The following is a 72,089-nucleotide window of genomic DNA, read 5'->3' on the forward strand; positions in this document are numbered from 1 at the left end:
TTAAAAAAAATTGTTACTAATGACGCACTTCCATGTGGTGCGCCATTAGTATACCAGATACTAGTGGCGCACCACACAAGACACTAATGGCGCACTGTGATAATCACACTAATGGCGCACTGTGGGCAATACTATGACGCACTACGTGGTGCGCCATTAAAACACCAGATACTAATGGCGCACCAGTGGTGCGCCATTAGAATTTAATTCTAATAGCATGATGCTAGTGGCGCACCAGTAGTGCGCCATTAGAAGACAAAACTGGTGTGCCACTAGCATGCCTTTTCCTAGTAGTGCACGTCTAATTTTTTTATATATTTTTAAAATATATATAATGTTTGTGATATCATTTAGTTTGTATTTTTAGGTAAACCGAATGCCACATTGTTAAATATATCGAGTCACTGTGCTTAAATCTACTAATTAATCTACTAATTAATCCTCCAAACCCCCGTTGTTAAACATATCGAGTCACTGTGCTTAAATCTAATAATTAATCTTCGAAACCCACATTGTTAAACATATCGAATCACTGAACAAGCTAATTCTAGCTTGATACTTCTTAGAACAACATGATTATAGTACAGAATATGATTTCAGTATACACCATGATTTGGTCCCAAAACAAAGATTTGTATGAAGAAGAAAATACACTCTTCGCATACCGGGTTGTTCCCTCTTTCTTCATGATGGCATGTAGATTTCTCCAACGGACTCTCGGTGAGCTCTGCATTTCCTGTGATTCAAATTGAAGAGGAATCTATCAAACATTTCCCTAATGCTGAAATCAGTATACACTTATATTTAATTAATTTAAAAAGAACTGGTTATTATAAGTTGTAATTGTGTGGTGGCGTTGGGTGAGCGTACAAAATAAAATCATATGCATTTTGAACACGGACAATTCAACTACGCCGAACAATAAAGTGAGTAGAAATCTATGAAATGGATGGCATATATTCAAATGAGATTAGTTCAGCTCAGATTATATTCCTACAATATCAGGATGAAACGAAAAATATAGTCTACACTATTGTTTATGTTTTGTAAAAAAAGCTATATGAAGTATCAAGGCTGCCATACCAACTAACAAAATACCAGAGTATCAATTCCACTTGCATAGCCTATTCTCCTATGCAACATCATAGCAACACACCACTCCCTTGAAATTTAAACACTTTATTACCACTAGTAGAAAAGGGGGCTTTGGTCCAGGCCGGGTTAGCCCATTAGTCCCGGTTCAATCCAAAACCGGTACTAATGGGGGCATTAGTCCCGGTTCGTGAGCCCAGGGGGCCGGCCGGGCCACGTGGGCCATTTGTTCCGGTTCGTCTGGACCTTTTAGTCCCAGTTCGTGCCATGAACCAGGACTAAAGGGTGCGATGCCCATTAGTATCGGTTGGTGGCACCAACCGGTACTAATGGTTAGACCTTTAGTACCGGTTCATGCCACGAACCGGTACTAATTGGGTTGGAGGCATTAGTACCGTTCATGGCACGAACCGGTACTAAAGGTGCCTCCCATTTTCAAACTCTACCCCCCCCCTGTGGATCGCCTTTTCAGTTAAAAAAAAAATAAATGAAAATGATGAAAATATCAAAAAAAAAAGTTTCCCATGTGATATGTGGTCTAGTTGTTGGGAAAATTTACAAATATGAATTTCGACTTTATTTGCAAAATCTCTCTAGAATTTAGTAAAATGGGCATAACTTTTGCATACGAACTCGGATGAAAAAGTTTTTTATATGAAAAATCATCTACTCGAAAAGTTACATCCGAATTTATGGGGCTTTAAAACATTTTCAAAATCCTCAAAAACCTAACAGAAAAAAGTTACGGGGCTTTTAAGATCTGGAGGCAAAAAAAATTCAAAAAATCAAGAAGTATTATGGTCAAACTACTTATTCAAGAGGTATTAGTGTTACTAAATAATTATTCAAGAATATTAGTGTTACTAAATAATTATTGCAGTTTTTGAATTTTGGTCAAATCTGGTCAAACTATGGTCAAACTGTGGTCAAACAATGGTCAAACTAATTATTCAAGAAATATTAGTGTTACTAAATAATTATTGTTTTTTAAAACAATAGTTTCAAACTCAAACAGTGAAATGTGTCACTTCATGCTCAAGCAAAATTCCTGAGGGTTAATAGGATTGACATCTTACTATTGTCAGGAAAACAACAAGTGCAGACTTGGAAACGAGGGAGAATAGAACCCGAAAGTTAAGCGTGCTCAGGCTGGGGGAGTGGGAGGATGGGTGACCATTCGGGAAGTTAGATGATTTGGAATGATGAGGGGTGACTAGAGATTAGAGGATAAATTGAGCAGTGATGAGGGGTGGTGATTAGAGATTAGAGGTTAAAATAATTTAGAAATTTGAAAGTAAAAAAAATTCAAAAAAAATTCAAAAAAAAATCATAAAATTTCCTTTAGTCCCGGTTGGTGTTACCAACCGGGACTAAAGGTGGAGCTCCACGTGGCCGCGGCCTTTAGTCCCGGTTCGTGTAAGAACCGGGACTAAAGGGGAGAGGCATTAGTAACGACCCTTTAGTCCCGGTTCGTGTAAGAACTGGGACTAAAGGGGAGAGGCATTAGTAACGACCCTTTAGTCCTGGTTCTTTTGGTCTTGCCTTTCAATCTACTATGTTTGGTGACTGTGGCCCGTGTTGTTGTATTGCGCTGTTCCAGATGAGACCCGTGAGGGTGAATGGGGAGTTGCTGCCATTTTTCACCCCGTCTAGGGGGCTGCGGCAGGGCTGTCCTATGTCGCCATTTCTTTTCTTACTCTGTGCCGAAGGATTTACGTCTCTGCTCAAATTCTATGGGGGCATTCATATTGACAGGGGCATCCGTGTATCCTTTCGAGCACCGTGGGTGAGTCATTTACTATTTGCCGATGATAGTCTCATCTTCATCAGTGCAACTCATGAGAGTGCGGACCGACTCAATGCGATTTTGTTGATTTATGCTTCTTGCTCGGGCTAGGCAGTCAATCGTGACAAAAGTGCCATCTTTTTCTCGCCCAATACACCGCATGCAAGACGGCAAGCAGTCAAACTGGTTCTTGGTGTTCATATGGAGGCATTTAGTGACAGATATTTGGGCTTACCCACAGCGGTCGGGAGAATCACTAGTGAGACTTTTGACCATATTGGGGACAGATCCAGGAGCAAAATGAATGGATGGGCAGAGCGGCTACTAGCTTGTGCTGGGAGGGAAACTCTTATTAAATCAGTGATCCAGGCCATTCCAACCTTCAGTATGAGTTGTTTCCGTCTAACGAAGAAGGTATGCAAAGGTCTCACTGCTAGTATGGCCAAATTCTGGTGGAGTGGATCTCTTGATCGACGATCTATGCATTGGCTATTGTGGGAGAAACTTGCATCACCGAAGTGTCAGGGAGGAATGGGTTTTCGCGATCTTGAGTTATTCAACCTGGCACTACTTGGTAAGCATGGATGGAGATTTATTACTAATCCTAACTCTTTATGTGCCCAAGTGATGAAGGGGCGTTATTTTCCGGATTGTGATTTTATGGAGGCTTCAGTACCACACACATCGTCTGCTATTTGGCGAGCGATCATCGCCGGAAGGGAAGCTCTCCATGTTGGTCTCATTAAGAGGGTGGGGGATGGCAGCACTATCTCGATTTGGGAAGATAAGTGGATCCCGGGCCTTTCATCTCTGTCCCCTACGGTGATGCCGGGAGGGACGACTCTTGCCACCGTCGGTGAGCTCATCGACCATGACAACGGGACGTGGCGCCGGGAATTGATCTACAATGTTTTCATTCGACCGGACGCCGACGCCATATTGAATATCCCCTTGCGCCGCGGTGGGGGTGATGATTTTCGAGCTTGGGTTTTTGAAAGAAGCGGCAACTACTCCGTAAAATCTGCGTACCGTGCTCTCGTGACTCGGAAAGAGCGGCTAGCTCAAGAGGAAGGGGCGGTTACAAACTCCTCACAGACCGATGAACGGATGTGGAAGTCGCTTTGGAAGCTCAAGGTTTTGCCGAAGGTACGTGTATTCTGGTGGCGGGTTATTCGTCGCATTCTTCCAGATGAGTGCACGCTTCGGTATCGTCATATCAAACCTATAAGCAGATGCAATGTCTGCCATGCAATGGATGAGGATCTCATGCACGCCTTCGTGCATTGCACTCATGCCAAACTTTTCTGGGAGCAGGCTCACGGTCTCTTTGGCGTTCGACGGCCGCGGCTGAACCCTGATACATGGTCTCGTGATATCATATGTGATGATCAATTCACGGGCACTGAAAGGGCCCAAATGATCTCTGTTATGTGGGCAATCTGGCACTCGAGAAATCGAGTGACTCATGATGATGACCAGCTGGAGCCTTTCACTTCGGTGAGGCGGATTCGGGAGGACTTGGCATTGCTGGATATCCCGCATTCTCATGCTTCAGTGCTACCAGGTCATGGTTGGAGACCGCCGGATTCAGGGGTGGTTAAGATCAACACGGATGCAGCTTTGAGTATGGATTCCGACAAGGTGGGTGTGGGTGGTGTAGCACGTTCTAACACAACCTTGTTGGGTGCTTGGAGTAAACCTCATATTGGGGTCACGGATCCTTTTATCGGTGAGACGCTCGCGCTTAGAGATGGAGTTATTTTTGCAAATCTACGGGGTTTCTAACATGTTATAATGGAAACGGATTGCCTGGAGATTGTTAATCTCTAGAACACTCGCCACAACAGCCTCTCTGTGGTGGCACCTTTACTTGTCGAAATTGGAGAGCTAGCTGCTACTTTTTCTTCTTTTGTTATTCAACATGTAATGCGAGCAGCCAATGTACCGGCCCACCTTTGTGCGAAACATGCATGTACACTGGTGGTCACCGAGAGTTGGACTGACTCGAGACCCTCTTTCCTGCTCACCAGCCTTTTGGCTGATGATGCCAGGAGCTCGTTCGTTGAATAAAAGCTCTCAGGTTTGAACGCAAAAAAAAACACTTCTTCTGCTCGTTTGTGACCAGTTGTCTTGCAATTTGAGAGTTTGACTATGTGCACTTAGTCATATTGAGGTCTCGGCATTCCCCAGGCCGGGCCGGGCTTACAGAAGCCCGACTAGAAAATGCCAAGCCTTGCCTGGCCTGAAACCTGAAAAAACTTTCTTTTTCTTTATTTAAAAATGTTAAATAAATCATTTTTGGAATAAAAATATAGTAATATACTATATTTCCCCAAAATCACAAAATATGCATTCTAGACTTTTTTTTGGGCTTTTGGGCTGGGCTTCTGGTGGGGAAATGAGGCCCGAGCCCAGCCCGGACACCAGGCTTGTGAGGCGGGCTGCCCATGTTTAGTCATATGTAATGTAGGTTGTCTGGCTGGATGAACCATGCCATTCATGGGCTAGGCTAGGCTGTACTGTGTCCATTTGAGCAACAAAAGTGTAATCAGGTCTAGCCTTGCAGCCGGTGTTTGGCAGGTGTGAGATGCTTAGGCGTGCCATAGTCAAAACAAACCAGCTTAGTTGTAGAGTTTTGTTAGCAGAATTTACTTCAGTTTGAACTAATTCTCACTTATGTGGGCTTATGTGGGATGCCGCCCTGCATCACTAGAGATGCTGTAGCTGTGCGTACTAATGGGGAGCTACAGTTATTGAAGAGTGTACCAACTTTGTGCACAATCTTGTTCTGGGGAATGCGAAGTGTGAGATAGTGTCCCCAGACAAAGATTGTAATGGTGTCAACCACATCTTCCACCTAGTATGTCCCTAGTTAGTGTACAGTTGATGCTGTAAGCATGCGAGTTTTGAACTATGTGTTACTATGTTTTTCTTTTGGTCTTGCCTTTCAATCTACTATGTTTGGTGACTGTGGCCCGTGTTGCTGTATTGCGCTGTTCCAGATGAGACCCGTGAGGGTGAATGGGGAGCTGCTGCCATTTGTCACCCCGTCTAGGGGGCTGCGGCAGGGCTGTCCTATGTCGCCATTTCTTTTCTTACTCTGTGCCGAAGGATTTACGTCTCTGCTCAAATTCTATGGGGGCATTCATATTGACAGGGGCATCCGTGTATCCTTTCGAGCACCGTGGGTGAGTCATTTACTCTTTGCCGATGATAGTCTCATCTTCATCAGTGCAACTCAGGAGAGTGCGGACCGACTCAATGCGATTTTGTTGATTTATGCTTCTTGCTCGGGCCAGGCAGTCAATCGTGACAAAAGTGCCATCTTTTTCTTGCCCAATACACCGCATGCAAGACGGCAAGCAGTCAAACTGGTTCTTGGTGTTCATATGGAGGCATTTAGTGACAGATATTTGGGCTTACCCACAGCGGTCGGGAGAATCACTAGTGAGACTTTTGACCATATTGGGGACAGATCCAGGAGCAAAATGAATGGATGGGCAGAGCGGCTACTAGATTGTGCTGGGAGGGAAACTCTTATTAAATCAGTGATCCAGGCCATTCCAACCTTCAGTATGAGTTGTTTTCGTCTAACGAAGAAGGTATGCAAAGGTCTCACCGCTAGTATGGCCAAATTCTGGTGGAGTGGATCTCTTGATCGACGATCTATGCATTGGCTATCGTGGGAGAAACTTGCATCACCGAAGTGTCAGGGAGGAATGGGTTTTCGCGATCTTGAGTTATTCAACCCTGGCACTACTTGGTAAGCATGGTTGGAGATTTATTACTAATCCTAACTCTTTATGTGCCCAAGTGATGAAGGGGCGTTATTTTCCGGATTGTGATTTTATGGAGGCTTCAGTACCACACACATCGTCTGCTATTTGGCGAGCGATCATCGGCGGAAGGGAAGCTCTCCATGTTGGTCTCATTAAGAGGGTGGGGGACGGCAGCACTATCTCGATTTGGGAAGATAAGTGGATCCCGGGCCTTTCATCTCTGTCCCCTACGGTGATGCCGGGAGGGACGACTCTTGCCACCGTCGGTGTGCTCATCGACCATGACAACAGGACGTGGCGCCGGGAATTGATCTACAATGTTTTCATTCGACCGGACGTTGACGCCATATTGAATATCCCCTTGCGCCGCGGTGGGGGTGATTATTTTCGAGCTTGGGTTTTTGAAAGAAGCGGCAACTACTCCGTAAAATCTGCGTACCGTGCTCTCGTGACTTGGAAAGAGCGGCTAGCTAAGAGGAAGGGGCGGTTACAAACTCCTCACAGACCGATGAACGGATGTGGAAGTCGTGTTGGAAGCTCAAGGTTTTGCCGAAGGTACGTGTATTCTGGTGGCGGGTTATTCGTCGCATTCTTCCAGATGAGTGCACGCTTCGGTATCGTCATATCAAACCTATAAGCAGATGCAATGTCTGCCATGCAATGGATGAGGATCTCATGCACGCCTTAGTGCATTGCACTCATGCCAAACTTTTCTGGGAGCAGGCTCACGGTCTCTTTGGCGTTCGACGGCCGCGGCTGAACCCTGATACATGGCCTCGTGATATCATATGTGATGATAAATTCACGGGCACTGAAAGAGCCCAAATGATCTCTGTTATGTGGGTAATCTGGCACTCGAGAAATCGAGTGACTCATGATGATGACCAGCTGGAGCCTTTCACTTCGGTGAGGCGGATTCGGGAGGACTTGGCATTGCTGGATATCCCGCATTCTCATGCTGCAGTGCTACCAGGTCATGGTTGGAGATCGCTGGATTCAGTGGTAGTTAAGATCAACACGGATGCAGCTTTGAGTATGGATTCCGACAAGGTGGGTGTGGGTGGTGTAGCACGTTCTAATACAACCTTGTTGGGTACTTGGAGTAAACCTCATATTGGGGTCACGGATCCTTTAATCGGTGAGACGCTCGCGCTTCGAGATGGAGTTATTTTTGCAAATCTACAGGGTTTCTCACATGTGATAATGGAAACGGATTGCCTGGAGATTGTTAATCTCTGGAACACTCGCCACAACAGCCTCTCTGTGGTGGCACCTTTACTTGTCGAAATTGGAGAGCTAGCTGCTACTTTTTCTTCTTTTGTTATTCAACATGTAATGCGAGCAGCCAATGTACCGGTCCACCTTTGTGCGAAACATGCATGTACACTGGTGGTCACCGAGAATTGGACTGACTCGAGATCCTCTTTCCTGCTCACCAGCCTTTTGGCTGATGATGCCGGGAGCTCGTTCGTTGAATAAAAGCTCTCAGGTTTGAATGCAAAAAAAAAAACACTTCTTCTGCTCGTTTGTGACCAGTTGTCTTGCAATTTGAGAGTTTGACTATGTGCACTTAGTCATATTGATGTCTCGGCATTCCCCAGGCCGGGCCGGGCTTACAGAAGCCCGACCAGAAAATGCCAAGCCTTGCCTGGCCTGAAACCTGAAAAAACTTTCTTTTTCTTTATTAAAAATGTTAAATAAATCATTTTCGGAATAAAAATGTAGTAATATACATATATTTCCCCAAAATCACAAAATATGCATTTTGGATTTTTTTGGGCTTTTGGGCTGGGCTTCTGGTGGGGAAATGAGGCCCGAGCCCAGCCCGGACACCAGGCTTGTGAGGCGGGCTGCCCATGTTTAGTCATATGTAATGTAGGTTGTCTGGCTGGATGAACCATGCCATTCATGGGCTAGGCTAGGCTGTACTGTGTCCATTTGAGCAACAAAAGTGTAATCAGGTCTAGCCTTGCAGCCGGTGTTTGGCAGGTGTGAGATGCTTAGGCGTGCCATAGTCAAAACAAACCAGCTTAGTTGTAGAGTTTTGTTAGCAGAATTTACTTCAGTTTGAACTAATTCTCACTTATGTGGGCTTATGTGGGATGCCGCCCTGCATCACTAGAGATGATGTAGCTGTGCGTACTAATGGGGAGCTACAGTTATTGAAGAGTGTACCAACTTTGTGCACAATCTTGTACTGGGGAATGCGAAGTGTGAGATAGTGTCCCCAGACAAAGGTTGTAATGGTGTCAACCACATCTTCCACCTAGTATGTCCCTAGTTAGTGTACAGTTGATGCTATAAGCATGCGAGTTTTGAACTATGTGTTACTATGTTTTTCTTTTGGTCTTGCCTTTCAATCTACTATGTTTGGTGACTGTGGCCCGTGTTGTTGTATTGCGCTGTTCCAGATGAGACCTGTGAGGGTGAATGGGGAGTTGCTGCCATTTTTCACCCCGTCTAGGGAGCTGCGGCAGGGCTGTCCTATGTCGCCATTTCTTTTCTTACTCTGTGCCGAAGGATTTACGTCTCTGCTCAAATTCTATGGGGGCATTCATATTGACAGGGGCATCCGTGTATCCTTTCGAGCACCGTGGGTGAGTCATTTACTCTTTGCGGATGATAGTCTCATCTTCATCAGTGCAACTCAGGAGAGTGCGGACCGACTCAATGCGATTTTGTTGATTTATGCTTCTTGCTCGGGCCAGGCAGTCAATCGTGACAAAAGTGCCATCTTTTTCTCGCCCAATTCACCGCATGCAAGACGGCAAGCAGTCAAACTGGTTCTTGGTGTTCATATGGAGGCATTTAGTGACAGATATTTGGGCTTACCCACAACGATCGGGAGAATCACTAGTGAGACTTTTGACCATATTGGGGACAGATCCAGGAGCAAAATGAATGGATGGGCAGAGCGGCTACTAGCTTGTGCTGGGAGGGAAACTCTTATTAAATCATTGATCCAGGCCATTCCAACCTTCAGTATGAGTTGTTTTCGTCTAACGCAAAAGGTATGCAAAGGTCTCACCGCTAGTATGGCCAAATTCTAGTGGAGTGGATCTCTTGATCGACGATCTATGCATTGGCTATCATGGGAGAAACTTGCATCACCGAAGTGTCAGGGAGGAATGGGTTTTCGCGATCTTGAGTTATTCAACCTGGCACTACTTGGTAAGCATGGATGGAGATTTATTACTAATCCTAACTCTTTATGTGCCCAAGTGATGAAGGGGCGTTATTTTCCGGATTATAATTTTATGGAGGCTTCAGTACCACACACATCGTCTGCTATTTGGCGAGCGATCATCGCCGGAAGGGAAGCTCTCCATGTTGGTCTCATTAAGAGGGTGGGGGACGGCAGCACTATCTCGATTTGGGAAGATAAGTGGATCCCGGGCCTTTCATCTCTGTCCCCTACGGTGATGCCGGGAGGGACGACTCTTGCCACCGTCGGTGAGCTCATCGACCATGACAACAGGACGTGGCGCCGGGAATTGATCTACAATGTTTTCATTCGACCGGACGTTGACGCCATATTGAATATCCCCTTGCGCCGCGGTGGGGGTGATTATTTTCGAGCTTGGGTTTTTGAAAGAAGCGGCAACTACTCCGTAAAATCTGCGTACCGTGCTCTCGTGACTTGGAAAGAGCGGCTAGCTAAGAGGAAGGGGCGGTTACAAACTCCTCACAGACCGATGAACGGATGTGGAAGTCGTGTTGGAAGCTCAAGGTTTTGCCGAAGGTACGTGTATTCTGGTGGCGGGTTATTCGTCGCATTCTTCCAGATGAGTGCACGCTTCGGTATCGTCATATCAAACCTATAAGCAGATGCAATGTCTGCCATGCAATGGATGAGGATCTCATGCACGCCTTAGTGCATTGCACTCATGCCAAACTTTTCTGGGAGCAGGCTCACGGTCTCTTTGGCGTTCGACGGCCGCGGCTGAACCCTGATACATGGCCTCGTGATATCATATGTGATGATAAATTCACGGGCACTGAAAGAGCCCAAATGATCTCTGTTATGTGGGTAATCTGGCACTCGAGAAATCGAGTGACTCATGATGATGACCAGCTGGAGCCTTTCACTTCGGTGAGGCGGATTCGGGAGGACTTGGCATTGCTGGATATCCCGCATTCTCATGCTGCAGTGCTACCAGGTCATGGTTGGAGATCGCTGGATTCAGTGGTAGTTAAGATCAACACGGATGCAGCTTTGAGTATGGATTCCGACAAGGTGGGTGTGGGTGGTGTAGCACGTTCTAATACAACCTTGTTGGGTACTTGGAGTAAACCTCATATTGGGGTCACGGATCCTTTTATCGGTGAGACGCTCGCGCTTCGAGATGGAGTTATTTTTGCAAATCTACAGGGTTTCTCACATGTGATAATGGAAACGGATTGCCTGGAGATTGTTAATCTCTGGAACACTCGCCACAACAGCCTCTCTGTGGTGGCACCTTTACTTGTCGAAATTGGAGAGCTAGCTGCTACTTTTTCTTCTTTTGTTATTCAACATGTAATGCGAGCAGCCAATGTACCGGTCCACCTTTGTGCGAAACATGCATGTACACTGGTGGTCACCGAGAATTGGACTGACTCGAGATCCTCTTTCCTGCTCACCAGCCTTTTGGCTGATGATGCCGGGAGCTCGTTCGTTGAATAAAAGCTCTCAGGTTTGAATGCAAAAAAAAAACACTTCTTCTGCTCGTTTGTGACCAGTTGTCTTGCAATTTGAGAGTTTGACTATGTGCACTTAGTCATATTGAGGTCTCGGCATTCCCCAGGCCGGGCCGGGCTTACAGAAGCCCGACCAGAAAATGCCAAGCCTTGCCTGGCCTGAAACCTGAAAAAACTTTCTTTTTCTTTATTAAAAATGTTAAATAAATCATTTTCGGAATAAAAATGTAGTAATATACATATATTTCCCCAAAATCACAAAATATGCATTTTGGATTTTTTTGGGCTTTTGGGCTGGGCTTCTGGTGGGGAAATGAGGCCCGAGCCCAGCCCGGACACCAGGCTTGTGAGGCGGGCTGCCCATGTTTAGTCATATGTAATGTAGGTTGTCTGGCTGGATGAACCATGCCATTCATGGGCTAGGCTAGGCTGTACTGTGTCCATTTGAGCAACAAAAGTGTAATCAGGTCTAGCCTTGCAGCCGGTGTTTGGCAGGTGTGAGATGCTTAGGCGTGCCATAGTCAAAACAAACCAGCTTAGTTGTAGAGTTTTGTTAGCAGAATTTACTTCAGTTTGAACTAATTCTCACTTATGTGGGCTTATGTGGGATGCCGCCCTGCATCACTAGAGATGATGTAGCTATGCGTACTAATGGGGAGCTACAGTTATTGAAGAGTGTACCAACTTTGTGCACAATCTTGTACTGGGGAATGCGAAGTGTGAGATAGTGTCCCCAGACAAAGGTTGTAATGGTGTCAACCACATCTTCCACCTAGTATGTCCCTAGTTAGTGTACAGTTGATGCTATAAGCATGCGAGTTTTGAACTATGTGTTACTATGTTTTTCTTTTGGTCTTGCCTTTCAATCTACTATGTTTGGTGACTGTGGCCCGTGTTGTTGTATTGCGCTGTTCCAGATGAGACCTGTGAGGGTGAATGGGGAGTTGCTGCCATTTTTCACCCCGTCTAGGGAGCTGCGGCAGGGCTGTCCTATGTCGCCATTTCTTTTCTTACTCTGTGCCGAAGGATTTACGTCTCTGCTCAAATTCTATGGGGGCATTCATATTGACAGGGGCATCCGTGTATCCTTTCGAGCACCGTGGGTGAGTCATTTACTCTTTGCGGATGATAGTCTCATCTTCATCAGTGCAACTCAGGAGAGTGCGGACCGACTCAATGCGATTTTGTTGATTTATGCTTCTTGCTCGGGCCAGGCAGTCAATCGTGACAAAAGTGCCATCTTTTTCTCGCCCAATTCACCGCATGCAAGACGGCAAGCAGTCAAACTGGTTCTTGGTGTTCATATGGAGGCATTTAGTGACAGATATTTGGGCTTACCCACAACGATCGGGAGAATCACTAGTGAGACTTTTGACCATATTGGGGACAGATCCAGGAGCAAAATGAATGGATGGGCAGAGCGGCTACTAGCTTGTGCTGGGAGGGAAACTCTTATTAAATCAGTGATCCAGGCCATTCCAACCTTCAGTATGAGTTGTTTTCGTCTAACGCAGAAGGTATGCAAAGGTCTCACCGCTAGTATGGCCAAATTCTAGTGGAGTGGATCTCTTGATCGACGATCTATGCATTGGCTATCATGGGAGAAACTTGCATCACCGAAGTGTCAGGGAGGAATGGGTTTTCGCGATCTTGAGTTATTCAACCTGGCACTACTTGGTAAGCATGGATGGAGATTTATTACTAATCCTAACTCTTTATGTGCCCAAGTGATGAAGGGGCGTTATTTTCCGGATTATAATTTTATGGAGGCTTCAGTACCACACACATCGTCTGCTATTTGGCGAGCGATCATCGCCGGAAGGGAAGCTCTCCATGTTGGTCTCATTAAGAGGGTGGGGGACGGCAGCACTATCTCGATTTGGGAAGATAAGTGGATCCCGGGCCTTTCATCTCTGTCCCCTACGGTGATGCCGGGAGGGACGACTCTTGCCACCGTCGGTGAGCTCATCGACCATGACAACAGGACGTGGCGCCGGGAATTGATCTACAATGTTTTCATTCGACCGGACGTTGACGCCATATTGAATATCCCCTTGCGCCGCGGTGGGGGTCATTATTTTCGAGCTTGGGTTTTTGAAAGAAGCGGCAACTACTCCGTAAAATCTGCGTACCGTGCTCTCGTGACTTGGAAAGAGCGGCTAGCTAAGAGGAAGGGGCGGTTACAAACTCCTCACAGACCGATGAACGGATGTGGAAGTCGTGTTGGAAGCTCAAGGTTTTGCCGAAGGTACGTGTATTCTCGTGGCGGGTTATTCGTTGCATTCTTCCAGATGAGTGCACGCTTCGGTATCGTCATATCAAACCTATAAGCAGATGCAATGTCTGCCATGCAATGGATGAGGATCTCATGCACGCCTTAGTGCATTGCACTCATGCCAAACTTTTCTGGGAGCAGCCTCACGGTCTCTTTGGCGTTCGACGGCCGCGGCTGAACCCTGATACATGGCCTCGTGATATCATATGTGATCATAAATTCACGGGCACTGAAAGAGCCCAAATGATCTCTGTTATGTGGGCAATCTGGCACTCGAGAAATCGAGTGACTCATGATGATGACCAGCTGGAGCCTTTCACTTCGGTGAGGCGGATTCGGGAGGACTTGGCATTGCTGGATATCCCGCATTCTCATGCTGCAGTGCTACCAGGTCATGGTTGGAGATCGCTGGATTCAGTGGTAGTTAAGATCAACACGGATGCAGCTTTGAGTATGGATTCCGACAAGGTGGGTGTGGGTGGTGTAGCACGTTCTAATACAACCTTGTTGGGTACTTGGAGTAAACCTCATATTGGGGTCACGGATCCTTTTATCGGTGAGACGCTCGCGCTTCGAGATGGAGTTATTTTTGCAAATCTACGGGGTTTCTCACATGTGATAATGGAAACGGATTGCCTGGAGATTGTTAATCTCTGGAACACTCGCCACAACAGCCTCTCTGTGGTGGCACCTTTACTTGTCGAAATTGGAGAGCTAGCTGCTACTTTTTCTTCTTTTGTTATTCAACATGTAATGCGAGCAGCCAATGTACCGGCCCACCTTTGTGCGAAACATGCATGTACACTGGTGGTCACCGAGAATTGGACTGACTCGAGATCCTCTTTCCTGCTCACCAGCCTTTTGGCTGATGATGCCGGGAGCTCGTTCATTGAATAAAAGCTCTCAGGTTTGAATGCAAAAAAAAAACACTTCTTCTGCTCGTTTGTGACCAGTTGTCTTGCAATTTGAGAGTTTGACTATGTGCACTTAGTCATATTGAGGTCTCGGCATTCCCCAGGCCGGGCCGGGCTTACAGAAGCCCGACCAGAAAATGCCAAGCCTTGCCTGGCCTGAAACCTGAAAAAACTTTCTTTTTCTTTATTAAAAAATGTTAAATAAATCATTTTCGGAATAAAAATGTAGTAATATACATATATTTCCCCAAAATCACAAAATATGCATTTTGGATTTTTTTGGGCTTTTGGGCTGGGCTTCTGGTGGGGAAATGAGGCCCGATCCCAGCCCGGACACCAGGCTTGTGAGGCGGGCTGCCCATGTTTAGTCATATGTAATGTAGGTTGTCTGGCTGGATGAACCATGCCATTCATGGGCTAGGCTAGGCTGTACTGTGTCCATTTGAGCAACAAAAGTGTAATCAGGTCTAGCCTTGCAGCCGGTGTTTGGCAGGTGTGAGATGCTTAGGCGTGCCATAGTCAAAACAAACCAGCTTAGTTGTAGAGTTTTGTTAGCAGAATTTACTTCAGTTTGAACTAATTCTCACTTATGTGGGCTTATGTGGGATGCCGCCCTGCATCACTAGAGATGATGTAGCTGTGCGTACTAATGGGGAGCTACAGTTATTGAAGAGTGTACCAACTTTGTGCACAATCTTGTTCTGGGGAATGCGAAGTGTGAGATAGTGTCCTCAGACAAAGATTGTAATGGTGTCAACCACATCTTCCACCTAGTATGTCCCTAGTTAGTGTACAGTTGATGCTATAAGCATGCGAGTTTTGAACTATGTGTTACTATGTTTTTCTTTTGGTCTTGCCTTTCAATCTACTATGTTTGGTGACTGTGGCCCGTGTTGTTGTATTGCGCTGTTCCAGATGAGACCTGTGAGGGTGAATGGGGAGTTGCTGCCATTTTTCACCCCGTCTAGGGAGCTGCGGCAGGGCTGTCCTATGTCGCCATTTCTTTTCTTACTCTGTGCCGAAGGATTTACGTCTCTGCTCAAATTCTATGGGGGCATTCATATTGACAGGGGCATCCGTGTATCCTTTCGAGCACCGTGGGTGAGTCATTTACTCTTTGCGGATGATAGTCTCATCTTCATCAGTGCAACTCAGGAGAGTGCGGACCGACTCAATGCGATTTTGTTGATTTATGCTTCTTGCTCGGGCCAGGCAGTCAATCGTGACAAAAGTGCCATCTTTTTCTCGCCCAATTCACCGCATGCAAGACGGCAAGCAGTCAAACTGGTTCTTGGTGTTCATATGGAGGCATTTAGTGACAGATATTTGGGCTTACCCACAACGATCGGGAGAATCACTAGCGAGACTTTTGACCATATTGGGGACAGATCCAGGAGCAAAATGAATGGATGGGCAGAGCGGCTACTAGCTTGTGCTGGGAGGGAAACTCTTATTAAATCAGTGATCCAGGCCATTCCAACCTTCAGTATGAGTTGTTTTCGTCTAACGCAGAAGGTATGCAAAGGTCTCACCGCTAGTATGGCCAAATTCTGGTGGAGTGGATCTCTTGATCGACGATCTATGCATTGGCTATCATGGGAGAAACTTGCATCACCGAAGTGTCAGGGAGGAATGGGTTTTCGCGATCTTGAGTTATTCAACCTGGCACTACTTGGTAAGCATGGATGGAGATTTATTACTAATCCTAACTCTTTATGTGCCCAAGTGATGAAGGGGCGTTATTTTCCGGATTATGATTTTATGGAGGCTTCAGTACCACACACATCGTCTACTATTTGGCGAGCGATCATCGCCGGAAGGGAAGCTCTCCATGTTGGTCTCATTAAGAGGGTGGGGGACGACAGCACTATCTCGATTTGGGAAGATAAGTGGATCCCGGGCCTTTCATCTCTGTCCCCTACGGTGATGCCGGGAGGGACGACTCTTGCCATCGTCGGTGAGCTCATCGACCATGACAACGGGACGTGGCGCCGGGAATTGATCTACAATGTTTTCATTCGACCGGACGCCGACGCCATATTGAATATCCCCTTGCGCCGCGGTGGGGGTGATGATTTTCGAGCTTGGGTTTTTGAAAGAAGCGGCAACTACTCCGTAAAATCTGCGTACCGTGCTCTCGTGACTCGGAAAGAGCGGCTAGCTCAAGAGGAAGGGGCGGTTACAAACTCCTCACAGACCGATGAACGGATGTGGAAGTCGCTTTGGAAGCTCAAGGTTTTGCCGAAGGTACGTGTATTCTGGTGGCGGGTTATTCGTCGCATTCTTCCAGATGAGTGCACGCTTCGGTATCGTCATATCAAACCTATAAGCAGATGCAATGTCTGCCATGCAATGGATGAGGATCTCATGCACGCCTTAGTGCATTGCACTCATGCCAAACTTTTCTGGGAGCAGGCTCACGGTCTCTTTGGCGTTCGACGGCCGCGGCTGAACCCTGATACATGGTCTCGTGATATCATATGTGATGATCAATTCACGGGCACTGAAAGGGTCCAAATGATCTTTGTTATGTGGGCAATCTGGCACTCGAGAAATCGAGTGACTCATGATGATGACCAGCTGGAGCCTTTCACTTCGGTGAGGCGGATTCGGGAGGACTTGGCATTGCTGGATATCCCGCATTCTCATGCTGCAGTGCTACCAGGTCATGGTTGGAGACCGCCGGATTCAGGGGTGGTTAAGATCAACACGGATGCAGCTTTGAGTATGGATTCCGACAAGGTGGGTGTGGGTGGTGTAGCACGTTCTAACACAACCTTGTTGGGTGCTTGGAGTAAACCTCATATTGGGGTCACGGATCCTTTTATCGGTGAGACGCTCGCTCTTAGAGATGGAGTTATTTTTGCAAATCTACGGGGTTTCTCACATGTGATAATGAAAATGGATTGCTTGGAGATTGTTAATCTCTGGAACACTCGCCACAACAACCTCTCTGTGGTGGCACCTTTACTTGTCGAAATTGGAGAGCTAGCTGCTACTTTTTCTTCTTTTGTTATTCAACATGTAATGCAAGCAGCCAATGTACCGGCCCACCTTTGTGCGAGACATGCATGTACACTGGTGGTCACCGAGAGTTGGACTGACTCGAGACCCTCTTTCCTGCTCACCAGCCTTTTGGCTGATGATGCCAGGAGCTCGTTCGTTGAATAAAAGCTCTCAGGTTTGAACGCAAAAAAAAACACTTCTTCTGCTCGTTTGTGACCAGTTGTCTTGCAATTTGAGAGTTTGACTATGTGCACTTAGTCATATTGAGGTCTCGGCATTCCCCAGGCCGGGCCGGGCTTACAGAAGCCCGACCAGAAAATGCCAAGCCTTGCCTGGCCTGAAACCTGAAAAACTTTCTTTTTCTTTATTTAAAAATGTTAAATAAATCATTTTCGGAATAAAAATGTAGTAATATACATATATTTCCCCAAAATCACAAAATATGCATTCTGGACTTTTTTTGGGCTTTTGGGCTGGGCTTCTGGTGGGGAAATGAGGCCAGAGCCCAGCCCGGACACCAGGCTTCTGAGGCGGGCTGCCCATGTTTAGTCATATGTAATGTAGGTTGTCTGGCTGGATGAACCATGCCATTGATGGGCTAGGCTAGGCTGTACTGTGTCCATTTGAGCAACAAAAGTGTAATCAGGTCTAGCCTTGCAGCCGGTGTTTAGTCATATGTAATGTAGGCTGCCCATGTTTAGTCATATGTAATGTAGGTTGTCTGGCTGGATGAACCATGTCATTGATGGGCTAGGCTAGGCTGTACTGTGTCCATTTGAGCAACAAAAGTGTAATCAGGTCTAGCCTTGCAGCCGGTGTTTGGCAGGTGTGAGATGCTTAAGCGTGCCATAGTCAAAACAAACCAGCTTGGTTGTAGAGTTTTGTTAGCAGAATTTACTTCAGTTTGAACTAATTCTCACTTATGTGGGCTTATGTGGGATGCCGCCCTGCATCACTAGAGATGCTGTAGCTGTGCGTACTAATGGGGAGCTACATTTATTGAAGAGTGTACCAACTTTGTGCACAATCTTGTTCTGGGGAATGCGAAGTGTGAGATAGTGTCCCCAGACAAAGGTTGTAATGGTGTCAACCACATCTTCCACCTAGTATGTCCCTAGTTAATGTACAGTTGATGCTATAAGCATGCGAGTTTTGAACTATGTGTTACTATGTTTTTCTTTTGGTCTTGCCTTTCAATCTACTATGTTTGATGACTGTGGCCCGTGTTGTTGTATTGCGCTGTTCCAGATGTGACCCTTCTCTGATGCTTAAGAGCAGTGGCGGAGCTTGACGAAGTTCATTGGGGGGGGGGCTAAGTAGAATATATATGAGCTAGTGGGGGGGCCAAACACATAAATATTCATCATCTAATCTCTTTCTGAAAAATTTATGCCTGCATGTGCAAATCCTTGGGGGGGCCACAGCCCCCCCCCCCCCCCCAGCCATGCACTAAGCTCCGCCGTTGCTTAAGAGGGTGCTTGGATCCAAGAGACTTATTTTAGTCTGACTAAAAATAGTCTCTTTAAGAGGCTAAAGTTCCAAACATCCCTGAATAAAAAGGGGCTAAAACTAGTCTTGAAACTAAATTTTTTTAGTCAGAGGTACCCCTACTAAAATGGGGATTAGTCATCTCTCTCCTCATTTAACTTCTCTCCTTTAACACATGCGAGTTCTAGATTGGAGAGTTTGGAGAATAATAAATGCTCATTAACTGATTTTAGTCGCTTTAGTATTTGGATCCAAGCATGGGTGAGGCTAGCAAGTTTTAGTCCCACTACTTTTAGTCATGGGACTAAAGCGTATCCAAGCACCCTCTAAGATTATTAGCCAATGAAATCATTGAAGCAACTGCCAGAAAAATTAATGGCTGGACCTAAAGCACAGGAACCGTGTCAAATTAAAGTAGAGGACAGGTAGATCCTTTTGATCAAAAATGAATATAGCGCGACTGCAAGTGAAACCCTTTTTTGCCATAATTATATACATTTCAGTGCACACGAAACCGTTAGTATTTGTTTTTGAAGTTTCGGTGCAAAGGCATGCGAGTCGTATAGAAGAAAGCAATGTGTTTTTTTATTCCATTTTCAGTTGTGAAGACCGTGCTACTCCTATCATGGGCTAATTTTGTGCAAACCTTTTCTGCTCCCAGGTGATGCAGAGATGAGATTTGGGAGCATGATAAGCACATCCAGCATCGTGGATTCAGATAAAGTAACTGTGCAGTCAGATGCAGATCTTCTGTGGACAATTTCTCTTCGAAATCTGACCTGAAGAGCATGCACTTTACTGGAATTGACTGCTGTGTTTCCTTTTTTGTAAAATCTTTGTTGATCTTGTATGCTATCAGCTCAGCTCTTGTACAGTGCAGCTGTGTTTGTGCTCATAAGTTGTTTTGTATCTGATAAATATAAATGATATCTTGTGGCTCGTGGTTGAAACCTCTGTTATCAGATAGATGGAGACCCGACATATTATCATGTCCAATAGTACGTTTTTTGTGTCTAGGAGTGATGACGATCGACCATGTCTTTATATACCTACTTAAGCTGTTGAAATTGAGCCAAAGGTCGGCCCTGCATCTGTAGAAAATATTGTAATTGTTGATTTCTTTTTACGGTTTATGGTGACTAGATGACCCGTCGTGCTAAATGGTAAGGTCATGGTTTGAGCTATTGTCGGATTTTGACTTTTCGTAATGCTGACGTTCTAAGATATTTTGATTGGATTATTATCATAGGTATGGGAGTGGAAAAGCGTGGAGCACAGAGAGGATGAAGGAGATGATAGAAGGGAAGATTGGTTATTTACCCTTCCTAGCATTGAATCATATACCTCAAGTCGAGTATCATTTGGTATTTAAAAGCAGTTCATAATGGAATGACATTCGTGAAAACCGTGGCAAATGAAAAAAAATCACTCGAAAATGCTTTTGAAATTAACTTTTTTGGAGCATCATTTGTTTTGCCACATCCTCCGTGAATGTGAGTTCATAATGAAATTTTGCAAGCAATCAAAAAATTGATCAATAGTATTTGCTAAAAAAAATTCAAATGTTTTGATTATTATTTTTCATTTTTTTTGAATCCCATTGTTTATCTGAGCTCATATGAGCTCGAGCTTAGTGAATCCGCTTTGTTTCTTAGGCACAATTTGGTACACAGTAACCTACCTAACTGTGACTTTTGACCCGAAAGACTCCTGTGTCCGGGAGGTTCTTCCTCCGGAACGAATCCGCTCTCCATCTTGCAACGTTGTTGCAGAGGTGGTCTGCCCAGAACTGCTTCCCGTGGTCGACGTGCATCTCCTCGAGAGCCATGGCGTTCTCCACGAGGAACTTGGCAAGCTGGACCTCCAAGCAGTTGAGCTCCTTTGGCGAGTTGAACTTCAACGTCACCTTCCGCAAGCAGCTGAGAGTGCAGCCGCTCAAGGCGGGGAGCTCTGAGATGTGGCGGGTATCTTCAATGCTGTCGCCACCTTGCACGGAGACGGAAGCCATGGAGGCAGCGAGTTGATTAAATCGATCCACGGTTGCGGCGAAGGAAGCCCCAGCCGGATCCTTCTCCCACGCCTTGTAGTGCGTCAGCCTAAGACAAAGCTCGGACATCACCGGGCATGAGCCGAGCAGCCTCGCCATTGCCAATGCCGCCGTGTCGTGGTTCTTGTACCGGTAGCTTCCTTGTACTTCAAGGAGCTCTAGGTTTGGGAACGTGGGCAGGATGGGGCCGCCTTCTTCCTCCTCGCCGGCGACAATGTCCTCAATGCTGCCCAGGCGCAGCTTCAGGGCCCTCGTGGTGGAGAAGCTTGTGAGCATGCGTGACGGGTGTTTGCGCCCTTGGCCATAGTGGGAGACATCGAGTTCGACCCGCGCGAGTCCTGGTGCGGGCGATGTGAGGGAGAGCTTGATGCAGGATTCCCGGTAGCAGAAAGAGCGTAGGCTCGGCATGTCGAGCTCGATGCCGCTGTTGGCCAGAGCCTTGAGCTCCTCGCCGGAGTCGCTGTAGTTGAGGCGGCTGGTGTCGAGCTCCAAAGCGGTGAGCGTCGGGCACCGGAGACGGAAGGGCCGCCCGAAACTGTCGTCGGGATCGGCCTTCTCCGTCGTCCTGCGTCTGATGTTCACCAACACGAGATTCGTGAGTGCCGGAGCGGCGTGAAGCACGACCTGGAGGTACCCCTCGGAGACGACGCATCCGCGCAGTTGCAGAGTGGTCAGGCGCGGGAGGGCCAGGACCGCGGACCGTGCCGGCCACGCCGACGGCGGGTCGAGCTTGCAGTGGGTGAGCTCCAGCAGCCGGAGCGTGGCGGCGCATGGCAGGGACTCGAGCCGCGGGCGGTGCTCGTATCCGTAACTCTGGCACACGAGGTGGAGCACTTCCAGTTGGGAGGCGGCAGGGTGGGCGAGGGCGAGGCCGTCCACCCTGTCGCCGTCGGGCTCCTGGTCGTCGTTGAAGTCGTCGTCCTTGGGTATCCAGTAGGGTTTGGCGCGGCGGTAGGTATCCTGGTCTAGCCTGAACGTGAGCCTCTTGAAGCGTGTTCCGGGGTTTAGTGGGCCGCTGCGGCGACCGCGGAAGGCGGCGAGCGCGGTCTCGGCGGCGCTTAAGAAGGCGTCGGACATGGTCGGAGAGTGCATTGTGCTTTCACCGGCGCTGGCTAGGGTGATGGGTGGCCGCCATCGATGCCAACCAGGAGATTAGCAGATGTAAGCCTGTAGGATCTCGATCTGGAATCGGGTTTGGTTTTGGAAACGGATACGCACGCCGATGGTAGTTGGAGTCGGCTTGGATTATTTGGTTGTTTTCCAGGTTATTCTCGTTTGGGCCCAATATAACGTATACGGAGTTAGTAGCAGTGTCGTAGCGTGGCCGGGCATTTTATGTGTGTTGTACTGCTGTTTCCTGAGCACCTTTTTTTTAACACGCAAGCGCTTATATACACGCGCATACATTAAGGGAAGTGTTTGTGGCCGGGGCGCCGGCCGAACCGTGTCGCCGGTCGCGCCCCGTGCGTACGATCTCTTTTTGATCCAAGGACACCGTTGCGCCACGTGTTACCGTTTTTTTTCTTAACGCGCTCGTAGTTATCCCTTCCAAAGTCATTTTTGCTGCATCCGATCTATCCTTCGTTTCGAGCAGGGCGACCGCGGGCGACGTGCTTGTTCGCGCAGGGCGACGGCGTCGGCGGCGGCGGCGGCCCAGGGCGGATCTCCATTCTCCGGCCATCTATGGCTCCCCCCGATGGTAACTCGAGCCCAAATGCTTTCCATTTTCGTTGTTTCTCCCCCCTCCCCCGTTGGATTTAGGGTTAGAGCGTCGCTAGCCGCGGGCCGCCGCCGGCACCGGCGCGGACGAGGATGGCGTTTCCACGGTCGAGGGAGGCGGCGGGGTGGCGTTCCCGCGGGTCCAGGGAGGAGTCGGGGTGGCGTTCGCGCGGACAGAGGCAGGGGCCGGGGTGGGGTTCCCGCGGGCAGAGGGAGTTGGCGCGGCGGTGAATCATGGTTGCCGATCTGATCTAGTGCCGGCGTAGAACTGTCGTAGCTTTTGCTTGTCCACAGTGTAGTATTGCAAATTCTTGTTTCAGTCATACGAGCAACTACTAAAAGATTCATTTAGATTGGTGGATTTGGGTATGACTCTGGAAACAGACTTGTGGAAACAATAAAAAATCTGAACCAACCCCTGGCCAAAAAGTTCTTAGATGTTTTGCTTAGGCCCTACCCAGTGGTTGGCCAGAAGAAAAATCCCCGTGCCACTGCACTAGTATATCCCTGGTTAATTTTTCATTGACAGAAGAGTTTGAATTGCTAGTAATAAGAACCAGCGGGGTTGCATGATTAAGTTCTTTCTGTCCAAAATTATTCCCGTCGCTGATTCTCTGTTGCAATGGTGACATTTTTGAGATTTCAAACATTGCAAAAAGGGGAAGCTACACTTCAGTATAATCGAATTGTACAAGTTTGGTGAATTTAGTGCAGCAGTCTGAATGTAGATTGGGGAGAGAATATAGTTTGAATCAAGCTTGGCAGATAATGGTCCTTACTCGTTTTCTTAATCATTAGCCGGTGTTTGGTTACGGAAATACACGTGCTGGCATTATGTACCTTTTTTGTGGGAAGTTGGATTTGGGATTCGATAAGGCAAGAGCAGGCAAAATGTCAATGGCACAATCTACATGAAAGAGCTGACTAATGTTGTTCAGTCTACAACATTCTGTAGTAGAACACTAGAAATATAAGTACATTATTTTGTCTGGTCTTATTTGTTCTCCCTATAACTTTGGTCTTATTTTGTGCTTTGGTCTGATATGCACTACACTACTCGTTCTGCTGCGCAACCTAACATTCCTGAATTCATACGTTTGTCAGATTTTTTTAGGTGTTCATGTATGTTTCTTCCTAGCTTCTGATGGTATGGTTTTATGGTTTTATTGACTTGTGTTTTTTCCTTTTTTGTAGATGTTGCAGGTAACTCTGGTGAGAATGAGGGGAGTAAGAAGGCTAAGAAGAAGATTAAGAAGAAAGGCAATCTATGTGGCTTTAAGTCAAGGTTTAACTCAAAAAGGCTGGCTCAGATTGGGAAGCAAATATCACCGGAAAAACAGAGAATCATAAGGGAGGGACCGTTTGGAGACTTGTTGGACATCCGGTCTTTCAAGGTGCCCCATGAGCTCATTGAGTTTGTTGCGATGAACACGAATCACGTACTCTCTGAGTTCAAACACAAGAACAAATCTATCATCTTCAACAAGCTTATGGTGAAAAGGATTTTCAACGTGCCATCCGGTGATAGACCCGTGAAGCTTCTAAAGAAGACTGATGAACATGATCTTCGCAACATTTACAAGGAGGGGAACAGGGCTCCAATCGCCCATGTTGTCAAGTTGCTCACTAGTTGCAGTGTGGAGGACGTGGATATGATAAATAGGACTTGGGCACTCCTTGCGTTGGCAACAGTTTTGTGCCCAGGCACGGGCAATATGGTGAACCTTGAGTATCTTGCTTCCTTGGAAGATATGTCTTTGGTGCATGAGTTCGCTTGGGATGAGCACTTGTTGGCACGAGCGATGGAGGAGGTTGGAGTCTTTCAAGAGAAGAAGAGGATGCAAGCAAACGCAGAAAAAGAGTTCCAGATTGCTTCATGCCTCCCCATGTTAGCGGTATGCAATGCAACATTATGAAATACCTCCATCTTTTTTCCTTTGCTGCATGAAACCTTCATGACTTTTATGTTTTTTTGTTGGCTAATGTCCTTTTTCCATCCCATGCAGATCATATACATGGATCATGTTGATATCCCGGCTGGCCTCCCAAATGAGCATGCTATTGATTATTCCGTGCCGAGGATACGTTTTGTTTGCCAAAAGGATTTTGAGTGGCTGGATAAAGTTGACAAGAACAAGCTCACTCTTATCCAACCTTTCTACGGGAAACACACCCATGTAATTTTGCTACATCCCGCCTATGTATTTTCCTTTGTCAATGGAGTATTAACACCCCCCTGTTTTTTGCTCACTGAATTTGCATGTAGCAATCTTTGCTTTTCCAATTAGTTTATGGCAGCCTTCTTATTTTCCGCCACTCATGTTTTGTTTTCCTAGATCCGGAGTTTGTGCAACACCCCCTATGCAGCACAACTTGTGGGACATGAAGTTGGTGCTGAAGCAGCTAGTGGGCAGGGAGGTGGTGCTGAAGCACCTAGTGGCCAAGGAATTAGTGGCCAAGGAAGCCAAGTTCAAGGTGCTGAAAATCAAGCAAAGAACTCTCAATCAAACGAGGCTCAACAAAATGTTGATGCTGAACCACACCTATCATCATCGCTGAACGAGTGGCTGCAGCAATCATTCCCTAGCATGCAAGATCTAAGGGTACATTTTCATTTCCTGTTTAGGCTTCACATTATTTTTGTTATATCAAGTTGCAAGTGTATATTTATTTTGCTGCATCCTTCATTTTGATGTGCTACAACCATGTTCTGTTTTTGCTTCATATGTGGTTTAAGTTCATACCTACTAGGCTTTTTTTGCTACATCCATGTGTCTAGTGTGCTACAACTACCTTTTGTTTTTGCTTCATCCATGTTATAGTTTTGCTACATCCATATAATAAATCTGCTACCTACATACATGACAGTAAATTGCTACAATCACACTCTTTATCTGATACATAGTAACACAGTAGCATACCTACTTGTTTTCTCGCTCCATCCATACCTCTAATGTGCCACACCCACATTTGTGTTTTTTACATCCACACATGTGACTAAAATGTACAATAATTGGCTTGTTGTAGGTACCAACTCAGTTTCAAATGCTTTACGACAAGCACAAGGGTATTTTTGCAGCGGAAGTGGATGATGTTGTAGGCAAGTTTGGACAGTGTTTAAAGGGATTGCAGTGCAGCCGGATGGCTGCCCTCCTTCGCGATGTTGGAGACGCCGTCACAGCTACCAGTGAGCCCAACTTCTCCTTTGAAGCACCTATCATGGACGAATGTCGCGGAAAAGAGAATGATGCTAAAGCTGCAAATGATGGCATTGGTGCTCAAGCTCAAGCTGAAGGTACAACACCTAGCATTAACAAGGATGAAGTCACCGGATTGAAGCAACAAGTAGCAACCGAGGCTGCTGAAACTCGTGAGCAACAACGAGTGAGTTTCGAGATGGAAGGGAACGTCTCACCTCACAGCCCCCCACTCTTCTATGATGCACCCAGGAGTGCGACAGCTGGCATTTGGGACGACGAGCCATCCTGTGAGTTGTTCCCAAAGGGCTCCGAAGACTACGAGATGATGCATTGCACGGATGAGCCTATAACCAAGAAAAGCACAGTCAGCCCCATATTTGAAAACATCCCCGTGTTCCCTGTTTCAGACGATGATGACAGCCCAAGTATGCTGCCTTCCTCCTGCATCATTTCTTTTTGTTTTTCTCCATGTCATTTTTTTCGCTACATATGTGTGATTGCATCAAATTCTCTTTTGTACAATCCCTTGCAAAACTCATCCATTTTTTGTTGCTTGCTGCAGCTCCTAATATGGTCGCTACAGAAGAGCATTTTGTTGAGGCAAGCAGTGGCCCTAGCACACATGACAAGAACACTAGGAAGAAGAGGATGGCCAAAGTTCCAGCGGTAAAAAATACCAAGGCAAAGAAGCAAAAGGTTGATGCAGCTGCAGCCATGTATGAGAAGTATGTAAAGCATGGGAAACCATTGAGGAGATCACATGCCAATGAACAAGTGTGAGCTACCTAAGCCCTATCTCTTGTTGCTTTCTGTTTTTTATTTTTTTTTCTGCTCGAAACAAATGATTCATTTGGTTGCATCTATGGTAACAGGACACCTTTCATCAAGATGGGTGGATTTTACATTGGATACAAGAAATTCCTGGTATGCTTCAAGCCTCGTGGGGATATGAATGATGAGGTTATGTCCCTATGTATCGAGATGAACAACATGACATCCCGTGCAGCAAGTGGTACGAATCGGAAGAAATACATGTTCTCAGTCCACGCGGGGGTAAGTTTTTGCAGAAACAAGCAATGCTTCATTCCTTTTTTCTTCACATTTTTTGTTGCAACACACACTAACCATTTTGTTGTATCCTTCAAGTAGATGCTACTAAAACAAGACCCAACAACCTTCCATCCAGCAAAACTCACACCCGAGCTTGAAAGGGCTGTGACAAAGTTCAAGGCGAATAAATATGACCTCGTAAGTTTCCAGAGAGCCTACCTTTGTTTCGCACCACAAATACTTTGAAAATATGATCCAATGATGTAGCATTTCTTTCGAAACATATGTAGCAATTATTATTGATGTTGACAACATCTGTTTGAAACACATGTAGCAACTCTAATTGATGTTGGAAGCCTTTTTGCACATCAGTTACATGTGTCTGAGTACCCCTTTTGCCTTTCTCTTGTGCTTTCCAGCTTTTTTTCACAATTGTTCATGATAAGCACTGGATAATTGTTTGCGCAAACTTGCTATACAAGCAGTGGAATGTATTTGACTCAATCCATTCAAAAGGAAAGCAATCTCCTTTGAAGAAGCAAGCAAATAACCTGGTAGGCTCATGCTCTCTATTTTTAAAATTTCTGTTTGAATTTTGCTTCATCTACATAAATGCCATGTTGTCATCTTCACACACCTTATCCTTTTTTTTCAAACTTTTGTGCGTGTTTCTTTGGTGGTAGATCACAAACTTTGCAGCCCTCGCACAAGAGTACAGCCAATTCAATGTCGATGTTGGATCCTTCGCCCGTGTTGACCTAGAGGATTACCCAAAGCAAGATAACCTGTGAGTTTTCTTTTTGAATTTTGCTTCAATCATGTGTTCCATTTCAACATTCTTGCTTGTTTCAACTATGCATCGGAAATATGAAGGAGAATTTTTTTTAATCTCACAGATGTGATTGTGGCTTTTTCGGGCTCAAATATGTGGAGAACTTTGATGGGAAGTCAATGAAAGAGTTCAATCAGGTAATTTCTTTGTCATTTTGTTGCAATCTACTTTCCTTTTTTTCAATACTCATGCAACACAAGAATAATTAGTATCATACTTGCTTAATTTTTTTCATTCATTTTTACAGGAAGACGTGGCGCGATACCGCATGGATGTGGTGCACAACCTTTGCACTCACCCAATGAACAATGCCCCAATGGAGCGGGCATTCAATGAAGAGTTGGCGGCTTAATTTGCGGGAGGGTTCAAGACGATCAAGCTCGTTTTCTTTCGTTAGGTCTAGAATCATGTCTGAGGTGGCAGCGTTCTGATAGTATTAGAGTAGTGCGCGTTTGTATGTACCCTAATGATACCTTCGGTAAACATATGTGTTCTTTTTTTGGTATGTAAACCGATGATAACTTGATCTCTTTGGATGAAGCACTTCTCCCGTTCTTTAATGGATGTGATCTTCTGCTTTGCCAACATGATCATGCATTGACAACCATGTTCTGTTTTTGCTTCATATGTGGTTTAAGTTCATACCTACTAGGCTTTTTTTGCTACATCCATGTGTCTAGTGTGCTACAACTACCTTCTGTTTTTGCTTCATCCATGTTATAGTTTTGCTACATCCATATAATAAATCTGCTACCTACATACATGACAGTAAATTGCGACAATCACACTCTTTATCTGATACATAGTAACACAGTAGCATACCTACTTGTTTTCTCGCTCCATCCATACCTCTAATGTGCCACACCCACATTTGTGTTTTTTTACATCCACACATGTGACTAAAATGTACAATAATTGGCTTGTTGTAGGTACCAACTCAGTTTCAAATGCTTTACGACAAGCACAAGGGTATTTTTGCAGCGGAGGTGGATGACGTTGTAGGCAAGTTTGGACAGTGTTTAAAGGGATTGCAGTGCAGCCGGATGGCTGCCCTCCTTCGCGATGTTGGAGACGCCGTCACAGCTACCAGTGAGCCCAACTTCTCCTTCGAAGCACCTATCATGGACGAATGTCACGGAAAAGAGAATGATGCTAAAGCTGCAAATGATGGCATTGGTGCTCAAGCTCAAGCTGAAGGTACAACATCTAGCATTAACAAGGATGAAGTCACCGGATTGAAGCAACAAGTAGCAACCGAGGCTGCTGAAACTCGTGAGCAACAACGAGTGAGTTTCGAGATGGAAAGGAACGTCTCACCTCACAGCCCCCCACTCTTCTATGATGCACCCAGGAGTGCGACAGCTGGCATTTGGGACGACGAGCCATCCTGTGAGTTGTTCCCAAAGGGCTCCGAAGACTACGAGATGATGCATTGCACGGATGAGCCTATAACCAAGAAAGTTGTTCTCAGTCCACGCGGGGGTAAGTTTTTGCAGAAACAAGCAATGCTTCATTCCTTTTTTCTTCACATTTTTTGTTGCAACACACACTAATCATTTTGTTGTATCCTTCAAGTAGATGCTACTAAAACAAGACCCAACAACCTTCCAACCAGCAAAACTCACACCCGAGCTTGAAAGGGCTGTGACAAAGTTCAAGGCGAATAAATATGACCTCGTAAGTTTCCAGAGAGCCTACCTTTGTTTCGCACCACAAATACTTTGAAAATATGATCCAATGATGTAGCATTTCTTTCGAAACATATGTAGCAATTATTATTGATGTTGACAACATCTGTTTGAAACACATGTAGCAACTCTAATTGATGTTGGAAGCCTTTTTGCACATCAGTTACATGTGTCTGAGTACCCCTTTTGCCTTTCTCTTGTGCTTTCCAGCTTTTTTTCACAATTGTTCATGATAAGCACTGGATAATTGTTTGCGCAAACTTGCTATACAAGCAGTGGAATGTATTTGACTCAATCCATTCAAAAGGAAAACAATCTCCTTTGAAGAAGCAAGCAAATAACCTGGTAGGCTCATGCTCTCTATTTTTAAAATTTCTGTTTGAATTTTGCTTCATCTACATAAATGCCATGTTGTCATCTTCACACACCTTATCCTTTTTTTTTCAAACTTTTGTGCGTGTTTCTTTGGTGGTAGATCACAAACTTTGCAGCCCTCGCACAAGAGTACAGCCAATTCAATGTCGATGTTGGATCCTTCGCCCGTGTTGACCTAGAGGATTACCCAAAGCAAGATAACCTGTGAGTTTTCTTTTTGAATTTTGCTTCAATCATGTGTTCCATTTCAACATTCTTGCTTGTTTCAACTATGCATCGGAAATATGAAGGAGAATTTTTTTTAATCTCACAGATGTGATTGTGGCTTTTTCGGGCTCAAATATGTGGAGAACTTTGATGGGAAGTCAATGAAAGAGTTCAATCAGGTAATTTCTTTGTCATTTTGTTGCAATCTACTTTCCTTTTTTTCAATACTCATGCAACACAAGAATAATTAGTATCATACTTGCTTAATTTTTTTCATTCATTTTTACAGGAAGACGTGGCGCGATACCGCATGGATGTGGTGCACAACCTTTGCACTCACCCAATGAACAATGCCCCAATGGAGCGGGCATTCAATGAAGAGTTGGCGGCTTAATTTGCGGGAGGGTTCAAGACGATCAAGCTCGTTTTCTTTCGTTAGGTCTAGAATCATGTCTGAGGTGGCAGCGTTCTGATAGTATTAGAGTAGTGCGCGTTTGTATGTACCCTAATGATACCTTCGGTAAACATATGTGTTCTTTTTTTGGTATGTAAACCGATGATAACTTGATCTCTTTGGATGAAGCACTTCTCCCGTTCTTTAATGGATGTGATCTTCTGCTTTGCCAACATGATCATGCATTGACAACCATGTTCTGTTTTTGCTTCATATGTGGTTTAAGTTCATACCTACTAGGCTTTTTTTGCTACATCCATGTGTCTAGTGTGCTACAACTACCTTCTGTTTTTGCTTCATCCATGTTATAGTTTTGCTACATCCATATAATAAATCTGCTACCTACATACATGACAGTAAATTGCGACAATCACACTCTTTATCTGATACATAGTAACACAGTAGCATACCTACTTGTTTTCTCGCTCCATCCATACCTCTAATGTGCCACACCCACATTTGTGTTTTTTTACATCCACACATGTGACTAAAATGTACAATAATTGGCTTGTTGTAGGTACCAACTCAGTTTCAAATGCTTTACGACAAGCACAAGGGTATTTTTGCAGCGGAGGTGGATGACGTTGTAGGCAAGTTTGGACAGTGTTTAAAGGGATTGCAGTGCAGCCGGATGGCTGCCCTCCTTCGCGATGTTGGAGACGCCGTCACAGCTACCAGTGAGCCCAACTTCTCCTTCGAAGCACCTATCATGGACGAATGTCACGGAAAAGAGAATGATGCTAAAGCTGCAAATGATGGCATTGGTGCTCAAGCTCAAGCTGAAGGTACAACATCTAGCATTAACAAGGATGAAGTCACCGGATTGAAGCAACAAGTAGCAACCGAGGCTGCTGAAACTCGTGAGCAACAACGAGTGAGTTTCGAGATGGAAAGGAACGTCTCACCTCACAGCCCCCCACTCTTCTATGATGCACCCAGGAGTGCGACAGCTGGCATTTGGGACGACGAGCCATCCTGTGAGTTGTTCCCAAAGGGCTCCGAAGACTACGAGATGATGCATTGCACGGATGAGCCTATAACCAAGAAAGTTGTTCTCAGTCCACGCGGGGGTAAGTTTTTGCAGAAACAAGCAATGCTTCATTCCTTTTTTCTTCACATTTTTTGTTGCAACACACACTAATCATTTTGTTGTATCCTTCAAGTAGATGCTACTAAAACAAGACCCAACAACCTTCCAACCAGCAAAACTCACACCCGAGCTTGAAAGGGCTGTGACAAAGTTCAAGGCGAATAAATATGACCTCGTAAGTTTCCAGAGAGCCTACCTTTGTTTCGCACCACAAATACTTTGAAAATATGATCCAATGATGTAGCATTTCTTTCGAAACATATGTAGCAATTATTATTGATGTTGACAACATCTGTTTGAAACACATGTAGCAACTCTAATTGATGTTGGAAGCCTTTTTGCACATCAGTTACATGTGTCTGAGTACCCCTTTTGCCTTTCTCTTGTGCTTTCCAGCTTTTTTTCACAATTGTTCATGATAAGCACTGGATAATTGTTTGCGCAAACTTGCTATACAAGCAGTGGAATGTATTTGACTCAATCCATTCAAAAGGAAAACAATCTCCTTTGAAGAAGCAAGCAAATAACCTGGTAGGCTCATGCTCTCTATTTTTAAAATTTCTGTTTGAATTTTGCTTCATCTACATAAATGCCATGTTGTCATCTTCACACACCTTATCCTTTTTTTTCAAACTTTTGTGCGTGTTTCTTTGGTGGTAGATCACAAACTTTCCAGCCCTCGCACAAGAGTACAGCCAATTCAATGTCGATGTTGGATCCTTCGCCCGTGTTGACCTAGAGGATTACCCAAAGCAAGATAACCTGTGAGTTTTCTTTTTGAATTTTTCTTCAATCATGTGTTCCATTTCAACATTCTTGCTTGTTTCAACTATGCATCGGAAATATGAAGGAGAATTTTTTTTAATCTCACAGATGTGATTGTGGCTTTTTCGGGCTCAAATATGTGGAGAACTTTGATGGGAAGTCAATGAAAGAGTTCAATCAGGTAATTTCTTTGTCATTTTGTTGCAATCTACTTTCCTTTTTTTCAATACTCATGCAACACAAGAATAATTAGTATCATACTTGCTTAATTTTTTTCATTCATTTTTACAGGAAGACGTGGCACGATACCGCATGGATGTGGTGCACAACCTTTGCACTCACCCAATGAACAATGCCCCAATGGAGCGGGCATTCAATGAAGAGTTGGCGGCTTAATTTGCGGGAGGGTTCAAGACGATCAAGCTCGTTTTCTTTCGTTAGGTCTAGAATCATGTCTGAGGTGGCAGCGTTCTGATAGTATTAGAGTAGTGCGCGTTCGTATGTACCCTAATGATACCTTCGGTAAACATATGTGTTCTTTTTTTGGTATGTAAACCGATGATAACTTGATCTCTTTGGATGAAGCACTTCTCCCGTTCTTTAATGGATGTGATCTTCTGCTTTGCCAACATGATCATGCATTGACACCCGTTTATTGTTTTGCTGGTTATGAGCTTCATCCATAGAAGTTTCAAGGGAATCTTTGTGCAATTTTCCCCTCGAAACCTTTTTCATGAAAACAATATGCGGATGCTGCATTGTCACAGTCAAATTGTTGGAAGCTTACAAAAAATAGCTACAACCTTCTGTTAGATTTGTTGCATGGCAAAAATCTACATTTTTACCTGTGATTTTTTTGCTACATCCCCTGTGATTTTTTTGCTGGAAGCATAATGTAAATAAGCTTCATTTCCAAACTCTTGCTGCATAGCAAAACCAACACTTTAAATCATTCAAGGCTTTTTCCTTTTTCAAACTTGTTATTTTGCTTCAACCATGTTTAAAAAAGCTTCAACCATTGTTTGAAAAAGCTTCAACCATGTTTCCAAAAGCTTCAACCATTGTTTAAAAAAGCTTCAACCATTATTTTTTGCTTCAACCATGTTTAAAAATGGCTTCAACCATTGCTTGAAAAAGCTTCAACCATGTTTTCCAAAATCTTTCAACCATTATTTTTTGCTTCAACCATGTTTAATAAAGCTTCAACCATTGCTTGAAAAAGCTTCAACCATGTTTTCCAAAATCTTTCAACCATTATTTTTCAAAAAGATTCAACCATGTTTTCCAAAAGCTTGAACCATGTTTCCTACAAGCTTCAACCATGTTTACAGAAGCTTCAACCATGTTTTTAAAATGTTGCAATCATGCTTTTTCACAGAGATTCTAAACATGTTTTCAAGGATATTCAACCATTGAGTACTATTTAAAAAAAAACTTATAAGTTGGCACCATCATAATTAAAAAATCAACATTCTGCATTTTGAAACCACACATGTAGTAGTATGTTGCAATCCCAAAACACAAACATTCACAACTAGTCAACACAACTTTTTATCATAAGACATGGGGTGTTACAAGGTAATTCATCATTGTTCCCCTCACGAAATATCCTAAAGTGTAAGGATTGGGCCGACACCTGGAGCTTTCGCGCTCGCACTCGCAACAAGAAAAGCGGCAAGGAGTTGGCAGTTCTTCACGTTGTGATCCTCATCTTCACAATATTTGCATGGAGTCTTCTTTTCCCTTGGCTTTGGAGCTTTCTTCGTTTTCGCTGCGTCCTTCTTTGCTTTCTTCTTCATTTCATCTTCTCGAAGCTCAATTAGTGGCTTCCTTCGCTTCTCTTTTTCTTTTGGCCTCCCCTTCTTTGCTGACTTTGGTGGGTTTCGTAGTCCTACGGGGGGTGGATCCTGCTGCCCTGTACTGGGACCCCCTGAGAGTTGTTCATTTGCTGCATGACCTTGGGCTTCTTCGCCTCGTGCAACTTCATCGATCGCTCTAGCTTTTATTTCAGCAACCCCAACACTGCCCTGATCAATTAGCCCAGAGACAAAACTATAAGCTTCATCATCGAAGCATGCATCAGAAGCGAGTTTCCCAAACTTCCGGCAGAGAGAGTTAAACTTTAGGGTGTTTGTTGTGGGGACGCCGAAATGCATAGCTCTATGCCCATCGCCTGGTTCAGGTGCAAGGTCGGTTGCTCTCTTAGACCATCTTGGAAGCATGTAATTCACAGGTATCGCTTGCACGTTCAGGTGCACCATGACACGGATGATATGTGGGCAGATCAGCCCACACATCTCAAACATGTTGCAACTGCACATGTATGTCTGATCATCAGGGGCAACATGCACCATGTACACTTTAGGGTTCATGCCATCATTTGCAACAAGACGAAACCAGCCGACATTCCCTTGCAGCTGGTATTGCAACCCATAGCCTGTTGATTTAGCCAATAGTTTCTGAAACTTGAAAAATACCTCTCTGGTATAGAAATCAGCAGCCTGCTTCTCAATGTTGTAACTGCAAACAAAAAAGCTTCCAACATCAATAAGAATTGCTACATATGTTTCATTCAAATGCTGCATCCAAACTGTACTGGAAAACTAAAAAAAATGCTACATGACTTTTGGACTTACTTGCCCCAGAGTGGTGGCCTCGTCGCTTCATTGATGAAGCCCGCATTGTCTTCACGATCAAGCATCAGCTCCTGGCAAAGCTCAAACTGCTGCACAAAGGTCCAAACCGAGTCTCCATGATGATTTAATGTCTTGAAGTAGGAATTCAGGCCCTCGGAGCGCCCAGTTGTTCCTGTGAATGGGAAGAACTTATTCCTAAAGTACACAGGAGCCCACGTCTCCCTGCTGTTCCACATGTTTTTGGGGTGTTTCTTATCAGCCACACCAAACACCTCGACCATCTGCTTCCACCGTTCTTCAAACTCCTCAACGGTGTCTGAACCATTAATGCAACCATAGAATGCTTCTGCAAAAGGCTCATCCTTGCCCAGCATCCTCCCTAGTTTTGTTCTTGCAACCCGGAAGACGTGCCACTTGCAACATCTGTGTGTTGAATGTGGGAATACAATTGAGATGGCTGTAGCCATTGCCTGGTCTTGATCAGTCATAATGTTCAACGGATGCTCATTATTCATTGCCAACATCCATTGCTGGAAGACCCACTTGAAAGTTTCAATGGTCTCATCAGGCAACAAAGCACACCCCAAGCAAACAGTGTGTGTGTGGTTGTTAATGCCAACAATTGGAGCAAAGGGCAAGTTGTAGCGATTTGTGCAGAATGTGGTGTCGAAAAACACACAATCTTTGTACTTTGGATACAAGGCCCTTGTTCTCCCATCAACCCAGAAAAGCGCCCTAAAAGCTCCATCTTCTTCTAGCTTCGAGAAAAAGAAGTTTGGATTCTCCACTTGTCTTCTCTCAAAGTACTCGATTGTCAGCTCCAAATCACGTTCCGATAGGCCCCTTCGCAACTTTGCTCTTGCATTTGTCACATCAGTCTTCACATACGGCAAACTCCTTGGATCGCAACACCGTGCATCTCCAAGCAAGCCCATCATATTAGCCGTAGATATGTTGCGATAGTGCAGTGAAGTGATGTACTGCATGTCTGCATCCGGGATCTTTCTGTGAGAGCGGCAAAATCTCCGACGCCCCCTTTGCAACATCAACTGGTGTGTGTGATCGGCCTCAAAAATTGTCACAACCCAGCTACCGTCTTTGAGGTTAACACCCATACGAGCCTTGCAATCATACCGCTCCAACCGATTTCTTTTCCTCTTGTCGCTCACATCCATATAGATGCCAGCTTGTTTGATTGGAGATTTTTTGTTACTAGCATAGCTCATATCAACATCATCACACTCATTTGTTGCAGCCCCTCCAGAAATGCTACCACCAACACTCTTCGAAGGATTTTTCCGTGAGTGTATGCACTCAAAAACTCTATAGATTAGAATGCGCTTCTTATCCGAGCTATTTTTCCTACTATACTTTGACGTCACAATGCGAGTTCCAAAGCCCATCTTTGAGGCATATTCATTATAAACACGCTGAGCTTCTTCAACATTGTCAAAAACCATTCCAACAAAAGGGACAACTGGCTGTGATGATATATCTTCATCCGGTTCGTCAACAAGTGTTGCAGCATTTCCATTGGCATTGTCACTAGCCACACGAGCATTGCCTTGATTTGGAGCTACACCATCGGTGTTCAGCTGAAACGAATCGTCACTAACATTTCGCGGAGTTTCATTCAGATCAATGCCTTCTTCTTCTTCTTCTTCATGTGCAACATTTTGCATATCATCGTCAAGGAAAATTGATGGCTCAACAGCAACATTCTGCAACAAAATCAGCAACCAAGTCATTTATTTTGTTGCGTGAAAAAATACGTAAAAAGCACGAACAAAAAAAAGTGGACGCAGCATGGCAATCATAACCCAAAAACAATTCCTGCATGCAGCATGCAACATCCAGCAAGTAGCATGAAGCAAATGCAACACATGCTTGTAACATTTTATCAACATCCAACAGGAAGAAACATCTTACTAGCATTAATTGAGAACATATTAGCAATATTACACAAAAAACAAACACAAGCATGTTGGCAACATCTCTTTTCAATCTCATGATCATCAAAGGTTGCAAAAAAAATTTTGTGAACAAAATGATCTAGGGTTTGCAATTGAATTTCATACCAGATCAAATTCATCCCGGCCATGCCGTGCTGCATCTTGGAAGACCACACCAGGGTTGTAGTACCGTTGCAGCACCGGTCCACTACTACCAGGGTCTTCCCTCCTCAGTGGGCTTCGGCCATGAACGGCAGCGGAGCTCGAGCCCAAATCCATGGCGGCAAGGAGGTCGTTGCGGATGTACGACATGGTTGAAGCAAGCACAGGGCGTCCCTCCTTGTGCTTAGGTCGTGGTGATTAGGTCGTGGTGAGGTGATTAGGTCGTGGGGAACAAAAAACCGGCGGATCCGGCCGCCGCCGCCGCGGGTTGGGGACGAACAGACGCGGGGGATCCAGCTCCCCTGTTTTCCCCGTTGTGGCGCGTCTTTAGCACGGTTGCAACATAACATACCATTTTTTGCTGCAACGGTTCATTAGGTACTCACTTTGCGCGCAGATCTGACGGTTCGCGCTGACCGCATCGGACGGTTCGGGCTCGACCGGCCCAACTGTTGGGCCGGTGCGCCGGCGCAGATCGCTGGCCATACATTAATCCCTGTGAACGCACACACGTACGCACATCCTACCTCTATGAGCACATTCGAAATACTGAGCCGGCATATTATCTTGAAATTTATGAAGTCACCGTAAGCGCCTCATCGTCGACGGGAACACCTCCTACGCTGAATGCGCATTGCCGGAAATTCTAAAATAAATACAGGAATAAATGCGAGCACCAGGACACTAGGGTTCGATACTGGGAGAATATCATATGGAAACCAATATTCGATGAAAACTTCATGGAAACTATATTTTAAAGTTTCAAAAAAATTCTGAAAAAAATGTGGGATGTTAAGAAGGTAATGTTTTATTGCTACACAAAATTTCAAGTTGAAAAATATTACGAGATGTGAGTTATGAAAAGGACAAATCCAGTCATGAATAGTGACATTACTACTCGACACTATTCAACGCTGATTTTGTCTTTTTCATAGCTCACATCTCGTAATTTGTTTTAAGTTGAAATTTTGTGTGGCAATAAAACATCATCCTCTTAATATCCCACTTTTTTTTTGAAACTACAAAGCATCTTTTTCTTGTGGTTTTCATCGGTTTTCACTGAATGTTGGTTTCCGTATGATATTCTATCAACGGGGATATCTACCATGCACGTGATATCTCGTGCATGCAGCAGCCATCCGGAGATACCTACTCCTACCATGCAGCAGCAGTAGTAGATTTTGATTGCATGCATATGCGTCCCCACTCCTTTCATGCATGCTTACATTCTCACTACGGAAAAATCGCCGTTACCAAGTTCTTTTATCTTTGCCGAATACGAGAACACGGGATCACGACAAAAGTCATCTAAGCTGAGCACGGGTCTCCATACACAGTAGGACACGACACATGAAATGCTCTGCCAAGCCCCGCCGTTACATACTCGGCAAATATAAAGTAACTCGGCTTATGCATAGTATGCCGGGAGTCTTGTAGAAGGCACCTGGCAAACAGGAGCCATGTGGCACAGCCGTTTGCAGCTGTTGGCCCTGTGACGGTGGGCAGCTTTTGCCGCGATCCGCAACGAAAGGTACTCGAAATTGGAAATGAAATCATATGTTCAATTTCGTGACAGATAAACAAGTTGACCCAAATGAGAGGAGCCAAATGAGCCCTTACTAGCATTGAATCATATACCTCAAGTCGAGTATCATTTGGTATTCAGGAGAGATTCATAATGGAACCAACACCTAAGATATCTTTCCCATGAAAGATATAGCTACCTCATCTAATCAGGAGATGCCTAGTTCATCGAATCAGGAACCAGTTACAATTACTGAACCTGCCATTTTAATGGAACACTTTGAAAAACTTGTGGAGGAGAACAATGAAGTTCCTACTAGGAGCAAGAGACAGAGGATTGCAAAGTCCTTTGGTGATGATTTTCTTGTGTATCTCATAGATGACACTGCCAGTTCTATTTCGGAGGCCTATGCATCGGAAGATGCTGACTACTGGAAGGAATCGGTTCGTAGCGAGATGAATTTCATCTTGACGAATGAAACTTGGGAGATAACTGATCATCCTTATGGGTGCAAACCTATAGTATCATTTGGTATTCAGGAGAGATTCATAATGGAACGACATTCATGAAAACCGTGGCAAAAAAACAATACTCCACAAATGCTTTTGAAATTATTATTTTTTGGAGCATCATTTTTTTGTCGTATCTTCTGCGAATGTCATTTCATAATGAAATTTTGCAAGCAATCAAAACATTTGACAATATTTGCTAAAAAATTCAGAACTTCTGATTTTTTTTCCAAATTTTTCAATTTTTATTGTTTATTTGAGCTCATACAAGCTCTAGTTTAGTTAATCTGCGTACTTTCTTAGGTACAATTCGGCGCATGGTAGCCTACCTAATTGTGACTTTTGACCTGAAAGACTCCTGTGCCAGACAGGTTCTTACTTCAGAACGAATCTGCTCTCCATCTTGCAACGTTGTTGCAGAGGTGGTTTGTCCAGAACTGCCTCCCGTCGTCCACGTGTATCTCCTGGAGAGCAATGGTGTTGTGTCGTTGTTCTTGTACTGGTAGCTTCCGTCTACTTCGAGGAGCTCCAGGTTTGGGAACGTGGGCAGGATGGGGCCGCCTTCTTCCTCCTCGCCGGCGACGATGTCCTTGATGCTGCCAAGGCACAACTTCAGGGCCAAAGTTTTAAATCACGGGCTAAAGCATTTCACGGCTGCTTTTGCCAGATGCTACAGCCGCTATAGCGGGCAATAGCGCACTTTTCTCCCGCGATTTAAAACTTTGGTCAGGGCCCTCGTGGCGGAGAAGCTTCTGAGCATGCGTGACAGAGGCTCGCGCCCTTGGCCATAGTGGGAGACATCGAGTTTGACCCGCACGAGCCCTGGTGCGGGCGATGTGAGCGAGAGCTTGACAGAGAATCCCCAGTAGCAGAAGGAGCGCAGGCTCGGCATGTCGAGCTCGATGCCGCTGTTGACCAGAACCTTGAGCTCCTCCTGGGTCTCCGAGTCGCTGTAGTAGAGGCCGCTGGTGTCGAGCTCCAGGGAGGTGAGCGTCGGGCACCGGAGACGGAAGGGCCGCCCGAAACTGTCGTCGGGATCCGCCTTCTCCACCGTCTTGCGTTTGACGTTTACCAGCACGAGGTTCGTGAGTGCCGGAGCGGCGTGAAGCACGACCTGGAGATACCCCTCTGAGACAACGCAGCAGCGCAACTGCAGATTGGTGAGGCGCGGGAGAGCCAGGACCGCGGACCGCGCCGGCCACGCTGACGGCGGGTCGAGCTTGCAGTGGGTGAGCTCCAGCAGCCGGAGCGTGGTGGCGCACGGCAGGGACTCGAGCCGCGGGCAGTGTTCGTAACTGTATCTCCGACACTCGAGGTGGAGCTCTTCCAGTTGGGACGCGGCGGGGTGGGCGAGGGCGAGGCCGTCGACCCTGTCGCTGTCTGGCTCTTCGCCGTAGTTGTCGTCCTTGAGTATCTAGTACGGCTTGGCGCGGCGGTAGACATCATAGTCCAGCCTGAACGTGAGCCTCTTAAAGCGTGTGCCAGGGCTTAGCGGGCCGCCACGATGTCCGCGGAAGACGGCGAGCGCGGTCTCAGCGGCGCTTAAGAGCGTGTCGGACATGGCGTCGGAGAGTGGACGTTGGCATGCTGTCACCTGCGGCCATCAATACGAGCCAGGAGATTATATGGGATAGGATCATTAGCTACTATGTTTACAAAAGCAATAACAGTAAATGCACCAGAATTCTTGGAGAATATTCAAATACCACAAAGAGCCAGCTATATTAGGGTAATTACGTTAGAATTAAGGCGGATAGCTTCTCACTTGCTATGGCTTAGATCTTTTATGGCGGATCTCGGCGCACAGACTCCTGATGCCCGAGCCAGGTCGTGGAATCGGGTTTGGTTGGAATCGGGTTTGGTTTTGGAGCGGATACGCACGCGGCGGCCGATGGCAATTGGATTCGGTTTGGATTCTTTTTGCTTGTCAGTGTTACTCTTCTTGTACTCTTTGTATTATTTTTTAGTCTGCATATAATATTTGATTAAAATCAAACTTCATAAAGTCTAACCAACTTGATAAAGTCTAACCAACGTCTACAATACAAATAGAATACCAACTTTATAGAAAAGAATACTAAAGTCAAAATTAATTTCATGATGCATCTAACAATATTGATTTCATATTGTGAATCTTGATATTCTTATTAACTTAGTCAAAGTTAACAAAATTTAACTTTGACCAAGTTTTATATGCAGATTGAACTTAGTCCGCTGTTACTTACTTTTTTTTCGACAAAGACTGCTGTTACTTACTACTATGGGATCTGAGAAGATGCATAAATGCATGCATGCGTGTGGTGTGGTGATGGATCCTAGGTTTCTGCAATAAACGAGGAACATATTTTGCTGTCAAAAAACGAGGTACATATTTTGTATTGGTGGACGAAGTCTCAGGTAAACCCTGAAATCTTCACCCCTGGAAATCAAATCACGAACTATTTGATCCCTGTTGATTTTTGCTCCAAGCTCCTTGGGATGCTGTCATGGCACCGGGTGAAAAGTCTCTAGCGGCTCCCTGGGTACCAGAGTGCTCAGCGCGATCGCATTGTGTCTGCATAGTACATCTATATTTCTCTTTTATACTTCCTTCATCCGAAAATACTTATCGGAGAAATGTGTGTTCCCGCTCTTGGGTCACACTCAAATCTAAGCTCAGGCAGAAAAACTGAAGACCGAAGTAGTCATCAAAACTAGAAGACCCAATTTATTTCAGTTGGATCGGTCTTCTACCGAACAACCCATATAGACCGAATTAGCACAATTCTCTGAATGTTTATGGTACACTCAGCACAATCGCTGGTCTGTCTGAATTCTGCTTGCATACACATATAATAAAATGTGCACAAATCTGAGTTGTAGCAATAAAAATTTGATTTCTTGAACCAAACACCATACTATAAAAACCAAAGACCAAATAATGGAGAACCGACAAGACCAAAATAAATTCGGCCATCAATTATGAAAGACCGTAAAGCCCAGACTGAGCAAACCGAAAAGATCGATATTGGGTACGTTTTAAACTACAACAACATTGCTCACGCTCTGAAGACTGAAAAGCCTCGTGCGACCAGTAGTTTCTTCCTCCGGAACGAATCGGCTCTCCATCTTGCAACGTTGTTGTGAAGGTGCTCCGTCCATAATTGTGTGCCATCGTTGATCCTCATCTCCTCGAGAACCATAGCGTTCTCCACGAGGAACTTGGCGAGCTGGACAGGGAAACAGTTGACCTCATTGACCTCAAATCGCAACGTCACCTTGCTCAAACAACTGAGGGTGCAGCTGCCCAAGGCGTTGAGCTCTGAGATCTTGCAGGAACCTTCGATGCTATTTGAAGGAAATATGCCCTAGAGGCAATCATAAAGTTATTATTTATTTCCTCATATCATGATAAATGTTTATTATTCATGCTAGAATTGTATTAACCGGAAACATGATACATGTGTGAATACATAGACAAACATATAGTCACTAGTATGCCTCTACTTGACTAGCTCGTTAATCAAAGATGGTTATGTTTCCTAACCATAGACATGTGTGGTCATTCGATTAATGGGATCATATCATTAGGAGAATGATGTGATTGACATGACCCATTCCGTTAGCCTAGCACTTGATCGTTTAGTATATTGCTATTGCTTTCTTCATGACTTATAAATGTTCCTGTAACTATGAGAATTATGCAACTCCCCTTTACCGGAGGAACACTTTGGGTACTACCAAACATCACAACGTAACTGGATGATTATAAAGGAGTACTACAGGTGTCTCCGATGGTACATGTTGAGTTGGCGTATTTCGAGATTAGGTTTTGTCACTCTGATTGTCGGAGAGGTATCTCTGGGCCCTCTCGGTAATGCACATCATTATAAGCCTTGCAAGCAATGTGACCAAATGAGTTGGTTACGGGATGATGCATTACGGAACGAGTAAAGAGACTTGCCGGTAACGAGATTGAACTAGGTATTGGATACCGACGATCAAATCTCGGGCAAGTAACATACCGATGACAAAGGGAACAACGTATGTTGTTATGCGGTTTGACCGATAAAGATCTTCGTAGAATATGTAGGAACCAATATGGGCATCCAGGTTCCGCTATTGGTTATTGACCGAGAATAGTTCTAGGTCATGTCTACATAGTTCTCGAACCCGTAGGGTCCGCACGCTTAACGTTACGATGACAGTTTTATTATGAGTTTATAAGTTTTGATGTATCAAAGTTTGTTTGGAGTTCCGGATGTGATCACGGACATGACGAGGAGTCTCGAAATGGTCAAGACATAAAGATTGATATATTGGAAGCCTATGTTTGGACATCGGAAAGGTTCCGGGTGAAATCGGGATTTTACCGGAACACCGGGGGGTTACCGGAACCCTCCCGGGGGTTAATGGGCCTTAGTGGGCCATGAGGGAGAAGAGGAGAGCCGGCCAAGGCAGGCCGCGCGCCCCCTCCCCCCTAGTCCGAATAGGACAAGGAAGGGGGGGCGGCGCCCCCCTTTCCTCTTTCCCCTCCCCCCTTTTCCTTCTCCACCAAGGCAAGAGGGGGGAGTCCTACTCCCGGTGGGAGTAGGACTCCTCCAGGCGCACCCCAAGGGGGCCGGCCGCACCTCCCCCTCCCTCCTTTATATACGGGGGCAGGGGGGCACCCCATAACACACAAGTTGATCTACGGATCGTTCCTTAGCTGTGTGCGGTGCCCCCCTCCACCATATTCCACCTCGGTCATATCGTCGCGGAGTTTAGGCGAAGCCCTGCGCCGGTAGTACATCATCACCGTCACCACGCCGTCGTGCTGACGGAACTCATACCCGAAGCTTTGCTGGATCGGAGCCCGGGGATCGTCATCGAGCTGAACGTGTGCTGAACTCGGAGGTGCCGTACGTTCGGTGCTTGGATCGGTCGGATCGTGAATACGTACGACTACATCAACCGCGTTGTGCTAACGCTTCCGCTTACGGTCGACGAGGGTACATGGACAACACTCTCCCCTCTCGTTGCTATGCCATCACCATGATCTTGCGTGTGCGTAGGAATTTTTTTGAAATTACTACGTTCCCCAACAGTGGTATCAGAGCCTAGGTTTTATGCGTTGATGTTATATGCACGAGTAGAACACAAGTGAGTTGTGGGCGATACAAGTCATACTGCTTACCAGCATGTCATACTTTGGTTCGGCGGTATTGTGAGATGAAGCGGCCCGGACCGACATTACGAGTACGCTTACGCGAGACTGTTTTCACCGTTACGAGCACTCGTACTTAAAGGTGGCTGGCGGGTGTCTGTCTCTCTCATTTTAGCTGAATCGAGTGTGGCTACACCCGGTCCTTGCGAAGGTTAAAACAGCACCAACTTGACGAACTATCATTGTGGTTTTTATGCGTAGGTAAGAACGGTTCTTGCTAAAGCCCGTAGCAGCCACGTAAAATTTGCAACAACAAAGTAGAGGACATCTAACTTGTTTTTGCAGGGCATGTTGTGATGTGATATGGTCAAGACGTGATGCTATATTATATTGTATGAGATGATCATGTTTTGTAACCGAAGTTATCAGCAACTGGTAGGAGCCATATGGTTGTCGTTTTATTGTATAAAATGCAAACGCCCTGTAATTGCTTTACTTTATCTCTAAGCGGTAGTGATAGTCGTAGAAGCAATAGATGGCGTAACGACAACGATGCTACGATGAAGATCAAGGTGTCGCGCCGGTGACGATGGTGATCATGACGGTGCTTCGAAGATGGAGATCACAAGCACAAGATGATGATGGCCATATCATATCACTTATATTGATTGCATATGATATTTATCCTTTATGCATCTTATCTTGCTTTGATTGACGGTAGCATTTTAAGATGATCTCTCACTAATAATTAAGAAGTGTTCTCCCTGAGTATGCACCATTGCGAAAGTTCTTCGTGCTGAGACACCACGTGATGATCGGGTGTGATAGGCTCTACGTTCAAATACAACGGGTGCAAAACAGTTGCACACGCGGAATACTCAGGTCATACTTGACGAGCCTAGCATATACAGATATGGCCTCGGAACACGGAGACCGAAAGGTCGAGCGTGAATCATATAGTAGATATGATCAACACAGTGATGTTCACCATTGAAACTACTCCATCTCACGTGATGATCGGACATGGTTTAGTTGATTTGGATCACGTGATCACTTAGATGACTAGAGAGATGTCTGTCTAAGTGGAAGTTCTTAAGTAATATGATTAATTGAACTTAAATTTATCATGAAACTTAGTACCTGATAGTATTTTGCTTGTCTATGTTTGTTTGTAGATAGATGGCTCGTGTTGTTGTTCCGTTGAATTTTAATGCGTTCCTTGAGAAAGCAAAGTTGAAAGATGATGGTAGCAATTACACGGACTGGGTCCGTAACCTGAGGATTATCCTCATTGCTGCACAGAAAAGTTACGTCCTGAAAGCACCGCTGGGTGCCAGGCCTGCTGCTGATGCAACTGACGACGTTAAGAACGTCTGGCAGAGCAAAGCTGATGACTACTCGATAGTTCAGTGTGCCATGCTTTACGGCTTAGAACCGGGTCTTCAACGACGTTTTGAACGTCATGGGGCATATGAGATGTTCCAGGAGTTGAAGTTAATATTTCAAGCAAATGCCCGGATTGAGAGATATGAAGTCTCCAATAAGTTCTATAGCTGCAAGATGGAGGAGAATAGTTCTGTCAGTGAACACATACTCAAAATGTCTGGGTATAATAATCACTTGATTCAACTGGGAGTTAATCTTCCTGATGATAGTGTCATTGACAGAATTCTTCAATCACTGCCACCAAGCTACAAGAGCTTCGTGATGAACTATAATATGCAAGGGATGAACAAGACTATTCCCGAGCTCTTCGCGATGCTAAAAGCCGCGGAAGTAGAAATCAAGAAGGAGCATCAAGTGTTGATGGTTAACAAGACCACCAGTTTCAAGAAAAAGGGCAAAGGGAAGAAGAAGCGGAACTTCAAAAAGAACAGCAAGCAAGTTGCTGCTCAAGAGAAGAAACCCAAGTCTGGACCTAAGCCTGAAACTGAGTGCTTCTACTGCAAGCAGACTGGACACTGGAAGCGGAACTGCCCCAAGTATTTGGCGGATAAGAAGGATGGCAAGGTGAACAAAGGTATATGTGATATACATGTTATTGATGTGTACCTTACTAGAGCTCACAGTAGCACCTGTGTATTTGATACTGGTTCTGTTGCTAACATTTGCAACTCGAAACAGGGACTACGGAATAAGCGAGCACTGGCCAAGGATGAGGTGACGATGCGCGTGGGAAATGGTTCCAAAGTCGATGTGATCGCGGTCGGCACGCTAACTCTACATCTACCTTCAGGATTAGTTTTAGACCTGAATAATTGTTATTTGGTGCCAGCGTTGAGCATGAACATTATATCTGGATCTTGTTTGATGCGAGATGGTTATTCATTTAAATCAGAGAATAATGGTTGTTCTATTTATATGAGTAATATCTTTTATGGTCATGCAACCTTGAAGAGTGGTCTATTTTTATTAAATCTCGATAGTAGTGATACACATATTCATAGTGTTGAAACCAAAAGATGCAGAGTTAATAATGATAGTGCAACTTATTTGTGGCACTGCCGTTTAGGTCATATCGGTGTAAAACGCATGAAGAAACTCCATACTGATGGGATTTTGGAATCACTTGATTATGAATCACTTGGTACTTGCGAACCATGCCTCATGGGCAAGATGACTAAAACGCCGTTCTCCGGAACTATGGAGCGAGCAACTGATTTGTTGGAAATCATACATACTGATGTTTGTGGTCCAATGAATGTTGAGGCTCGCGGCGGATATCGTTATTTTCTCACCTTCACAGATGATTTGAGCAGATATGGGTATATCTACTTGATGAAACACAAGTCTGAAACATTTGAAAAGTTCAAAGAATTTCAGAGTGAAGTAGAAAATCATCGTAACAGGAAAATAAAATTTCTACGATCTGATCGTGGAGGAGAATATTTGAGTTACCAGTTTGGTCTACACTTGAAACAACACGGAATAGTTTCACAACTCACGCCACCCGGAACACCACAACGAAATGGTGTGTCAGAACGTCGTAATCGTACATTACTAGATATGGTGTGATCTATGATGTCTCTTACTGATTTACCGCTATCGTTTTGGGGTTATGCTTTAGAGACGGCCGCATTCACGTTAAATAGGGCACCATCAAAATCCGTTAAGATGACGCCTTATGAACTGTGGTTTGGCAAGAAACCAAAGTTGTCGTTTCTTATAGTTTGGGGCTGCGATGCTTATGTGAAGAAACTTCAACCAGATAAGCTTCAACCCAAATTGGAGAAATGTGTCTTCATAGGATACCCAAAAGATACTATTGGGTACACCTTCTATCACAGATCTGAGGGCAAGATTTTTGTTGCTAAAATCGGATCCTTTCTAGAGAACGAGTTTCTCTCGAAAGAAGTGAGTGGGAGGAAAGTAGAACTTGATGAGATAACTGTATCTACTCCCTTATTGGAAAGTAGTTCATCACAAGAACCGGTTCCTGTGACAACTACACCAATTAGTGAGGAAGCTAATGATATTGATCATGAAACTTCAGATCAAGTTTCTACTGAACCTCGTAGGTCTACCAGAATAAGATCCGCACCAGAGTGGTATGGTAATCCAATTCTGGAAGTCATGTTACTTGACCATGATGAACCTACGAACTATGAGGAAGCGATGATGAGCCCAGATTCCGCAAAATGGCTAGAGGCCATGAAATCTGAAATGGGATCCATGTATGAAAACAAAGTATGGACTTTGGTTGACTTGCCCGATGATCGGCAAGCGATTGAGAATAAATGGATTTTTAAGAAGAAGACTAACGCTGATGGTAATATAACTGTCTATAAAGCTCGACTTGTTGCGAAAGGTTTTCGACAAGTTCAAGGGGTTGACTACGATGAGACTTTCTCACCCGTAGCGATGCTTAAGTCTGTCCGAATCATGTTAGCTATTGCTGCATTTCATAATTATGAAATTTGGCAAATGGATGTCAAAACTGCATTCTTGAATGGATTTCTGGAAGAAGAGTTGTATATGATGCAGCCAGAAGGTTTTGTAGATCCAAAAGGTGCTAACAAAGTGTGCAAGCTCCAGCGTTCTATTTATGGACTGGTGCAAGCATCTCGGAGTTGGAATAAACGCTTTGATAGTGTGATCAAAGCATACGGTTTTATACAGACTTTTGGAGAAGCCTGTATTTACAAGAAAGTGAGTGGGAGCTCTGTAGCATTTCTGATATTATATGTAGATGACATATTATTAATTGGAAATGATATAGAATTTCTGGATAGCATAAAGGGATACTTGAATGAAAGTTTTTCAATGAAAGACCTCGGTGAAGCTGCTTACATATTGGGCATCAAGATCTATAGAGATAGATCAAGACGCTTAATAGGACTTTCACAAAGCACATACCTTGATAAAATTTTGAAAAAGTTCAAAATGGATCAGGCAAAGAAAGGGTTCTTGCCCGTACAACAAGGTGTGAAGTTGAGTAAAACTCAATGCCCGACCACAGCAGAAGATAGAGAGAAAATGAAAGATGTTCCCTATGCTTCAGCCATAGGCTCTATCATGTATGCAATGCTATGTACCAGACCTGACATATGCTTAGCAATAAGCTTGGCAGGAAGGTACCAAAGTAATCCAGGAGTGGATCACTGGACAACGGTCAAGAACATCCTGAAATACCTGAAAAGGACTAAGGATATGTTTCTCGTATATGGAGGTGACAAAGAGCTAGTCGTAAATGGTTACGTCGATGCAAGCTTTGACACTGATCCGGACGATTCTAAATCGCAAACCGGATACGTGTTTTTATTAAACGGTGGAGCTGTAAGTTGGTGCAGTTCTAAACAAAGCGTCGTGGCGGGATCTACATGTGAAGCGGAGTACATAGCTGCTCCGGAAGCAGCAAATGAAGGAGTCTGGATGAAGGAGTTCATTTCCGATCTAGGTGTCATACCTAGTGCATCGAGACCAATGAAAATCTTCTGTGATAATACTGGTGCAATTGCCTTGGCAAAGGAATCCAGATTTCACAAGAGGACCAAGCACATCAAGAGACGCTTCAATTCCATTTGGGACCAAGTCCAAGTGGGAGACATAGAGATTTGCAAGATACATACGGATCTGAATGTTGCAGACCCGTTGACTAAGCCACTCTCACGAGCAAAACATGATCAGCACCAAGACTCCATGGGTGTTAGAATCATTACTATGTAATCTAGATTATTGACTCTAGTGCAAGTCAGAGACTGAAGGAAATATGCCCTAGAGGCAATAATAAAGTTATTATTTATTTCCTCATATCATGATAAATGTTTATTATTCATGCTAGAATTGTATTAACCGGAAACATGATACATGTGTGAATACATAGACAAACATATAGTCACTAGTATGCCTCTACTTGACTAGCTCGTTAATCAAAGATGGTTATGTTTCCTAACCATAGACATGTGTGATCATTTGATTAATGGGATCATATCATTAGGAGAATGATGTGATTGACATGACCCATTCCGTTAGCCTAGCACTTGATCGTTTAGTATATTGCTATTGCTTTTTTCATGACTTATACATGTTCCTGTAACTATGAGAATTATGCAACTCCCGTTTACCGGAGGTACACTTTGGGTACTACCAAACGTCACAATGTAACTGGGTGATTATAAAGGAGTACTACAGGTGTCTCCGAAGGTACATTTTGGGTTGGCGTATTTCGAGATTAGGTTTTGTCACTCCGATTGTCGGAGAGGTATCTCTGGGCCCTCTCGGTAATGCACATCATTATAAGCCTTGCAAGCAATGTGACCAAATGAGTTGGTTATGGGATGATGCATTACGGAACGAGTAAAGAGACTTGCCGGTAACGAGATTTAACTAGGTATTGGATACCAACGATCAAATCTCGGGCAAGTAACATACCGATGACAAAGGGAACAACGTATGTTGTTATGCGGTTTGACCGATAAAGATCTTCGTAGAATATGTAGGAACCAATATGGGCATCCAGGTTCCGCTATTGGTTATTGACCGAGAATAGTTCTAGGTCATGTCTACATAGTTCTCGAACCCGTAGGGTCCGCACGCTTAACGTTACGATGACAGTTTTATTATGTGTTTATAAGTTTTGATGTATCGAAGTTTGTTCGGAGTTCTGGATGTGATCACGGACATGACGAGGAGTCTCGAAATGGTTGAGACATAAAGATTGATATATTGGAAGCCTATGTTTGGACATCGGAAAGGTTCCGGGTGAAATCAGGATTTTACCGGAACACCGGGGGGGTTACCGGAACCCTCCCGGGGGTTAATGGGCCTTAGTGGGCCATGAGGGAGAAGAGGAGGGCCGGCCAGGGCAGGCCGCGCGCCCCCTCCCCCCTAGTCCGAATAGGACAAGGAAGGGGGGGGGGGCGGCACCCCCTTTCCTCTTTCCCATCCCCCCTTTTCCTTCTCCACCAAGGCAAGAGGGGGGAGTCCTACTCCCGGTGGGAGTAGGACTCCTCCAGGCGCACCCCAAGGGGGCCGGCCGCACCTCCCCCTCCCTCCTTTATATACGGGGGCAGGGGGGCACCCCATAACACACAAGTTGATCTACGGATCGTTCCTTAGCCGTGTGCGGTGCCCCCTCCACCATATTCCACCTCGGTCATATCGTCGCGGAGTTTAGGCGAAGCCCTGCGCCGGTAGTACATCATCACCGTCACCACGCCGTTGTGCTGACGGAACTCATCCCCGAAGCTTTGCTGGATAGGAGCCCGGGGATCGTCATCGAGCTGAACGTGTGCTGAACTCGGAGGTGCCGTACGTTTGGTGCTTGGATCGGTCGGATTGTGAAGACGTACGACTACCTCAACCGTGTTGTGCTAACGCTTCCACTTACGGTCTACGAGGGTACGTGGACAACACTCTCCCCTCTCGTTGCTATGCCATCACCATGATCTTGCGTGTGCGTAGGAAATTTTTTGAAATTACTATGTTCCCCAACACTATTACCACCTTGCACGTAAGCCATCGAGGCGAGCATGTTGAATCGGTCCATGGATACGGCGAAGGCTCCTCCAGGTGGATCATTCTTTGACTGCCGGTGGCATTGGCCTGGCTTCATTTTCAACCAAAGCCGGAGTTCAGACATGACCGGGCAAGAGCCGAGCAGCCTATTGCGTGTCGTCGTTTTCCAGGTGCCCGTATTCCCCCGTTAGGTCGAGCAACTTGAGGTTGGGGAACGTAGGCAGGGCGACGTCACTTGCGGCGATTTCCTCGATGCAGTGGACGTTGAGCGTCAAGGCCCTCGTGCTAGAGAAGCTTCTGATCAGGGCATCTCCAGCCGCGTCCCCAACAGGCCCCCCCAGGCCACTATTTTGGCGCCGGCGCCGAAAAAACGGCCCAGTCGCGCCCCCAGGACGCCGAAAATCGCCGGTTCGGACCTTTTTTCCGCCCGGCGGTCACAGGCCGAACCCGGCGCGCTGGGGAGCCGTTGGGGGCTCCGGCGCTAGGGAAAAGCACGCATGGCCCACACCGACAGGGGAAAACTCAAGGTTTTCTTCCCCCGACTCGCCTCGCACCCCCCACGCCCTCGGCCACCACTAGCTATATCCCGGCGACGGCCGCCGGCCTACTCCGCTAGATATCCATTCCTCGCTAGAAAATAGCAGCGCTTCGCCGCGGCAGCCCCTCCCGCAGCAGCTGGGCATTTCCGGCCGCCGTTTCCGGCCGCGGAGGCGCGGTTTAACGGCGGGTACACGCCCACTGAGCGCAAGGTGTTCCGCGTTTTGACTGTCTAGGCGATGGACTCGGATGAGGAGGAAGAGCTCGCCGCGCTGCTGGAGGAGGAAGCCGCGGCCGACGTCCAGGAAGAAGAACATCTGATGGTGCTCGCCGCCCTCGCCCAGCTGCTGGCGAGCAATGAAAAGCCGCGTCGAGGTGGCTCGGCGCCGGGGCGGGTGAAAGCAAAGAACCGGCATCGTATGCAAGGCTACTGCATGCTCTACTCCGACTACTTCGCCGATGCTCCACTTCATGGCGAGAGAACATTTCGGCGCCGTTATCGGATGAGCCGAAAGCTCTTCCTCAGGATTGTGAATTCCATCCGGGAGTTCGACAACTACTTCAAGTGCAAGATGGATTGCACTGGCGCTCTTGGATTCACCTCCATCCAGAAGTGCACGACAGCGATGAGGATGCTTGCATATGGAGCTCCCAGTGATTCACTCGACGACTATGGGCGCATGGCCGAGTCCACCAGCATAGAGTGTTTCTACAAGTTCTGTCGGGCAGTGGTGGCAGTGTTTGGGCCACAATACTTGAGAACACCCAATGCGGAAGACACTGCTCGGATCCTAGCCCAGAATGCAGCAAGAGGATTTCCTGGGATGCTTGGAAGCATCGACTACATGCATTGGAAATGGAAGAACTGCCCATTTGGTTGGCAGGGGATGTACAAAGGCGCCAAAGGCAGTTGCAGTGTGGTGCTTGAGGCGGTAGCCACACAGGACCTCTGGATTTGGCACTCCTTCTTTCGTATGCCAGGAACTCACAGTGACATCAACGTGCTGCAGTGCTCTCCTGTTTTTGCCAAGCTCGTTGAGGGCCATTCTCCTCCGGTGAACTTTGAGATCAATGGGCACCAATACAACAAGGGGTACTATCTAGTTGACGGCATCTATCCGAGATGGTCGACATTTGTGAAGACGATCTCAAACCCTGTGGCAGGAGGCAAGAACGCCTGGTTTGTGAAGCTTCAGGAGGCTTGCAGGAAGGATGTCGAGTGGGCATTTGGTGTGCTCCAATCTCGATTCGCTGTTGTTCGGTACCCCGCTCAGACCTGGTCGAAAGATCAAATGTGGGAGATCATGACTTGCTGTGTCATCTTGCACAACATGATCAACGAGAGCGAGCAAGAAGACCCAGTGTTTGACACTGAACCATACTACAGGCAGGGTCCTCTAGCCGAAGTTGATCACCAGCTACTGACAACTTGGACTGCCTATCTCAGTATGCGTCGGGAGATCCGAGACCCACAGGTGCATCATCAACTGCAGAAAGATCTGATTGAGCACCTATGGAGGCTCAAGGGGACGCCGCGTGATGAAATACGAGTTTTTATTTGTTGAACTATATAATTTGTATTGAACTATTTGTTGTTGTAGTATTTTGTTGAAGTATTTGATTTTTCTGTGATGAAATATGTGATAAGGAATAATTGTGTTGATAATTGAACGCCGAGACACGGCGAAACCACGCCGAATATGGGCCTATTCTCGCCCATATGGGCCGTTTATTCGTCGAAATTGAGCTGCAAAGTGGGCCAATTTCAACGCCTGGGGCGAGCTGGGGCGACGACTGGACGCAAAACCGCCACAGCGCCGAGTGTATCGCCGGCTCGCCCCCAGAGGGCGATTTGTATGCGTCCTAGGGGGGCCAACGGCTGGAGATGCCCTCATGCGCGACATGGGCTCATAGCGTTTGACGATGATGGCCTGGTGATAATTATCGTAGCGCGTGGCATCGAGGTTGACTCGTCTTAGTTCCGGGGCGGAGCACGTGTATGTGCCTGCGATTCACTCACTCCGATAATGCTCAGGTTCGCACGCGGGGCAGACCAAAGGGATTGACTCGGTCAAGCTTGGCCCTTTCCGCTTTCGCTCCAACCAATTGAATTGAATCCTCTCTCTCTCCCTGTACGTATACGTGCTCCTGCGTCCTCCGATTCTTTTCTTCTTCTTTTCGCTGCTTGATGATTGAATGACGAGGGATCGATACGCGTGTGCTTCAAACGCAGCCGCATGCATGCATACGTGTGCATCAACAAAAATAAAATAAAATACAAGAGCGTTTAGAGCATCTACACCCGGGCGGAGACCCGGTCACCAAAATTCCGTGCGACCCAAACGGATGCTTTAAACGCCCGAGCTGATCCGCACCCATCATATCCAGCCTAAATATGGATCAAATATGGGAACGACCGGGCGTGTCCGCCACATCGGGCTCGACATCCCGACCTCGCCTGGAAATCCACGAAATCCACCCCCTCGACCTGCCGGATCCATTTGTTCTCATCTCTTCTTCCTCCTCCTCAACGTCCATCTCGCTGCTCCGCCGCCGCCGCGCGCGCGCTCCACAACCGTTCCTAGCCTCTACACCGCCAGCACCGACGCATCAGTCCTCTCTCCCGTCCTCGCCGGCCCGGACGCCACCACAGTTCGTCCGGCAACCCTCTGGCTCCAACTTTTCGCGGGTTAAGTTCATCGCTCCCCCTCGGTTACCATAGCATGGACTCGGCGTATCCATCAACACCCTCACCATTGTCGACCAAGGGATGCCCTAGCAACTCCACCTCAGCCTCCTCTTGACAAATGGGTCGTCACATTTGTCTCCATCTTCGACATTTGACAACGGATGAGCTATTTCTTAAGCAACACATGGCATACATCTTTATGCAAGTGAATAGAACGATCATCCTTGAACATTACGTGCCATTCGTTGCTAAACAGGCCTAGCTCTGCAACTGACTCGACATGATTTGGCGAGAACGACGCCGATGATACCGCTACAGGGAGGCCGCAAAGAGCTATATATAACATGATGCGTGGGACAAAGGAGTAATGTGCCCAAACAAAGTTACCTTGATCCTACGTCCAAAGTGCATGTGCCTGCACCGATGGTGGACTCGTTGGCGCCCCCAAGGAGATATTCCAGAGCACGTCCACCGTGCATGGCATCAAGGTAGGTGTGAAGCACCACATGAGCCTGGTTGAGGTAATCGGTCGCGCCATACTCGATGGCGGCACATGAGACGATGAGCATTAATTAGTACCAAAAAATGGAAACATATGCGTGGCTAGACTCGAGCGTCCAAGAAATGTGAAACGGCTACATATGAAAATCGATGACTCTTAATTGCCAAAAGTGGATTTGTATCCCATGAGATGTTGGCGTTCAAGAAACAGTATCCCCTCTGTTTGTAACAAGTGTTATTTTGTAAAAAAAAAAGACAGTACCCCCTCTGTTTTCTGTGCTAAGATGTTCTAACTTTGTTTTTCTTATTTGAATGTATATATATAGATGCATTTTAATTTGTTTCTTCCCCTCATTTCAATTGATATGTATTTCATATTGAAATATGAAAACCACATTATATTTATGAATGGATGGAGTAGATGTGTACTACCAAACTAGACGAACCGTTAAATGCCCATAAAATCCCTGTAAAAAGCTTTAGAGTATCATCAATCTATCCGGATTCTTCTCCCTCCTTGTCACGTCCTCATCAATCTATCCAGAGTAACATCACTGCTACTGAGGCATGGTCCCACCTGACCTATCAGTCACAGTGGAATACAGTACATGAGGTTGGAAACACCCGTGTAGCCCGCGCACTAAAATTTTGAAAAGTTCCCCGCCGGATGTTGGAGAAGTGCCCCGAAATTTATTTGGATTGGCGCCCATGGTAGATGATGGATGGCGCCCTCGCGTTCAAAAAATGTCTTTTGGGGCCCAAACAAAACAAACCAAAGCAAAAGCAACCGCACCCACGAAAGCCCATCTATCGTCTCTCTCAAGTCTCAACTCTCAACCCTATCGTATCGAATCCACAACCTCCTTCTCCTCCTCCCTTCTCACCGCCACAGCCGCCGCCGCCGCCGCCCTCTGCCTCTCCTCGACGGCGGCCCCTCCTCCCTCCTCCGCCTCCATCCTACACCACCCAACGACGGATCTACCTCTCCCCTTGTCCTTTCATGCTCACACCCACCGCCACGCCTAACGCTTTGACGCGGGCGCACACCCAGAGATCCGACGCCGGAGCACACCACCCATCCATCGATCTGACGCCGTCCCTCCTCCGCCACTCAGCGACGACGGCTGTCGATCTACCTGGAGACCGGCCGAGGATCTGTAGCTACGGCGGTTCCAGCGGCCCAACATAGGCGGCGGCGAACCCTAGCCGCGACGGGTCGCCGGCGCGGATGCGGCGCCTCTGCTGCTCCCCCACCGAGCGCCCTCCTCCTCCGTTGTGTGGATCGCCGCCGCTCACCGCGCCCTTCCAAAGGAAGCCGGCACGGCAAGAAGCCCGGGTCCCAACCCATCGAGGAGGCCAAATCGTTGTTGCTGCGCGTGTCTTCGGGGCCATCCGGCACGAGTTTGGCCGGCGCTCAGTACAGTGCATCCCGTGACGCGCCCTCACTCGCCCAAACTCCCTCCTTCGTTCTGCGGATGACCATGCCATCCCATTGGAAACCGGCCCGGCAAAATGGTCCACGGGAGCAGGAAGTACGGCAAGGACCGGTGCCATCGTCGGTGGGTGTCTGCCCTGCTCTCTCTCTCTCTCTCTCATGCTAATTTCAATCTCACGCCACCTTGCTACCATATAGATCCATTATGTGACATGCTTAATTTATTTCAGACCTTGCTCATACACTCTACTTGGTTGCCTCTGGCATCGACGACCTGAAGAACATGAGGTCTCGAAGAACATCCAAGGTGCAGAAACCAAACAGATGTACGCCTGGTTGTTTATGTATGCTGACGAGGAGTCCATGCTGTTGTTTGACTAGCTCACCGTCTGCAGGTCCGGATTATATGGTCGAGAAGCTTGGCGTCGACAAGAGCGTCGCCATGTAGCTGTGCATCCTCCTCTGCAAGCACTCAAGCACCACCATGACCCGGCTGCTAGTGTGTCTGATTTGAATCCCCGGTAAAGGCCGGTTCTTTTGTGTCTCTTGCAAGTGTGCTATTCATTCCATTGGAGGATAGGTTGAACCTTGTTATCTTGTTCTATCTCTGTTCTAATGCTTAGTAAAACTGAAGGTTCACGAATACTGTTGCTTCATTTTGAACCTTAGGCTTGCAAAGTTTCTAAAATCGTCAAAGGTTCACCTACCAGCTTCGTAAATAATTGAAGCATTTTTTCCTTTCAATGCTAACTCGAACTAGCACATACATGTTTCTGAAAGGCATCCGTTTGCACGTGTGATAGGTGAAGGAAATATGCCCTAGAGGCAATAATAAAGTTATTATTTATTTCCTCATATCATGATAAATGTTTATTATTCATGCTAGAATTGTATTAACCGGAAACATGATACATGTGTGAATACATAGACAAACATATAGTCAGTAGTATGGCTCTACTTGACTAGCTCATTAATCAAAGATGGTTATGTTTCCTAACCATAGACATGTGTTGTCATTTGATTAACGGGATCACATCATTAGGAAAATGATGTGATTGACATGACCCATTCCGTTAGCCTAGCACTTGATCGTTTAGTATATTGCTATTGCTTTCTTCATGACTTATACATGGTCATGTAACTATGAGATTATGCAACTCCCGTTTACCGGATTAACACTTTGGGTACTACCAAACGTCACAACGTAACTGGGTGATTATAAAGGAGTACTACAGGTGTCTCCGAAGGTACATGTTGGGTTGGCGTATTTCGAGATTAGGTTTTGTCACTCCGATTGTCGGAGAGGTATCTCTGGGCCCTCTCGGTAATGCACATCATTATAAGCCTTGCAAGCAATGTGACCAAATGAGTTGGTTACGGGATGATGCATTACGGAACGAGTAAAGAGACTTGCCGGTAACGAGATTGAACTAGGTATTGGACACCGACGATCAAATCTCGGGCAAGTAACATACCGATGACAAAGGGAATAACGTATGTTGTTATGCGGTTTGACCGATAAAGATCTTCGTAGAATATGTAGGAACCAATATGGGCATCCAGGTTCCGCTATTGGTTATTGACCGAGAATAGTTCTAGGTCATGTCTACATAGTTCTCGAACCCGTAGGGTCCGCACGCTTAAAGTTACGATGACAGTTTTATTATGAGTTTATAAGTTTTGATGTACCGAAGTTTGTTCGGAGTCCCGGATGTGATCACGGACATGACGAGGAGTCTCGAAATGGTCGAGACATAAAGATTGATATATTGGAAGCCTATGTTTGGACATCGGAATCGTTCCGGGTGAAATCGGCATTTTACCGGAGCACCGGGAGGTTACCGGAACCCCCCGGGGGGTTATTGGGCCTACATGGGCCTCGGGAGAGAAGAGGGAAGGAGGCAGGAGGGGGCCGCGCGCCCCTCCCCTTCCTAGTCCGAATAGGACAAGGGAAGGGGGGCGGCGCCCCCCCTTTCCTTCCCCTCTTCCTCCTCTTTCCCTCCTTCTCCTATTCCAACTAGGAAAGAAGGGAGTCCTACTCCCGGTGGGAGTAGGACTCCCCCCTTGGCGCGCCCTTCTTGGCTGGCCGCCTCCTCCCCCCTGGCTCCTTTATATACGGGGGCGGGGGGCACCCCATAGACACACAAGTTGATCTACGGATCGTTCCTTATTCGTGTGCGGTGCCCCCCTCCACCAGATTCCACCTCGGTCATATCGTCGCGGAGTTTAGGCGAAGCCCTGCACCGGTAGAACATCATCATCGTCACCACGCCGTCGTGCTGACGGAACTCATCCCCGAAGCTTTGCTGGATCGGAGCCCGGGGATCGTCATCAAGCTGAACGTGTGCTGAACTCGGAGGTGCCGTACGTTCGGTGCTTGGATCGGTCGGATCGTGAAGACGTACGACTACATCAACCGCGTTGTGCTAATGCTTCCGCTTACGGTCTACGAGGGTACGTAGACAACACTCTCCCTTCTCGTTGCTATGCCATCACCATGATCTTGCGTGTGCGTAGGAATTTTTTTGAAATTACTACGTTCCCCAACAGTGGCATCCGAGCCTGGTTTTATGCGTAGATGTCATATGCACGAGTAGAACACAAGTGAGTTGTGGGTGATATAAGTCATACTGCTTACCAGCATGTCATACTTTGGTTCAGCGGCATTGTGAGATGAAGCGGCCCGGACCGACATTACGCGTACGCTTACGCGAGACTGGTTTCACCGTTACGAGCACTCGTGCTTAAAGGTGGCTGGCGGGTGTCTGTCTCTCTCACTTTAGTTGAACCGAGTGTGGCTACGCCCGGTCCTTGCGAAGGTTAAAACAACACTAACTTGACAAACTATCGTTGTGGTTTTGATGTGTAGGTAAGAACGGTTCTTGCTAAGCCCGTAGCAGCCACGTAAAATTTGCAACAACAAAGTAGAGGACGTCTAACTTGTTTTTGTAGGGCATGTTGTGATGTGATATGGTCAAGACGTGATGCTATATTTTATTGTATGAGATGATCATGTTTTGTAACCGAAGTTATCGGCAACTGGCAGGAGCCATATGGTTGTCGCTTTATTGTATGAAATACAAACGCACTGTAATTGCTTTACTTTATCACTAAGTGGTAGCGATAGTTGTAGAAGCAATAGATGGCGTAACGACAACGATGCTACGATGGAGATCAAGGTGTCGCGCCGATGACAATGGTGATCACGACGGTGCTTCGAAGATGGAGATCACAAGCACAAGATGATGATGGCCATATCATATCACTTATATTGATTGCATGTGATGTTTATCCTTTATGCATCTTATCTTGCTTTGATTGACGGTAGCATTTTAAGATGATCTCTCACTTAAATTATCAAGAAGTGTTCTCCCTGAGTATGCACCGTTGCCAAAGTTCGTCGTGCCCAGACACCACGTGATGATCGGGTGTGATAAGCTCTACGTCCATCTACAACGGGTGCAAGCCAGTTTTTGCACACGCAGAATACTCAGGTTAAACTTGACGAGCCTAGCATATGCAGATATGGCCTCGGAACACGGAGACCGAAAGGTCGAGCGTGAATCATATAGTAGATATGATCAACATAATGATGTTCACCATTGAAAACTACTCCATCTCACGTGATGATCGGTTATGGTTTAGTTGATTTGGATCACGTGATCACTTAGATGACTAGAGAGATGTCTGTCTAAGTGGGAGTTCTTAAGTAATATGATTAATTGAACTTAAATTTATCATGAACTTAGTACCTGATAGTTTTTTTGCTCGTCTATGTTTGTTGTAGATAGATGGCTCGTGCTGTTGTTCCGTTGAATTTTAATGCGTTCCTTGAGAAAGCAAAGTTGAAAGATGATGGTAGCAATTACACGGACTGGGTCCGTAACTTGAGGATTATCCTCATTGCTGCATAGAAGAATTACGTCCTGGAAGCACCGCTGGGTGCCAGGCCTGCTGCTGATGCAACTGACGACGTTAAGAACGTCTGGCAGAGCAAAGCTGATGACTACTCAATAGTTCAGTGTGCCATGCTTTACGGCTTAGAACCGGGTCTTCAACGACGTTTTGAATGTCATGGAGCATATGAGATGTTCCAGGAGTTGAAGTTAATATTTCAAGCAAATGCCCGGATTGAGAGATATAAAGTCTCCAATAAGTTCTATAGCTGCAAGATGGAGGAGAATAGTTCTGTCAGTGAACACATACTTAAAATGTCTGGGTATAATAATCACTTGATTCAACTGGGAGTTAATCTTCCCGATGATAGTATCATTGGCAGAATTCTCCAATCACTGCCACCAAGCTACAAGAGCTTCGTGATGAACTATAATATGCAAGGGATGAACAAGACAATTCCCGAGCTCTTCGCAATGCTAAAAGCTGCGGAAGTAGAAATCAAAAAGGAGCATCAAGTGTTGATGGTTAACAAGACCATTAGTTTCAAGAAAAAGGGCAAAGGGAAGAAGAAGGGGAACTTCAAGAAGAACAGCAAGCAAGTTGCTGCTCAAGAGAAGAAACCCAAGTCTGGACCTAAGCCTGAAACTGAGTGCTTCTACTGCAAGCAGACTGAACACTGGAAGCGGAACTGCCCCAAGTATTTGGCGGATAAGAAGGATGGCAAGGTGAACAAAGGTATATGTGATATACATGTTATTGATGTCTACCTTACTAGAGCTCTCAGTAGCACCTGGGTATTTGATACTGGTTCTGTTGCTAACATTTGCAACTCGAAACAGGGACTACGGAATAAGCGAGTACTGGCCAAGGATGAGGTGACGATGCGCGTGGGAAATGGTTCCAAAGTCGATGTGATCGCGGTCGGCACGCTACCTCTACATCTACCTTCAGGATTAGTTTTAGACCTGAATAATTGTTATTTGGTGCCAGCGTTGAGCATGAACATTATATCTGGATCTTGTTTGATGCGAGATGGTTATTCATTTAAATCAGAGAATAATGGTTGTTCTATTTATATGAGTAATATCTTTTATGGTCATGCACCCTTGAAGAGTGGTCTATTTTTGTTGAATCTCGATAGTAGTAATACACATATTCATAATGTCAAAGCCAAAAGATGCAGAGTTAATAATGATAGTGCAACTTATTTGTGGCACTGCCGTTTAGGTCATATCGGTGTAAAACGCATGAAGAAACTCCATACTGATGGACTTTTGGAATCACTTGATTATGAATCACTTGGTACTTGCGAACCGTGCCTCATGGGCAAGATGACTAAAACACCGTTCTCCGGTACTATGAAGAGAGCAACAGATTTACTGGAAATCATACATACAAATGTATGTGGTCCGTTGAATGTTGAAGCTCGTGGCGGATATAGTTATTTTCTCACCTTCACAGATGATTTAAGCAGATATGGGTATATCTACTTAATGAAACACAAGTCTGAAACATTCGAAAAGTTCAAAGAATTTCAGAGTGAAGTAGAAAATCATCGTAACAAGAAAATAAAATTCCTACGATCTGATCGTGGAGGAGAATATTTGAGTTACGAGTTTGGTTTACATTTGAAATAATGCGGAATAGTTTCGCAACTCACGCCACCCGGAACACTACAACGAAATGGTGTGTCCGAACGTCGTAATCGTACTTTACTAGATATGGTGCGATCTATGATGTCTCTTACTGATTTACCGCTATCGTTCTAGGGTTATGCTTTAGAGATGGCCGCATTCACATTAAATAGGGCACCATCAAAATCCGTTGAGACGACGCCTTATGAACTGTGGTTTGGCAAGAAACCAAAGTTGTCGTTTCTTAAAGTTTGGGGCTGCGATGCTTATGTGAAGAAACTTCAACCAGATAAGCTCGAACCTAAATCAGAGAAATGTGTCTTCATAGGATACCCGAAAGAGACAGTTGGGTATACCTTCTATCACAGATCCGAAGGCAAGACAGTCGTTGCTAAGAATGGATCCTTTTTAGAGAAGGAGTTTCTCTCAAAAGAAGTGAGTGGGAGGAAAGTAGAACTTGATGAGGTAACTATACCTGCTCCCTTATTGGAAAGTAGTTCATCACAGAAACCGGTTCCTGTGACACCTACACCAATTAGTGAGGAAGCTAATGATGTTGATCATGAAACTTCAGATCAAGTTTCTACTGAACTTCGAAGGTCTACCAGAGTAAGATCCACACCAGAGTGGTACAGTAATCCTATTCTGGAGGTCATGTTACTTGTCCATGGCGAGCCTACGAACTATGAAGAAGCGATGATGAGCCTAGATTCCGCAAAATGGCTTGAAGCCATGAAATCTGAGATGGGATCCATGTATGAGAACAAAGTATGGACTTTGGTTGACTTGCCCAATGATCGGCAGGCCATTGAGAATAAATGGATCTTCAAGAAGAAGACTGACGTTGATGGTAATGTTACTGTCTACAAAGCTCGAGTTGTTGCGAAAGGTTTTCGACAAGTTCAAGGGGTTGACTATGATGAGACTTTCTCACCCTTAGCGATGCTTAAGTCTGTCCGAATTGTGTTAGCAATTGCCGCATTTTATGATTATGAAATTTGGCAAATGGATGTCAAAACTTCATTCCTGAATGGATTTCTGGAAAAAGAGTTGTATATGATGCAGCCAGAAGGTTTTATTGATCCAAAAAGTGCTAACAAAGTGTGCAAACTCCAGCGATCCATTTATGGAATGGTGCAAGCATCTCGGAGTTGGAATAAATGCTTTGATAGTGTGATCAAAGCATATGGTTTTATACAGACTTTTGGAGAAGCCTGGATTTACAAGAAAGTGAGTGGGAGCTCTGTAGCATTTCTAATATTATATGTAGATGACATATTATTAATTGGAAATGATATAGAATTTCTGGATAGCATAAAAGGATACTTGAATAAAAGTTTTTCAATGAAAGACTTCGGTGAAGCTGCTTACATATTGGGCATCAAGATTTATAGAGATAGATCAAGACGCTTAATAGGACTTTCACAAAGCACATACCTTGATAAAATTTTGAAAAAGTTCAACATGGATCAGGCAAAGAAAGGGTTCTTGCCCGTGTTACAAGGTGTGAAGTTGAGTCAGACTCAATGCCCGACCACTGCAGAAGATAGAGAGAAAATGAAAGATGTTCCCTATGCTTCAGCCATAGGCTCTATCATGTATGCAATGCTGTGTACCAGACCTGATGTATGCTTAGCAATAAGCTTGGCAGGAAGGTATCAAAGTAATCCAGGAGTGGATCACTGGACAGCGGTCAAAAACATCCTGAAATACCTGAAAAGGACTAAGGATATGTTTCTCGTATATGGAGGTGACAAAGAGCTAGTCGTAAATGGTTACGTTGATGCAAGCTTTGACACTGATCCGGACGATTCTAAATCGCAAATCAGATATGTGTTTTTATTAAATGGTGGAGCTGTAAGTTGGTGCAGTTCTAAACAAAGCGTCGTAGCGGGATCTACATGTGAAGCAGAGTACATAGCTGCTTCAGAAGCAGCAAATGAAGGAGTCTGGATGAAGGAGTTCATTACCGATCTAGGTGTCATACTTAGTGCATCGGGACCAATGAAGATCTTCTGTGACAATACTGGTGCAATTGCCTTGGCAAAGGAATCCAGATTTCACAAGAGGACCAAGCACATCAAGAGACGCTTCAATTCCATCCGGGACCAAGTCCAAGTGGGAGACATAGAGATTTGCAAGATACATACGGATCTGAATATTGCAGACCCATTGACTAAGCCTCTCTCACGAGCAAAACATGATCAGCACCAAGACTCCATGGGTGTTAGAATCATTACTATGTAATCTAGATTATTGACTCTAGTGCAAGTGGGAGACTGAAGGAAATATGCCCTAGAGGCAATAATAAAGTTATTATTTATTTCCTCATATCATGATAAATGTTTATTATTCATGATAGAATTGTATTAACCGGAAACATGATACATGTGTGAATACATAGACAAACATATAGTCACTAGTATGGCTCTACTTGACTAGCTCATTAATCAAAGATGGTTATGTTTCCTAACCATAGACATGTGTAGTCATTTGATTAACGTGATCACATCATTAGGAGAATGATGTGATGACCCATTCCGTTAGCCTAGCACTTGATCGTTTAGTATATTGCTATTGCTTTCTTCATGACTTATACATGTTCCTGTAACTATGAGATTATGCAACTCCCGTTTACCGGAGGTACACTTTGGGTACTACCAAACGTCACAACATAACTGGGTGATTATAAAGGAGTACTACAGGTGTCTCCGAAGGTACATGTTGGGTTGGCGTATTTCGAGATTAGGTTTTGTCACTCTGATTGTCGGAGAGGTATCTCTGGGCCCTCTCGGTAATGCACATCACTATAAGCCTTGCAAGCAATGTAACTAATGAGTTAGTTACGAGATGATGTATTACGTAACGAGTAAAGAGACTTGCCGGTAATGAGATTGAGCTAGGTATTGGATACCGACGATCGAATCTCGGGCAAGTAACATACCGGTGACAAAGGGAACAACGTACGTTGTTATGCGGTTTGACCGATAAAGATCTTCGTAGAATATGTAGGAACCAATATGGGCATCCAGGTTCCGCTATTGGTTATTGACCGAGAATAGTTCTAGGTCATGTCTACATAGTTCTCGAACCCGTAGGGTCCGCACGCTTAAAGTTACGATGACAGTTTTATTATGAGTTTATATGTTTTGTTGTACCGAAGTTTGTTCAGAGTTCCGGATGTGATCACGGACATGACGAGGAGTCTCGAAATGGTCGAGACATAAAGATTGATATATTGGAAGCCTATGTTTGGACATCGGAATCGTTCCGGGTGAAATCGGCATTTTACCGGAGCACCGGGAGGTTACCGGAACCCCTCGGGGGGTTATTGGGCCTACATGGGCCTCAGGAGAGAAGAGGGAAGGAGGCAGGAGGGGGCCACGCGCCCTCCCCTTCCTAGTTCGAATAGGACAAGGGAAGGGGGGCGGCGCCCCCCCCCTTTCCTTCCCCTCTTCCTCCTCTTTCCCCCCTTCTCCTATTCCAACTAGGAAAGAAGGGAGTCCTACTCCCGGTGGGAGTAAGACTCCCCCCTTGGTGCGCCCTCCTTGGTCGGCCGCCTCCTCCCCCCTGGCTCCTTTATATACGGGGGCGGGGGGCACCCTATAGACACACAAGTTGATCTACGGATCGTTCCTTAGTCGTGTGCGGTGCCCCCCTCCACCAGATTCCACCTCGGTCATATCGTCGCGGAGTTTAGGCGAAGCCCCGCGCCGGTAGAATATCATCATCGTCACCACGCCGTCGTGCTGACGGAACTCATCCCTGAAGCTTTGCTGGATCGGAGCCCGGGGATCGTCATCGAGCTAAACGTGTGCTGAACTCGAAGGTGCCGTACGTTCAGTGCTTGGATCATTCGGATCGTGAAGACGTACGACTACATCAACCGCGTTGTGCTAACGCTTCCGTTTACTGTCTACGAGGGTACGTAGACAACACTCTCCCTTCTCGTTGCTATGCCGTCACCATGATCTTGCGTGTGCGTAGGAAATTTTTTGAAATTACTACGTTCCCCAACAATAGGAGCAAGTACAGTCACAGTTCAATGTTGTGGTGTCGGGCCTTTTGTTGTCACATGTAAATATAAGTATGGTTGACATCTTTAAGACAAACCTGTACCTTATCTACCCCTTCCATCGGCATGTGCTCCCTCTATATCAATATATAAGACGTTTTTGTAGGCTACAAAGGTAGTAATAAATAGGAATAAATAATGGATTTTTACTCAATCTATCATTTGATTGCAACTTGCCAAAGAGCATATTTAATCGGAAAGATGCTACAACACCCGGCAGTCCCGACCCCCGGTTATCTGTCCGTTCAGCCCTGCTGAGATTCGTGCTGCGGTCTGTCCAGCAGCAGACCATTTGCAGTCCCATCACACTTGAGCAAGCCATTTAACCAAGATAAACAGTGGTACTGCGATACTGACGTAGGCAGAGTAGGCAAGGCACTAGGCCTATGCGGATGGCAGTGGCAGGAGGTCAAGCGGGTCAATTCAAATGGATAAACTCACCAGTGCATTTGTGCGCCAGAGGAACGCGGGGCGCCCGAGAGGTTTCACCGTAGCATGTGTAGCATGTGTCTATCCATGGCCTGACGGGATTCCTGACCAGTAGTACTGTGTTGCATGTGTACATGCTGACTTCTGGACTAAAAAAGTGTAGCGGGCTATAATTGTTTGGGGTCATTCTCGGTATGAAGATGAGACAAACAGCGAGCGGCAAGGGCCACGGCTCCCCGAGATTATTTATGTAACGAGCTGTGTAGCATCTGCTATATCTCTTTCATGAACAACATTTTTGTCAAATAGATTATATGCATTACTCATAGTAGATCCCACTGAGTGGTAAAAATTAAGTAGCCATTTTTAACTATGCTCCTGTAGCTATAACACACACGCACTCTAGGGGGCTAGCTACCCTTTGTTTCTATTTTATTCATGAACTTCTCCTCTCTCATTATTCTACAGTTCCAAGACCATGTGGACCGAGGCAAAATACACAAGAACAAGGTAAAAGTTTGTTACGGTAAAACTATCCCTTGATTACTTTGTTTTCAAAATATATAAATAAATTTGGGCTAACGTTTCATCAACGTAGTACCTCAAAATGATTAATTATTGTTGGATTAAGAGCAACTCTAACGCGACGACCCAAACGGACACGTGCTTTGTTCTTTTTCGTCTGTTTGGATCAGCCAGGCGGACGCGCTTTTTGTTTTGGGTCGGTAAGTGTGCCCAACGGGAAGCATACCCATTTTGGCCCACGTGGCCGAAATAAATTTAGGAAAATATAATTAAACATAAAGTGGCCAGCCAAGGGCGACGAAAGTCTTAAACATTAACTAAACCTAAAAAAAGCCCACGCGTTGCCCTAGTCGTTTGCCATGCCCTTGCCCTTACCATCATCGCCGCCGTCGGTGAGCTCGATGAGGACGGAGGCAGCCTAGCGCAGCCGAAGGCGGCTTGATAGGCCACTAGGGCTGCCTCCTCCGGCGTCTGCTGCAACATGGGCAATGCGGTGAGGCGGACACACTCCTCCTCTTCCTCCTCATGTACCCTGTGCATGTGCTGCTCGCCGTCGGCATGCTCCTCCACCAGCCTGCGCTGCCTCCAATGCTCAAGGTAGGCGGACTCCTGCGCAAGCGTCGCACCGAGCCAAACCGGGGGGCGGGGGGTGTTAGCCCACTCCCGTAGCTGGCCGATCCAGACGTACCTGTCATCGGCTCGGGCTTAGGCATCATGGGTGTCAGCAGCGGCGGTGAGGGTAGCACCACGCAGTCGCCCGCTACAGAGAATGCGTCCATACGGATAATCAGCGGACCAAATATGGGTTTGTGTCGACGCGTTAGGTGTCCGTTGAATGTACCATATCGAAATATGGTTGTGTCTCCTGAATATAACAGGTTCAAGTATGTTTTGTCAGGTGGATGTAGCAGGCCCGTGTATGGTTGCGTTGGCTGAATGTGACAGATCTAAAAATAGTTGCGTCGACTAAATGTATTAGGTACAAGTATGACCGTGTCCGATGAATGTAGCAGGTCCATGTATGGTTGTGTCTGTTAAATGTACCATGTTCAAGTATGGTTGCATCGGGATAAATGTACCTAGTCCATGTATGATTGCTCTGGCTGAATGTAACAGGTCCATGTATGGTTGCTTCTGAGTGAATATACCAAGTCCAATTATAATTGTGTCGGCTGAATGCACTAAAGATCTGTTAATCCATGACAGTTTCAATCCATCACCTTCAACTAATAAATCATCGTGGATGAGCGTCCATGACGGATTTGAGACCCGTCATGTATCACGCATCATAATTTGACACGGTACCTTCCATGACGGTTCTTGACTGTCACTGATCAGCCCTATGCCCATTCGGCCCGGACCAAGCCCGCGCCTTGTGACGGACCAGACCGCCACCGTTGGATCTGACATGGATGCCAACAAGGATCTTACGTGGTGGTTGGATTATTTCAGTCGAGTTTATGCTTGGCCCATTCCTTTATATATGGACAATTTAACATTTTAACAACAATTTTGGCTAGTTCGATTGTCAAATAAGCATACAATCACTAGTTTCGTCTCTTATGTTTTCAACGCACTTCAAACAACCTAAGGCCTAACCACCACATATTGGGCACAACGATATAACAAAAATCTTCATACAGACTATGCATCCAGCAAGGGAAAATGTCAGAATTACATCAAAATCATAGATAATTACAAGGACACAAAAAGCATACATAAAAAAATAAAGATGGTTGTAGCATAGACAAAATTTCTCCGCTGAATGTACCAGATCCACGTATGGTTGTGTCGGCTGAATGTAGGATGTCCAAGTATAGTTTTGTGGATGAATGTATCAGGTCTATGTATGATAAATCGGTTGAATGTGTTAGTCTAAATATGATTGTGTCTAGGTGAATGTACCTGGTCCATATATGATTGCGTCTGCTCAATGTACCATGTCTATGTATGGTTTTATCGGTGAATGTACCAGGTCTATGTATGGCACGTCGTCTGAATGTGTTAGTCTAACTATGGTTGTGTCTAGGTGAATGTACCTGATCCATGTGTTAGTCAAGTATGGTTGTGTCTGCAAAGTGTACCAGGTTCAAGTATGATTTTATCGAGTGAACGTACCAGATCCATGTATGGTTGCGTTGGCTGAATTTGTTTGGTCTAAGTATGGTTGCGTCGATTAAATATACTAGATCCAAGTCTGATAAATTAACAGGTCCAAGTACGGCTGTGTCGGATGAATGTAACACGATAACTTGCAAACCATTCGTTTAAACTCGACGGCCAACTACCCCTCATGTTTCTCTATCCTGCTTCATCTCTATATCCCCTCTCTATCTATTGTTTGTCCCCTGCTCCATCCGTATATGAATTTCACACCTTTTCTAGATTTCTCTCACAAAAACACAAAACACAAAATAGGTTGGCGTCAGCGGATGACGTTATGGATGGTGCGTCAGTCGTAACAGGTGGTAGGCCGAGGGCCGCCAACAAGCCTGGCATCGGCATGCCATGTAGTACTCCCGATGTACAGGTCCAAATATGAATGGATTGGCTCAGGTACAAGTATGGTTGCTCTGCCGAATGTAACAGGTCCAAGTATGATTGCATCGGTTGAATATACCAGGTCCAAGTACGGTTAGGCCGGTTCAATGTACCAGCTCCATGTATCGTCGCATCGGCTGAATGTAGCAGGTCCAAGTAAGGTTGTTTCCGTTGAATGTAACAGGTACAAGTATGGTTTTGCCTGCTGAATGTAACATGTCCAAATATGGTTGTGCCCATTGAATGTACCAGGTCCATTTATGATTGTGTCGGGTAAATGTACTAGGTCCAAGTATGGTTGCACTGGCGGAATGTACATGTCCAATTATGGATGCGTCGGCTGAATGTATCAGGTCCAAGTATGGTTGTCTCTGCTGAATGTACCAGGTCCAATTATATATGATTGCATCGGTTGAATGTATCATGTCCAAGTACGGTTAGACTGATTGAATGTATCAGGTCCAAGTATGTTTGTGTTTAGTGAATGTAGTAGGTCAAAAAATGGATGTGCTTACTAAATGAGGTCTAAATATGGTTGTGTCGAGTGAATGTATTAGGTTGAAGTATATTTGTATTGGCTGAATGTACCAGGTCCATGTATAGATAGGTGGTTGAATGAACCAGGTCCAAGTATGTTTGTGTTCGGCGAATGTACCAGGTTTTCAAGTATTGACGAGTCCATTGAATGTACTAGGTCCAAGTATGGTTGTGTCAGATGAATGTACTAGGCCCAAGTATGGTTGTATCGAGTTAATTGACCAGGTCCAAGTATCTTTCTGTTGGCTAAATGTATCAGGTCCAAGTATGGTCTCGTCTGCTGAATGTACCAGATCCATGTATCTTTCAAGTGACACAATATGTATAAAAAGATAAAATTTAAAAGAAATATTACACGGAAGTTCACGTCAGATCTCACGGATATAACATCGATTGAAACTTTGTTAAGTATTTGTCAATTGAGATTTAGAAATCTTGAACGTTAAGTGGATGCAACTGACGCATTCAACTAATAAAGACCATTTACGATTGGATGCCCTTTAGTCGCACCAAACAACATGATCCGGCTATCTGGTCACTATACCCGGATAAAAAGATATCCCTCAATTAGGTTCTCCATGTTCTGCACAAGCGTTTCGGGTTGTCCGGCAATTCTATGAATGTACCAGGTCCAAGTATGGTCTTATCGACTAAATGTACCAGGTCTAAGTACGGTTAGGCATGTTGAATGTACCCGGTCCAAATATGTTTGCATTCGGTGAATGTACCAGGTCCAAGTATGGATGTGTCGACTGAAGGTGCTACGTACAAGTATGGTTGTGTCGGGCGAATGTATTAGGTCCAAGTACCTTTATGTTAGCTGAATGTATCAGGTCCCAGTACTGGCGGAGCTAGCACATGATCATTGGGGGGCCAATGGCAAAATATGGGTTTATCAAGAGGCAAAACTCCTTATTTTTCCCAATCTATGCCATCACAGAAAAAAAATCTTCACAGAAGATCCCAGGCTTGGGGGGGCCACAGCCCCCCCAGCTATACACATAGCTCCGCTAGTGGGTCTCAGTACGGTTAGGTCGGTTGAATGTAACAGGTCCAAGTATGTTTGTGTTCGGTGAATGTAACAAGTCCATGTATGGATGTGCTCACTGAATGTACTAGATCCAAGTATGGTTGTATAGGGCGAAAGTATTAGGTCCAAGTATCTTTGTATTGACTTCATGTACCAGGTCCAAGTATAATTGTATCAGCTAAATATAGCATGTCTAATTACTCATGTATTGCCTTGTAGCTTATAGTCAATCGGATTTTTTTGAATTTTTTGGAATTAATATTTCGGTATCAGATGTATTTACACCTGAGAGCCAAAGGTTATTTCTCATGATTTGTCTTTCTTGTTTCTCGAGCTATGAGGGCGGTCATGTCACTTGCAAAGCATAAAAAAGAAGAAAAAATATGACCCAATCGGACCCTCACTTTGCCCCCCATATGTCCGAATTGACCGCAATTCTCATTGTCTCCAACCCATATGTGAGGATATGAGGGCTCACTAGTGCCCATTCAGTCCGCCATGTAGGATGCGCCTTATCCAGGACCACCTTTTTTTCTCTCTTCGTTCTTACCAATCATATGCATGTGACCCCATAATTTAACGGCAAAGTAGAGGTCATAGTTGCCTGCATACACAAATGAGGGCTTAAAGAGGAGACCGATCGGACGCGTTTACGAACGTTTGAGGAGCCAAATCTGAGGGGACCAGTTGTAGATGTCCTTAGAAGATGAACATCAACCAAAACAAAGCTCAATATTTTGGAACCTAAGTGAAAGTTTTATACTATTTACTCACTTGTTGTGGAATGATAATTTAACGACTTTTAGACTATCAATTAATGTTGTATATCTGAGCAGTCCATGAGGTTGCACACAGAGGACAACTTCCATAATTAATCAAAGTGTTATAATTACTTGGTTGTACTATTAGAATTAGTTGTCATTCCATCAAAATTGAAGACACTTAA

At 45.5% G+C, this 72,089-nt stretch overlaps 2 protein-coding genes across 2 annotated transcripts; both read left to right on the plus strand.

Moving 5' to 3' along the window:
• Positions 1-22,651: 22,651 nt before the first annotated feature.
• On the plus strand, positions 22,652-28,319 carry LOC123039030 (uncharacterized). Its single transcript, XM_044462351.1, has 10 exons — positions 22,652-22,766; positions 23,981-24,681; positions 24,793-24,963; positions 25,154-25,261; positions 25,814-26,411; positions 26,549-26,762; positions 26,859-27,039; positions 27,720-27,823; positions 27,933-28,005; positions 28,116-28,319. The coding sequence occupies exons 1-10, from the start codon at positions 22,751-22,753 to the stop codon at positions 28,218-28,220; spliced, it is 2,271 nt and encodes a 756-aa protein (XP_044318286.1). The 5' UTR covers positions 22,652-22,750; the 3' UTR covers positions 28,221-28,319.
• Positions 28,320-28,911: 592 nt separating this feature from the next.
• On the plus strand, positions 28,912-30,631 carry LOC123039031 (putative ubiquitin-like-specific protease 1B). Its single transcript, XM_044462352.1, has 6 exons — positions 28,912-29,154; positions 29,447-29,545; positions 29,767-29,901; positions 30,032-30,135; positions 30,245-30,317; positions 30,428-30,631. The coding sequence occupies exons 1-6, from the start codon at positions 28,912-28,914 to the stop codon at positions 30,530-30,532; spliced, it is 759 nt and encodes a 252-aa protein (XP_044318287.1). The 3' UTR covers positions 30,533-30,631.
• The last annotated feature ends 41,458 nt before the right edge of the window (positions 30,632-72,089 follow it).

Source organism: Triticum aestivum, chromosome 2B (assembly GCF_018294505.1).
Source record: "Triticum aestivum cultivar Chinese Spring chromosome 2B, IWGSC CS RefSeq v2.1, whole genome shotgun sequence".
NCBI classification, from domain to species: Eukaryota; Viridiplantae; Streptophyta; class Magnoliopsida; order Poales; family Poaceae; genus Triticum; species Triticum aestivum.

Bases quoted from the DNA above. Each gene is read 5' to 3' on its own strand.
- LOC123039030 (XM_044462351.1), top strand. The intron at 27,040-27,719 runs GTAAGTTTTTGC...CTTTGGTGGTAG, and splicing joins TGTTCTCAGTCCACGCGGGG to ATCACAAACTTTGCAGCCCT. The intron at 28,006-28,115 runs GTAATTTCTTTG...TCATTTTTACAG, and splicing joins CAATGAAAGAGTTCAATCAG to GAAGACGTGGCGCGATACCG.
- LOC123039031 (XM_044462352.1), top strand. From the start codon at position 28,912: ATGGCTGCCCTCCTTCGCGATGTTGGAGACGCCGTCACAGCTACCAGT. The intron at 30,136-30,244 runs GTGAGTTTTCTT...TTAATCTCACAG, and splicing joins TACCCAAAGCAAGATAACCT to ATGTGATTGTGGCTTTTTCG. The intron at 30,318-30,427 runs GTAATTTCTTTG...TCATTTTTACAG, and splicing joins CAATGAAAGAGTTCAATCAG to GAAGACGTGGCGCGATACCG.